Source organism: Perca fluviatilis, chromosome 22 (assembly GCF_010015445.1).
Source record: "Perca fluviatilis chromosome 22, GENO_Pfluv_1.0, whole genome shotgun sequence".
NCBI classification, from domain to species: domain Eukaryota; kingdom Metazoa; phylum Chordata; class Actinopteri; order Perciformes; family Percidae; genus Perca; species Perca fluviatilis.
Genome location: NC_053133.1, coordinates 24,427,764 through 24,499,852, shown reverse-complemented (window position 1 = coordinate 24,499,852; position 72,089 = coordinate 24,427,764).

Below are 72,089 nucleotides of genomic sequence, written 5' to 3'. Positions count from 1 at the left end.
TCTCTTTGTCACGCCCCAACATTTACATAGGCTACACAACTGACCTGAGATCAGGTAGTCTTCTGAATCTAGGTCGTGCAGATCTCAGAAATTGTATACATTGTTCATCTGCTATTTTATCATTAAATTCACTTCTGAGACTTTTTTTATGCGAGAAATCAACAATGTAGAGGTCAAATATGGGCCATTATACAAAAATTGATGTCTAATTGCAAATGTTGTGTTTCGGAGTTCAGTGGCCAGTGCTGCCTGTGTTGCTGCCTCGCCGCCTGCCCTGCCTTCCTTCACAGACCCCGGCCTGCTGTGAGGTAGATGGAGCTTCGTCACGGCTGGCAGCCCACGGCACTCCATACCCACGCAAATTCACAGTTTTTTGGGTTAATGGACTACCAAACGCCGCTGCCCTGACAGAGCTCCAGGGCCTGCAGCTCCCCTCTTCCTGCTAAATGGCTGGTGTGTGTAAGTGAGAGCGTGGTCAGCGAGCTTGTTACGCCAGCAATCTCTTGCCACAGGTTCCAGTTAATCCTATAATGTGTGTAATTAGAATGTGTTGAGTTATTTAAACAAACGATTGGGGAAATAAACGCCTTTTGTCTTCCAGTCTCATTGATAGAGCCAGCGGCTGGGTGGAGCTCTATCAATGAGAGCTAGCTAGCCTCCTCTTAGAATTCCTCTGAAATTCACAAAAATTCATAAAATTGAAATTGGACACCATTGTTAGCTTTATAACACCTTGGGGTAGATGTTATAAAAGTGGCGTGACGAAATTCAAACTGTAAATATGCTCTAATTACGCCAAAAATGAAGCTAACTAGCCGCAATCTGTACACATAGGATTGAAGGGACAGGCACAGAACGAAACCCCTAATGTTAAAAAAAATTCATAAAATTGAAATCGGACACCATTGTTAGCTTTATAAGACCTTGGGGTAGATGTTATATAAGTGGTGTGACGAAATTCAAACTGTAAATATTAGGGGTAGTACGGTTAATGAAAAAACATCCGAACTGCTCAGTTCGCTAGTCTAGGTTCGGAGCGTGTGTGTGCCGCACGGTTCGTCAGTACACCGTTAATGTGCACTAACCACTTACTGCCGTAGTGCCCACTTTCGACACCTATGTTAAAACGCTTACTGGAAATGACGAGCAGGATGAGTTTGATGAATGCAACCCATGGCAGCTGATTGGAAGATCGCGTCACATGGGTCTTGCTGCTCCCGAATTTCAAAACAGACTTTAATTGCGGCTCGTTCAGAATCCGATCTCGTATTTTACGAAAATAGTTCACCGAAACGTGTTTCTGAAAACATTTTAAGCGAGAAATAGGCCATGCAGTTGCTGAATCTGTCATCATTTCAGATCGACAAAGGTCAGTTTAAAAGATTTTTGTCAGATTTTGAGAGACACCGAGCCGACCGCTCCTTAAGTGGAGTGGGGTGCTGCTGCTGCTGCTGCTGCAGGTCATGTCACGTCACATGCAGAAATGTCAAGTGGCTGCCCGGAGTTGGAGGATGCGCCAGTGTCGTTTATAGTCTGGTGTGTGGGAAACATTTTGGATTTCACGTTACCTATGATGAAATAAAACAATATATAGAACTGCCACTGTGTGCATGTATTGTGCAATATGCATTCAATATGCTAATTTTAGCTATATATCGTATGCTGAAGTATATTCTGGAGTGTTAAAGATTAAAAGAAAAAATAACAAGAACCGTACAGAACCGAAAACCGTGACCCTAAAACCGTGATTCGTACTGAACCGTGGGTTTTGTGAACCGTACCACCCCTAGTATGTATATATGTGTATATTCCCAAAATGTTGAAGTTTTCTTTAAGACTGAACTTCTCAACAGGCTTGATGCAGGGGAGGCCTACAGTACCAAAAAATTATTTTTTGTTTTTTAGGAGAATTGTATGCCTTTTATAGTAGAGAGATTACAGGAAATCAGGGGATAGAGAGATCGAGGATGACATGCAACAAAGTTTTCCGGCTGGACTTGAAACCGGGACATTGCAGTTCATGGTTCAGGTAGTCTCGCATTGCCAGACCTTCCTCCACAGCGCTGCGGAGGAAGGTCTGGCTAGTCGACACAGCATTCCGTGATGGGAGAAAAACGGGCTCTGGTTTATTGGCATTTCTTTAAACCAATCACAATTGTCTTGGGCGGTGCTAACCGCCGGACGGAGCCACGGTGCCTCTGCAAAATAGCTTCGGGAAGGAACTTGTTTTGGTGGTACATGTGTACGTTCAAAAGTTGTTTTAGTCGTGCAACAGAAAATTCAGATTGTACAGATAGTCTAGCTAGCTGTCTCGATTTACCCGGCAGAGACCTGAGGAATCGTCAAAGTGGAAAGTTGTGGATATAGACTATGGTCCAGGCCACCAAAAAACCATGACACTTAAGAATGTAATATGATTGGCTAAAGCTTTGCCCTGCAAGATGTTCACCAACATTGTTTTTGACTATTTTGGCATCAGTATGTGGAACGTCCACCTACTCAGAGATGGACATATGCTGTACACCCGTTTATACGCACCACTGCACCTCTGGTGTCCATTTGGCATGAAAATATACAAGCACCTGACTGTGCATAACCTGTTGGTATTTAACATTATGTAAATTTTCTGACTCGTATGCCAATGGACAGTTTTGCCTATTGAAACTTTAAATTGGATGGCAACAAAACAATCCTTAAATTGGACAGATGGTTACTGGCAACACAGTTGAAAACATACAGATTAACAATTCAGTACTTCAGGCTTATTGTCCTCATTTGTCAAAGCAAACCAAGCTGTTTTGTTTGTAACTTTTCCATCAAATACTACAAAGTACTTTACAAGAAAAGTCTGGGTCAAGGTTCCTTTTTCTGAGTGCATTTTAAAAGAGGAATCCATCCTGAAAGAGAAGATGTTCAGAACATTTGTCAGTTCCATCCAACTGCTTTTTTGCAAAGGTAAATGTTGGATATGACAGCCCATTTGTGCCACACGATTCAAAGTCACTTTAATGTCATCTTAACTAAAAGGAAAGCCTCAATTTAAAACATGACGTGGTTTGAGATCTTTCAATGACAGAGCTATTTGCTATCCTCTTTGCAGTCGGTCTGACCGCAGCAGAGGCGAGATTTTCATCAGCCCGTTGCCCTGCCAAAACTGTGAAGGATAATTTCCCCTTAATTACACACAAAGGAAGACTTGAATCTAACCGTTCATTTCTCTCGTCAGTCTGATGACACCCTTTGGTGATTCTCCTCCATGCCCACTGGGGTGTTCAGACGTATGTCATAAATTGAGAAGAGCTGCCTGATAAAACATCGATCTGTTAAATGCACGTGTTACTTTCAGCTTTGGACAGTGCGGACGAAAAAGCTCTGTTATCGATTAAATCATGCTATCAGTACGCAGGGCCTGAAACTCCTCAATGGACAACAAACACGAGACTGGAAGGAAGGAAAACTGGATTACAGTGACATTTAACAGACATAATCAATTTATCACGTGGCAACTTTTATCTCCTTAAATCTCTATTAGTGTTTGTCCGTGCCATGAAAAAAAATACATCCATTTCCTCCGCCTGGATACTGTAAACTAAAAGAAATGAATTCAGAAATAAACATATTCCCATTCAATACAAAAATAGACCATGTGCAGGACAGCAAGGAGTAATGGCTGAGCGTATTTTTGATTGCCTTGAAAACATGGAGAAAAATTGCATATTGAGTGCAATTCTATTATAACATCCAGTATGAGGACCTGTTTCTAATGCTTTGTACTCACAGCACTTCCCTCACATATGCATAATTCAAACGTACTGTATACATTTTACTTTAATTCTCTGTTGTTGCAGAATTAAGCATAAACAGACAGTTCTTTACAGCCAACACTGAGAAAAACAGTTGCCTGTATTTTAGGGGATGCGGGAATTTACCATGTGAGACTTTTAATTTTAAGGGAAATCAAGTGTTTTTTCAGGATAATGATCTGTGGATATACAAACTTTAGTAATGGCTGAGCGTATTTGTGATTGCCTTGAAAACATGGAGAAAAATTGCATATTGGGTGCAATTCTATTATGACATCCAGTATTTGAGGACCTGTTTCTAATGCTTGTACTCACAGCACTTCCCTCACATATGCATAATTCAAACGTATACGTTTTACTTTAATGCTCTGGGGTCTCATTTGTAAACATGGCGTATGCACAAAACGGGGCTGAAAATGGGCGTACGCCACTTACCACGCAAAGGTTGTGATTTATAAAAAACTTGACAGGAGAATGTGCGCTCCTCCACCGCAAACTCTGACCCATGCGTACGCACATTTTGGAGTCAAAATAGGAATTGGCACGCAGATGGTGAGGTGGTGAACTGAAGTCAGACTAGAGAGTAAATGGGAATAAGATTACTCTTAATATTTTCTAGTATTGATGCCTCACGCACATTCTTTCACTCCATCCCAGCTAACAATTTTTGGTTCCCAGAACGTTCTGGGAACGTTCGTTTTTGGTTGCGCGAACGTTCCCTGAAGGTTAGGTTTGGTTGTGTTTTGGTTGCGTTTTCGTTATTATGGAAAGTTGGTTGAACGTTCTGGGAACGTTCGTTTTTGGTTACATCGAACTTTCTCCGAACGTTGTCAGAACGTTCCCAGAACGTTGCAACCCTTAGAGAATGTTCCCCTAACGTTCCCCTTACGTTGCAACCTTTAGAGAACCTTCCCCTAACGTTGTAACCTTTATGGAACGTTCCCCTAACGTTCCCCTAACGTTGCAACCTTCAGGGAACGTTCCCCTAACGTTCCCTGAAGGTTGCAACCTTTAGAGAACCTTCCCCTGTAATCTTCATGGTAAGGTGGATGATATATATCATCCACCTTACCATGAAGATTACATCCAGCAGTGTTATTTGCGCTTGTACTGAGTGATAACTGTTCCATAAACACCTCCAACTCAAATCTTAAATAAAAATTTTTCTTAATATTTAATCAGCGCTGTCTCACCATCACATTGTTCGCTACGGAGCGCAGGCGGAGTGGATGGCCCGACTGTATGGAATACAGGATAGCATCAAATACCTACCATTAGATAACGGCAGAACACAGTGTAAAGAACTAAATATCTGTCTTTAAAACTGTGCATATATCATCAAATGTCAAAGTCTGAAAATACAGCCGTTAAGCTCTCGCGCAATCGTTACCCTTAATGTCCTTGTTATCGGTCCGAACTTTAATAGTGTAAACTTGCATGAAGAAAAGAGTGTTTGCCTATTAGACTTCTCCGGTGGGGGGTACCATTAGTTGATGCTGTGATTTTGGCAAGGTGTTAACAATCACAAATTGTTGTAAACATATTTATACTGCGGTGACCCCCGTGCGTAATGCTGCATGATGGCACTGCTGGCCCTGCAGGAGGACTAACCCCAATAGAAGAAACAGGAGAGAAACTTCAGGGACCACGACGATGACTGGCTAATATGCCGATTTAGATTTTCTAAAGCTGTGCTCTTGGATCTATGTACTGAATTGGGTCCAGTAGAGAGGGCAACGCGCCGGAACCGTGCCATATCCTGGTCCAAATACAGGTCCTCGCCACTCTGGGGAAAACCGTCTGTTTCCAGACAGCTAAGTGTTTTTTTTTTATAAATATTATATATAATCTTCAACTTTATCACTAAGGCTTGTTTGGATATAATATATAGTTCTGTTAAATCTTATTATATACGTCTGGTATATCGAAGCTGTCCCCGAGTGCCGCAATGCCTGCTGTTTTGGACGTATTATTAATATATATACTCTATAGATTAGGGTTCCATACACTGTGCAAGAACAGGCCGAAATTATGATTAAATTTGCAGCAATTTCTGAACATCTGAGAAGTTTTTTGCTTTTTCTCTGCCAGTCGTCATGATTCAGCATGATTCGGTGTAACGAAAGAACAACTGCCAGGCTCATTAACATACTGATCAGCATTCACGAGGTGCTTTACATTGACTATTTATGGTTAAAAATGGGCGTGTACAGGGCGGGATAAGAGGCTGATCCACGTACGCACACTTGTAGTTAATCTCTGATTTATGAAGGGAGCATTGCTTACAGGTGTGCGTACCCATTGCTTACAGGTTTGCGTACGCCATTTCGGGCTTTTGGGCGTACATACACTTTTAGTAAGGATCCTACGCACAGTTTTATAAATGAGACCCCTGTTGTTGCAGAATTAAGCATCAACAGTTCTTTACAGCCAACACTGAGAACAACAGGTTCCGGTCGCCTATATTTTAGGGGATGCGGGAATTTTTAAGGGAAATCAAGTGTTTTTTCAGGATAATGATCTGTGGATACACAAACTTTAGGCCGCCTCCTCCAGAATGGCCTGTGCTTACATTTTAATGGAATTAAGCCTCATATGATTTCATGTGACAAAAATTGCCAATTGTGATTGTTTGATTGATAAAGTGAAGCATTTTTGTATTTCTTTAATCTTGTTGTCATTGTTTTAAAAAGAAAAGGTCACCCATGCCATATATAATCAACAAAATAAACAGTGGATAATATGCATCACCATTAATCACTTTGTTTATTTAAGGTGACTAAATTCTTCTTTCTTTCCACAAATATAGCATTTTTTGCATAATTTTACAAAAAAAGACTAAATCATTTCATCAGGTGTGTTTACATTAAGTGTTTACAACCATGTTAGCAGCTCTGTGAGACAAAATGATAACGTCAGCAAGCTAACATGCTCACAATGAAAGCATGCTAACATTTGCTAATTAGCTAAGGCTGATGCGAATGTCATTAGTTTTGCAGGTAATTGGTCATAAACCATAACGTATTGGAGAAATTGAAATTTTGACCAGATGGTGGTGCTAGATGTGATTTCAGTTCATCCTTTGGAGAACATGAATGTATCAAATTTAATGGCAATCCACCTAATAGCATTTCACTCTTAACCACAAATGTCAACCTCATAGTGGCGCTAGAGGAAATGTCAGAGAATCACGAAAATCAGTAGGAGTCATCCTCTGGGAACCATGAATAAAATATCCCAATCTTGTAGATGTCAAGCATAGACTGTAAAAATAACGGGCCGGTCATCAGTGACATCACCCATTGGTTTGTGGACTGCTGTTTTGAAGCCAGGAGTTTGCATTTTGACCATCACCATCTTGGTGTTTTGTATTAAGTGAGAAGTAGGGTCATTTTCTCACAGATGTCTTTCTGGAGCCAGTGGAGTCGCCCTCTGCTGGAAATTAGGTTTAAAGCCCTTCCACATTAGCTTTACTTTTCAGGCCGAGAAGTTGCCGCTTGATGTCAAGTTATTTCATTGAAGTAGTGAAAACTTTGACCAGATGGTGGTGCTAGTTAGGAGGAAAAGCCAGAGAATCACCAAAGTCATTAGAATTTATTCTCTGGGGACCTGGGAAATCTGTAGCAAATTTAACATGAATCCATCCAATAGTTCAAGATATTTCACTCCAAACCCCAAACGTCAACCTCATGGTGGTGCTATAGAGGAAAGGTCAGGTGATCAGCAAAGTCGGTAGGATTCTGAATCCTCAGGGAACCACGAATGGCAATCAATCCAGCAGTTGGTGAGGTCATTTCCGACTGAACAAAATTGCCCATCCATACAGCCACTCTACTAGCATGGTTAAAAACAAAAGACATGGGCACAGGGCTCATGACCTCAGAATTCCTAAAGTAATGTTTATAGCTCCTGCCAGTGAGATAAATATTTATTATCAGGGCTTTAAATCAACTTTTTCGATCACCAGCCAACGCGGCTAGTAGATTTTTAAAGTTACCAGCCAATCAGATTCTCCACTAGCCACATGTTTGTTTTTGTTTTTTTTCCTAACTACCTTTACTACTTGATTTTCTGCTCCTCTGGTTTGTTTTGTGCCATAACCGTTCATCTTCTCCGTTTCAGCGGAGCTCATAATCGATACTGCACACGCTAGGCACGTAGCCGACAGTTGTACGACAAGTCACAACATAACGTTCATGGGAAATGTAGGATTAGTTCTACAAGCAGTGTTGCCAGATAAAGATTATGTTTCCAAGCCAAACATAACCGCCCAAAAGTTCTTGGCATAAACCAATCTGGAAACGTTTCTGCAGCCGGCCATTCAAACAGACGCTTCACCTCATTCATCACCAGACAAACTGGCTAGTAACTTTAAAATGTTACACGCCAAAGTTAATTTTAACCCGCATTTTGCGGGTTGGCGGGTGTCAATTTAAAGCCCTGTTTATAATATATAAAAACAATGTTATACTAATTTGACCATAAGCCCATATTTGTAAATCAACATCCCTCTCCCTACTTATGATTGGTAAAAGAACAATGTAGTGTCAGGACTAAGGAGTCCTAGAAGTTTTTGGGAAAAATCAGTTTTTAAGGCAGATTTTCTCTCGAGTGTGAGCCTGTGTGAGTCTGATGTTTCTCTTGTGTATTGTTACTAAGTTATGGTGTTTACAAAAAATAAGTGCACGCTCAGACAGATGCCCTCTTTACTGCTTACCATGTGTCCTGGTGACGGGACGTAAAAACCACCAGCCTCTCGTTACGATTCTCTGCAGAAATAAATGAACCTGAGGACTGTAATTAAGTTCAGGCTGCCTTTACCAAGTAACGTACTGTAGCAGAGGAAGAGATCCTTCAGTTAAGGCAATAACCCACATTATGATCTACATAAATCTATATTTTGCTACAGGAATTTAATGAACATCAACATTTTTAAAATTGTGTTTCATAGAACAACTTATTTGGTCTACACACAAGTGGCACAAAAAGCATTTTGTTTTTAATTTGTTGCATTTGTTTTCACGTTGTGTGTCTTCATTTATTTATTGTTTATTTCAAACAATATATTTTATTTATTTTTTTTAAGATTTTGTTGGGCTTTTCTGCCTTTATTTGATAGGACAGCTAGGTGAGAAAGGGCAGAGAGAGAGAGAGAGAGAGAGGGAAGACATGTAGGAAATCGTCACAGGTCGGATTTGAACCCTGGACCTCTACGTCGAAGCATACGCCTCTCAGTATACTGTATATGTGCCTGCTCTACCCACTGAGCCAATCCGGCCACATTTTGAATTATATTTTCGACTTTTCTGCTGGTATAACGTCCTTTGAACAGTTTATCTATTTGTTTATGCCAGTCAGTTGGATATGTTTGGAAGTTTCATTATTCATTATTTAAAGAAAGAAATCAGCACTCTCTTGAAATTAAAAGAGAAACCGTGGTCAATATCTGACAGCAGAGTTTCATAAACATATTTGATTGACTTTATTTCTTAAGCTACCATTTAATACTGATGGATGGAAAATCATCTGTGTCTTTATTATTATTTATTACTTTGTGCTGATGAATGCATTTCGAGTCACTATGGAATTACACTAAATAATAACCGGATAACAAGTTGAATATTAAATAGTAGTTCTGGGAGTAAACTGTTAAAAGTATTTTCGGTGCATCTGACTACAGTAGAAAAATAGACTGCTGCTTATGTAGATGAACATGCATATGCAATGATATCAAGGCACTCAAACTCTTCTCGTATCTTTGTTCATCCCTCTTTGAGTTGTTGAAACTTGTGTGTGTAATTCCGCGAAAAAGCCCCTGATTAATTAACTGATTAATTTACCTTAGCTGCTGCATTCAGCTTCATACTGCACGCGACACAATGCAGAATACATCCGAGAGACTTAATGGGTTTCACAGCCATGAACTACTCTGGTATTGATTACTTATCCGCCCCCTCTGCTTCTTGTATCCTGATGGCTGGTTGTATTTTGTGAGCATGGACGGAACACTTTTAAATAATGAAGTGCAAATCTGCTTGCATGCCACTTATTTGAATATGTGCGGAGCTGCAGGGCTTCTTATTGTTCCTATTGTCTGTTTGCGCGGAGTGTCGTTTTTAATGATGCAAACATGATATTCTCTAGCTCTTTGCTCCGTGGTAGCTGCATCTCCTCTTTTACGTCTGTGGGGCATGCAGTTAAAAAGATTAACAAAAAATATGCCACTGCCGCCGCATCTGGAGCTTCTCTCTCTCTCTGATGTGTTTTTTTTATCTCTGTTTTTGTGCATCTGAGACCATTACGCTCACAATAGAAGGCTCAGAAGTGGAACACCAAGATGAGGAAGATGAAGAGATGATGTGAAGAAGAAAGGGGAGAGGTGTATCTGCATGGGAGAACTTCAGGGTTCAAGCTCTGCTGATGAGATGCTGCTGTGCCTTAAAATCAGCTGGGATGTTGGTTTCTTTTTCTCACTGTGCAAATCCTTTCACGACTCACTTTTGTCTCCCTCTCTCAAAGAGCATCTGAGCATTTAGTCTATTTGTTCATTTTGTTGTTGTGGCTCTCGTGTGTAAGAGATTGCTACCCCTGACATACCCTGGTGCGACTTTGTGTTTGGCCCATACACACCAACAGAGAGGGAATAAACATTATCATGCTTCTCTAAGAGATATGATGCAATGCCATCTTATCTTTTTCTAAGGAAAATCAGATTGAAATGATCTTAACAGACTAATCTGTTTTTTGTTTTTCTTCTTTGGTTTTGGAGCTGGATAAGCAGCTGCACTGTTTTCATTTCCAATAGAGAAACCGAGCATTCTGTGCTTCTGCTTCAAATTAATGACCTTTTTTTTTAACCACATTTTCTTTAATCAGTGCCTTCCCTTGCTTGTTTTCATGTACGCAGCGCACTTCATCATACACAGCGGATGGTTGAGACACAACCACAAAAGAAGTTACACTGTAATCTTGCAATTAATTGCAGCAGTTATCTTATGAAAACATTGATGCTTCTTTTTCCAAATATCCATTCTTTTCTCCAGTTAGCAATAAATCAATTTGTATATCTCTAAGGCTTAATTCAAGGCCAGGGGAAAGTTTGGTAATGAACAAGTGGAAATGGGCGTTTTAAAGTGGCTCCTGGGCACATCCTTTACTTATACTTTAATTTATTTATTCTCTCAGCATGAAACAACAATAGATGATCTGCACTAGCTTTTGCAAATTCCATCTGCAGTTCCTGAGCATATTTAATTTTAAATATTAAAAAAAACATCATAATAATTGTTATTGATCTCAAAACATTATAATTACTTTCATCCATGAACTAAGGAACTGAGTACCTACAACTTGACGTTTGCTAAACCCTGCCTTTTTGTAACTGTTGCCTTAAACCTGCAGATTACAATAATGGTGGCAGGTTTAGCACTTGAAATGTCATTGCCATTTATGAAACAATAAGTTCTTGATTTCCCACAGAAAAAAACAGAAGCAGGCTTTTCATTTCTAACCGGCAACCTTTTGATTTTTCCCGCTGAAATTACAACCAGATTTGATCAGTTGTAGCTAGCTAGCTAATTACTCGCTAATTACTCGTAAGCAAACATTAGTTCCACAACTTGTATAACAGTTCTTTTATTTGTCTGGCTGTTTATTTTAATGATTCTAACTGACACTTTTTAAATTGAGAATCTTGTAAAAGGGGTCTCAAATATGCTCTTGATGGCTGCATATCATGCTAAAAGACTGAAGCTAAAGCTAACAATCTCCAGGCAAAAAGTCATCCTTTTCACCTGTGTTATTTGGTTATTGTATTGCAGTGTACAGCTAGTTACTGTCTCATTAAATATGACAAGAATTTTTTTTTAGATGAGACAGTTATTTGGTTGTGGTTTGGCTGCTTAGTTTGGCTAACTAACAGTAGGCTTTGCTCTTAACATTACAAGAGAAAAGGACTAACCAAATTATGTGTTTGGCAAATGTAACACTAGCTAGGGTAACAAACCTGACTTGTGTTGCTGGAGTGTGCCTAAATTCAATAAAGAGCAGGACAGAGCCAGTAACATTAGCCTTGACTCTAAAAGCATCCAGGCTTTCACACAGTGGGGAAATACCAAACAGTAGATGTTCTAGTTGTACACAGTCCTAACATTACTACCGTAGCTTGTAAGATAGTTAGCCCTGCATGCTAACAATTGTAGCTTACATTACAGCAGATAAACACACTGTTTAATCCATTCTTTACACTTTTGCTCTTGTAATTTGGGGAGCCTATGAAAAAAGACCACCACCCACCAAACACTTAAACAGTATTGCTCTTACTACAGCCCCATGCACACCGATTCGGTTCAGAGTTGCAGGAGTTTGGCAAACAGGAGCATCTCTGGCAGGATGCTTCGCTGAGCTGAGACATGGAGGTCTGGGCCTGTGATAATCCCAGTCCAAATGTCTCCCTTTTGTGTAAACAAATCCCACGATAGGGCCAATTCAGAACTATGAAGAACCACAGGCGGCAGATTTCTCCTAGTAAACCCTTATGTGTGAGGAAGAACTGGAAGGACATGAAAGCACTGGCTTGCATCCTCACTCGCCTCTCTCCCTCCTCGATTTTTCCTATCGTCCCCCTCCTCCCCTCTCTCTCTTCCCACTCGAGTGTTTGCCCAACATCCTTTAATTTCAGGTATTTTGTGACTGTCGTGGTGAGGGACAGCTCTGCAGCGTTCAGAAATCTCTTGAGTATCCTTTGAATACCCATGTGAAAGCTCTTTTAAAAAGATCCACCTTCGGCACATCGTCTGCAGAGAAAGCATCTCTCTCTGCGGCCGTCAAAGTGTCTCCGACAGCAAACTGCACCACATGGGAAAAAAAACATCACATGTTGACTAACAGAAATGCTTTTTGGCATTTGCTTTCTGACATATTTTCATAATTCATCAGTTATGATTGGTAATTGGATTCAAAATGATTTTCAAAATGATTTATAAACAAATTACAAACAAAGAAAATCATTCGTGTCCTTGTTACCCTTTACTTACCTGAGAAGACGAAAAAGCTGCTAATTCCCAGTGTTTCCCCCACTGTGAATTGCAATTTTTTAATAATCAATATTCCTTAACATAGAAACACAAAGGTACTATATCCTGATACTACTGTAAGTTTATGTTATGGCTGTCGGTATTAATTATTTCAACTTTATTTATGTCAGTTTGCTATGGCGAATAGCTCTAGATACTACAATACTTTGGAACAAACGCTGATTTAAACCCCCAAATGTTTTGTCAGGTTTCAGGATGTCATTCCTACCAAATAGTGGAATGAACTACCAATGGCCCCAACATTGGGAGGCCCCTCAAAAAAGCCTAGAAATAATTTCTTTTTTTTTAGTGGCACAATTAAATCAGTAATATTGGCTGAATAAATAGTTTGACAGACATATTCTTGTGTCCAAAACAATACTGGAGCTTCTCGGATTGTGCAGACAAAAGCAAATTTTGATTCAGTTATTTTTACATGAGAATAGACACATTAAGTGGGTAAAGGGGCTCCAGATCGTTGTCCTTCACCCCTGTTAGCTTTCTTGAAAGTGTAATAATTATCCTCAACATAATTCCAAGCAAGTTGATTGAATATTTCTTAACAGGCTTTATCAAATAACCAGATACTTTTTAAGGCAATAGAACCTTGATGCGTACCCTGATTTCTTGTAAACCAACTGCCGGTTCCAAACCTATTTTGCTTGTTACCCCCAAGCAGTATCTCCTTGTGATCCTTGTGAGCCCTGCTGTGCCCTACTATGACATGAACTACAACGACTACCATTTTAGTCACTGTTCCATTATCTTTATTATGACTATTATTGCCAATGTTCATCACACCCCCAACCAGCACCGCCAGACACCGCCTACCAAGAGTCTGGGTCTGCCGAGGTTTCTTCCTAAAAGAGAGTTTTTCCTCGCCACTGTCGCAATAGCCACTGCTAATGCTTGCTCTTGAGGGAATTACTGTAATTGTTGGGGGTTTGTAAATTATAGAGTGTGGTCTAGACCTACTCTATCTGTAAAGTGTCTCGAGATGACTCTTGTTATGATTTGATACTACAAATAAAATTGAATTGAATTGATCCCCTATCCATAGAGTGTTCGTCTATCAGGGGTTTGTAGGGTCCGAACATTTTTCATGTTTTATTTTGACACATTTTAGAAGCCTGAAGTGGGAAAACTATACAATATTTTGCAAGAAAAAAAAAGATTAGATGAAAGCCTGAAATAATCAACAACAAAATTAGCTTTTCCTTTTTTTCTACACTGCTAATGTTGTGACCCTTATTCATCTCACAAGCCCTGGTGTTTGTCCTAATTCTCCACTATAATAATAATCTGCATATTCCCATTGAGCAGCTGCACTGTGTTTTGTGCCTTGCTCAAGAGTCCATCCATAATAGGTCTAAAGGGAATAGGAGAGCATTTTATATGAACTTTCCTTGCCTGCTGTTCCGAAATGGTTCAACATTTCAACCGGCAACCTGGTGTTAACACCCCTCAGCAGACATTTGTAATCTGCAGCCTCCCCTGGCCGGGCATCGTCTTACACAATAGCTGAGTCTGCTGAGACTGCGTCCTCGGTCTCAGAGAGGTTTATTGCCTTTCTCTCAGTACATTGAGTTCTCAGGTGAAGCTGCAAAACAAAGTCCTTTTGATAATTACATTCACTGTCATTTGCTTGTGGGGCCTCTTGTGATTTATCCCCCTCCGAATGCTTTTGATTCATCATTGCTCCAAAACATTAGATTAATTCCCTGCTTTGGCAAGCAGCCTGCCAATTACTTTTAGGGTCAATCTTAATCAGCACAACACTGTGCTATTGTGTTGATTAGATGAGAAGCGTATCATTAAACAGGACAATAGAGAGGCTGACTGAATGACCAAATCAGGGCGACTCTCCTGGAGGATTGGTAAACTAAAGCCGAGGTCACGCAGAAAGTTTTTCTAAGCCCACCCCGACCATCCAGTCTGGCTTGGAGGGTTTCCTGTGGCGCATTCGGCTTCATAACAGGTGATTGGGTTATTATAAGTATAGAGCAGCTGAAATCCGGCAGTCATTTTGTTTGATTTTAACAAGCCCAGTCTGCCCGGGCTCATGAAGAGTGAAGCGGTCCAAGGAACACCAAGTTTTGAGAGGAATGCTGGCAAATGCTTATGGGAGATTAGGAGAAAAGCAAATAAAATGAACTGGAAGAGAAGTATTTTTTACCATTAACTTCCATTGATGAAGACAACGAAGATTCTTAACTTAATTCTTTAGAGGAGCAATACAGAAATCAATCTCACAGTTGAAAACCGCATAGTGTTGCAAATAGTAAATGAAATACAAGTTGATTAATTTATTGGTAGAACATTTTCACTCATCAACCAAAGATCACAAACATTTGCTGGTTCCATCTTCTCTAAAGTGTTTTTTTCCCCCCACAGTTTTTAATATTGTAGTCTGACTATTGGTTATACAAAAGAAGCAATTTGAAGACTTGGTTCTATTTCTATTTTTTGACATTTCATAGACTAAACAACTATTGTGTAATTGAAAAAACAAGCCCTAATTTCAGAGATGACTACATTCAAATAACACAAAGTACGTACCTTTAAAACAATATTTTCGAACTGTATTCACAGTGAAAGTTGCTGTACAAACTATATTTTTGAATGAATGAGAGCAGGTGGTGTGTGATCCTTAGCCATCTTTGCACTATCACGTACTGCAAGCGGCTTAGTACAGTCTGTAGTGCCCTTTGCAGACAAGATTTGAGAACTCCTGTTGTTTGATCCAAGGTTCAGTCTGCAGCTCAGTGTTTCCTGCTGTTGAAGAGCAGGAGGCGGCACATTGTTCATGAGCTAGCCTGAAAGATTTTAGTTTCTATTGGCTTCAATGGAATATTTTACTGTCCCATGATCCAGAAGCTCACGTTACAACCGGATGTTACGACTGATCAAACCAAGCCAGAGTCGGGACTTTGTTTGACTTCAGGAGGGCGTTAACACCTCATCACACGCCACTGACCATTGGTGGCGCTGCTGTGGAGAGAGTCAACAGCATCAAGTTCCTGGGGGTCCACCTGGCGGATGACCTAACCTTCTCCACCAACACCACGGCCATTGTCAAAAAAGCCCACCAGCAGCTCCACTCCCTCCGGTGTCTGAAAAAGGCGGGTCTACCCACCATCCACCTTACCACCTTCTACAGAGGCACTGTTGAATCTGTCATAACATATGGCCTCACCTCCTGGTTTGGCAGCTGTACGGCCCTGGAGAAACACTAACTGAACAGGATTGTAAAGACAGCCAGTAAGATCATCAGTGCCCCTCTCCCCTCTCTACTGGAGATATACAACTAGTGGTGTACTCGCAGGGCCATCAACATCATAAAAGAACCCTCCCACCCTTCCTACGCCTCCTTCCGTCTGGGAAAAGATACAGGAGCCTCTGCTCCAGATCCAGCAGGATGCTGAACAGCTACTTTCCTCAGGCTGTGAGGTTTTTAAATGGACTGTGCCCCCTCCCACTGCCATGCTTCCCTACCATACAGCTATGTAACTAACGTAACTTAAAGCATTAATGGGAATATCACAGTAACCTGTATTAATGATATTCAAGTACTAGAAATCAGAATTAGGTTCGGCTCTTGAAGTGAATTGGCTACGACCGCTGTTTGAATAGCAAAAGTATGAAACATTTATTTTAACATTAATCAAGGATTGTAAAACATACATAGAAAATACAATAACAATCAGAAATCCCCCCAAAAATAGTCAGTCAGTCTAAAACAAAAATCAGTCCAGTCAGTTAGTTCAATGTTCAACTCAGTTGAGTTTCAGTTCAGTTCCTGTGTGATTTGTTGAATAAAAGGCCTTGTTTCAAATCACTACCTGAGCAGTGTGTGATAACGTTGGAGATCTCATAATCTTATCTGTATGAGGTATCCAAGAGCGTGCAGTCCACCAGCTTGGCGGGTTGATGGCCACTGGTTACAGCCACACTCCAGAATCGCCGAATCACTAGCTCGCCGTAGATCGTAGCTCTCTCTCTCTCTCTCTCTCTCTCTCTCTCTCTCTCTCTCTCTCTCTCTCTCTCTCTCTCTATATATATATATATATAGTTGCAGAATGTGCACCCCAAAAAAAAATCACTTTATCACTAACACATTCAAAAATCACTGTAACTCAAATTCTACATCACTGAGTTTCAACATGAGCATAATGCACTGTGTAACAAAATCACCTCAAATATGACTTAAGATACATTCAGTAAAAATAAATTTGAATAGTGCAAAGTGCTACATTTTACAGGTTCAGCATGTCTAATCTAGAAAGTTACTGAACTCATTAAAATCATATAGCCACGAATAGGGCGGCAAAAGACTTTATGATGGCTCTAAGCCTCAAAACATTAGCCCGTTAGAGTAACCTCGTAGCTGAATAAACGTACATGAATTCACGTCGCACCATCTCATCATTAACAACGCACACGTATGCAACAAAATGGCGTTCCAAATTGCAACGGTAGATTAGCAAAGATAAACATATCATCTCCGACTGGTTTTAATTAAATTGTCAAAGGACATAACAGAAATAGTAAAGTTAACATAAAATGCACATAGTACCGAATTATTAGAATAGCGTATCCCTCTGGTTTTAATCAACTAAGGTGGCATGCTAGCAAGTAGTTTCCCTCCTGTTTTACTCACCGGAGATTCTTAACTTATCCAAAGGAGAAAAAAGAATAGAAGAAAAAAAAAGTGTAAATGGCAGTTCACAATAACTAAGGCTTCTAGACACTTCTAACTATACCAACGTTGAATGTTAACCGTATGTTAAGTGGTACGTTTCACTAAACTTATCTCACTCGGTCTTCATCTAACGATTCACTTGACGAGAGAGGAAAAAAAGTAATTTCTCTTCTTTAGCCACGCAACACAGAGTGGCTCAGCCATCAAACATGAAGCAGCGCCATCTAGGGAAATGGAGAACCACGGCAATTACACTACTTAGGCCCTTTGCATTTTAGGTGGGCTACAGCTACATGACTGAACTGCACTTTATTTGGACTAAACACATGACTGCATTGCACCTGCACTTTACATACTGTGCTGCTATTCTGCACAAGCTGCTACTCTCCACTGCACTCTAATACTGTGTGCCCAAGCTCCTCCTATATGTTTATATGCTGTATTTTATGTGTGTTTTTTATCCTATTTATTTACTTGTTTTATATTGACACTAGCTGGGGGAACAATATTTAATTTTTTGTATGTACAGATTGAAGTACACATGATAATGACAAAGTAAATCTTGAATCTTGTTGACAGTCAGGAGATAAAATCATAGCGTATTTAAAGATTCTGATATCCTGCCTCCATCTATTCGCTGCAGTTGTTCTCTTTAAGATTATTTCAAAACATTTGTAGGACTTGAATCATGACAGCTATTACAAGTGTGTGTGGGAGAAATAATAGGAATTAAACTGAAAACAGAGAGCAAATGAAAATATATTGCACTGTGCCATGAGAGAGAGAGAGAGTGTTTTATTTTATAATGCAGCTCATCCAGGTCTCAGTGCAGAGCTGAAGTTCATATCAGGTTTACAAAGTTCACTCACCTCTTACAACTCACTGCAGAGTTTACACATTTTCTTGCCCAAGTCTCTCCATCCACCATTTCATCCAGTTTGGCTTTGTTTCTTAGTCTTTTATTATGTGACAGCACAGCAGAAGAATATAGATTGTTCATATGTCTAGATTGACGACAATTAATTTACAGGATAGTCCCTGTGCCGCGGGAGTTTCTGCCAGAAGTCCCTCACCTTCCGCTTTCTTCGTGTTGGCATTCTAATCTCCAATCGGTTCGGAAAACATCCTCCAAGCTAGAACCAACAATCAAATTATGTTGACGGCCATTTTAATTCCAGAGCTCGCCTCCTTACGTGCACATATTCCACCAAAACAAGTTCCTTCCTGAGGCTATTTTGCAGAGGCACCATGGCTCCGTCCAGCGCTTAGCACCGCCCAAGACGATTGTGATTAGTTTAAGGAAATGCACAAGGAAAAGAACATTTATTGCTTGTCTATGACATGATGCATTACATACCCATCCACCACCCCAACATCCACACCTTTACTGTCTAATTCACTACATAAAGGGAACAATACAGTATACATTATCCAATATGAACGCAATTTGTTGGATACTGGTCAGACAAACGTGACGAACGGCATTTTTGTTGCATATCACCTATTATCTATATATTAACTTCTCATCTTTGCTTGGTTTGTTGGTCCACCGACTAGTCCAGTTGTTTAAATGCCTGCTTTTGTTGAGGTCCAAATCTATCAAAACTTAAATCTCTTGCTGTTGAGTTAATCTTCTTATGTATTTATTTCTACTGACAAAAAACTTATACAGAACATTCAGGTTCTCTATTAGCTAATTACATAATAATAAATCTATTGGGTGAACCTGAATATTAGTTCTCTGATTGCCAGTGTTTTAGTTCTAGAAAATACATTATTAGGCTTATATTATAGAGTTCAACTTACGAATAGATTTGATGAGGGGTTTCAGCAAGCTCTTCCTTGGGATTTCGAGACATTCCCAAACCAGATAGGATATCTAATCCAGTCCAGTTGGACTTTTGTGACCCTGGGTGCAGAGTTGTTGTGGCCAGTAGCTCTAGGTAGGATCTCCTGAGGCAAATTGGTTGCATGATGTGGGACCATAGTTGGAGTGATTTAAATAATTCTTTAAATTTTCATCATTTTAGGAATGGAGCATTCTTTCCTGGATTAAGGAAACCGCGAGGTCCTGGTAGCTGGGCATGCTCCAGATTTAAGCCTGATGAAACTTCATGAGTCTATTGCCATGCGGGTCCAATACCTGCAAGGATAGACATACTGTAAAGGTCTGCTGCAATGTCAGTTACGCTTGGGCCATGGGGAGCTAGCTGTGACCCCTAGCTGTGACACTGGATTCAGATGTAATAATGAAATGCTTTTAGTCCCAACCAAGGCAATTGAGTCTTTGCATTAGTCTTTATTTATGTTCCCAGCTTCAGTAAACCCAGATATTACTACATTAAGACCACAATTGGGACAAAACATAATGTGAAATGTTAATGAAATGATTTCATGTCTCACATATTCGGTTTCCTGGGCAAGAACTTCCTTAGCCCAGCACTGCATCTGTGTATATTTCTTACTCCGCCACCTCATCAGACTCAACCAATTGTATAATATTTTCTATCAGTCTGTCAGCTGGTGGAGCCTTGTTTCATCTAGTCGGTCAAAAAAAGTAAAACAAATCAATGCAGGACTCCGCAGTGAAACTCGGTTAGGATTGGCCGGGCATCACCTCTCATCAGTATTCCATCATCAGTCTAGAACCTAGCATGGGCTTCTTTAATTGTCCCTCTGCAGGCAAGGCAGTTTAAAAAGACGAAAAACACCACATTCACAGAGCTGTCAAGAAAAGCAGAGGGTAAATACAGCCAGCCATTACTCCAGCTACTTACACACCCCATTATTTATTGGCCTTGCAGATGTCCTTGCCTGGGATTGCTTCTTTTGCAGCTCTCTCTCACCTACTCTATCACACATTGAGGAACGTCATGATCCAGCTGGGGATTTCACTTGAGCTTTTGCCCTCAAAACATGCTAACCCAGGGCGTAGGATTTCAAGCTGACATGTCGCCTCCGGTGTCGTAATCAGGGGCTCTGTAGCGCCAGGCAGCTGGTGCCAAAGCTGGTCCTTCATTTCGACACACTCAGCATTTGAATAGGTGCTTTAAGCAAACATCTATCCAGCACAATTTTGAAATTCAAATGCAGGAAAACACCTGGTCTTTGGCAGTTGTCAATTATAATTCAGCCAGAGGCTCATTAGTAAAAGTACTTCTCTTAACAGAGATGAAAGGACATTTTCATAATAAAACCATCAGGTTTCAAACACGGGAGCTCGACGTAGGTTGGATATGCTCTGCTAATGCTCAATGAGCACCTGTGTGTGTCCGGACTGGAGATTTGAGTGCAAGAAAAAAAAAAAAAAGAAATTTGCACATTTACACAGATTCAGATCAGTTCAAAGGGATAGTTCAAGAACATCAGAGCCTTTTGGGTGGAAAAAATATTACATGACTAACTCAAAGAAACCTCAAAATCCCATCATCCTTTCACTATTAAATCAAAATCTCTTTATTCACGCAAGGGGAAAAGGGAGAGTTCAAGGTAACTTTACATTGTGAGCAGTGAACACTTAATTACTAAGGTACACATGGTAGCTGATGGTAGCATTTCTGCATGTTTTTAAAGGTCTGCTGGACTATCTTTCTGCTTTTTAATAGAGAGAGAAACAAGGTACTCTAAGATATTTACATTGTTGTTGCTGCTATGGTAATTTCTCTGCAAGAAAGTCTTTTATTCCTCAGAGTGATAATAGCCTTTTCTGACATTTGCCCTGTATGATGACTGCTGAGCTCTCTGAGTGTTCAAATAAAGACCTGAATATTAGTGTTTAATTGTGTATTCAATGTTTAGGTGTCAGATGCACTAGAAAGGTCAACCAGTTGAGGCTGTACACATGGTACAAATACATTGATAGAGCTACTGTAGAAGAAAATGTGATGTCTGAGTCGATACATAGGAGGTAAAAAAAGTAGAGAACAGCTTTTGTGTTTTTCCTCAACCCACTGCAATACATGTTGTCAACCTTTACTTGTTTTCTGTTCAACTGGCTCAGGGTTGGCGTTCAATAGCATTTTATTAATTCAGTATTTGTTTTTTCAAACATGACTTTTCCAATCCCTTGTCAAATCGTATTATCAGAGAAGTGTCATAAGCTATAACTAACACACTATTTAGCATCTACAACTGGCATTTTCTATATAGCTAAATGATTACCTGAATGCTTTATAGAATACTTGTTTTCTAATAAAACATGAAGTAAGACATAGAGAACTGATAAAGAGACTTGTTGGACTGAGAATTTAACTAATCTGGATATTTGGTTTAGCTTAATGCTAGTAGGAGAAGTTGCGCCACAACCATTACCTTACAAGATCCAATAAATGATGTCCAATGAAATCATTTCAACCATTCTTAATGCACTTTAGAGGAATAGTGTGTCTAGTATGAAGCTACAGCCAGGAGACAGTTAGCTAGGAACAGCTAGCCTCTCTACCATCTCTCCATTAATGCATGTGTATAGGTCCTGTTCGTGCATGTGTGTATTTCAGGTCTGTGTAAGTGTTTTGAGTGAAAAAAACGGCAACAGACAAAAATTTTATTTCCCCTGAGGAAGACATACAATAAAATATGTAGTCTTCTCTTTTAACCAAACGTATCCCAATTTTGACAAAGACATCCAGTAATATTTTGACCTGCAAACCATTAAGTCAATGCCGACTGGTGGTGGATCTGTTTTTAATCGAAGAGGCATTTAGCTTTTGTCCCTTAGTGTTCAAGAGTTTTTACTGCAGTGTAAAACCAATACAGTTAAAACAACTATTGAGTTCACTCTTTTTACTTCCTGAGTTGACTGCAGTTGAAACCTGAATAATGTGAGGAATAATTGCCCACTTCAAGGATCACACTTTTCCCTTCTCATCTTGACTTGAGGAGACGGGAGTCATCTCAAATGTAAAAGGAAGATAAGTGGTAATTACCAAAGATGGTGTTGGCTCTCTGGGGACAAACACTTCTTACGTATATAGCCAATGAACATCAAGTCCAGCATCTTTGGTGATCTTGGTGGGATTCTCAGAAAGGGGCTCTGCATGTAATTGGACTTGAGAGGGTCACACGGTGCTGCTGCAGTGTTGGAAAGTACTTATGAAGATCTGGATACTTTTACTTTCTACTCCCTTCTGTGGAAAGATGTTACAGCTCTCTACTATAAGTTTGCTCAGTGTTCATGTTTGTTTAAGCACTATTGGTTTGACTTTCTGTTTTGTTAAGTTCTGATTGAGCCTATCAAATGCCGATAAATGAAAAAAAACAAGACAGATGGTCTACGTTGACAGTGTTGCCGCAAAGGAGTGCATCTCTGAACATGCATCCCAGGTTTATGAACTGTGCCGATCACAGATTATCATCATATTGGTTTTCACCATCCATGGAACTAGCATAGCTAAATGGGACTGCCTAATTGTTCTGACAAATCATATTTTCCGAAGCCCCAATAGTGTTCCATTGCACATTCGTCCGACAGACTGTTATCCCGAAAACAAACACACATTGGGCCTTATTCACCAAACGTTCTTAAGAACAAATTTGTTCTTAAACCCCACTTATGCAGTTTTCATTCAGATTTTGGCATTCACCAATATTTTCTTATTTGGGATTTGTTTTTAGGTAAGAACAGAATCTACACACACTCAAGAACGCTCTTACGCACAATTGAGAGCTGACATGTTCGTGCAAAATAAGTAGTTATACCATTTTCTAATTTAAAATTTAATTTCTCTCCTTTATAATTTTGTATCTAATTATTTCCATTATTTTACACATAATTATGTTTGTTTGTCTTAATAAATACACACTGCACTTACACTTCTACTCATTTGTAAAGCACTTTGAATTACATTGTGTATGAATTGTGCTAGGCCTATATAAGTTCTGCGCCCTTCTCCGGACACAGCGTTCAATGCATGAGTAACTTACCGGCAATTTCCACTGGATGCAGAACGTCTGCGGAACATCTCCGGAACTTCGACGGAGTCATTAGGTTTGCATTAAAGTCAGTGTGTCTATTTCCACAGACTGTGGAACGTCTGCATCCCGACTCCGTCCCAGTTCCGTCAGTCCGCAGCCCTCCGCAGCAGATACGCAGAGCTTCTGTTTTTGACGGATGCCGGAGAGCTCCGCAGCAATTCAGCACACGGCAGATAGTGCGGGACAGGAAGTTGAGCACAGAAACAAAATAAATATCCGGTTAATTTTCAAAATAAAATACACCGTGCTCACGGCGGATCATATTTCCCTGCACTACACCTTGAAAACACAGCACAGAGTCGTTTCCCCTCTAGTCCTCTGGATGGAAACTAACTGTTGTTGGTTTTGTGGTTCTATTCTACCTGAAGTCGCGAGAACTTGTGGGTCCTCGTGACTACGGCTGTCAGTCACGGCCGCAGCCGTTCCGCAACAAATCCGGACCCGGTGGGTATTGACGGACGGCGGAGCACGCAGCAGACACGCAGCGGAGCCGGTCCGCAGCCGTTACGCATCCAGTGGAAGTCCCCGGTTAAAGTAACATATGATGTCTCAATTTTTGTTAACGTCTTGCAGCGGTTCCTCCACTTCAGAATTTCTAAAGTTTATCTTTCTTTTGCAATCGAGGCCTCCACCACCACTTTGCCACGTCTTTTGGACATTTCTCGAAGTGTGCACACGGCCCTGCCATCTCATGCCCTTTTATGGGAATTAACGAGGCATTTACCTATGCTAAATAGGAGCAACGGGCACAACAGGCACGGCGTTATGGGTGGGCCTGACGGGCCTAGGCCCACCCACTTTTCAACAGGCCCACCCAAAACATTTCCTCAAAAAACATTAATTAATTAATATATTATAATTTGGTGAAGAATTATTAAAAATCGGCAAATAATCTCATAATTTGTGCTAAAATTGTCTAAATGTGTAGTTTTCAAAAACAATTAAAAAAAAACTGGTCATGTCTATTTTTATGTTTCTGCGCAAGTTCAGCAGACAGTGAGGTTCGGATCGGATGTAGCTTGTTGGTATGCTAGGCTAGCTCCCAGTGATCTGAGAGTGTGAAAATCATTTCCAGTAAAGGACAAGGTTGCAACAGTGTTGTTTAGGTACCTTAAACGTGCACGAGCGGTCTCAGAGTCATCGCTGCAACCAGGAGATGAAGGAGAGCTGAGATCCACAACGCCTAGCACATCTTTGTCTCGGCCACCGCAGGATGCGCGCTTGCGATTGCGGCCAAGCGACGGTGCTAGTGCCTTTGCCTCTGCCTCGCGAGTGGATGATATAGCCCCTATGGATATAGCCCTGTGGATCGGTCTTCCGTGGATGAGCCCGCAACTCAACCAGTGCTAAAGTATCAGTAGATAATAAGATAACAGTAAGGTATGTGGCTACTCTTCCTGTATTGTATTATGTCGTTATATGAGATGTATGGATTAAAATAATCAATTCATAACCCGCTACAGAGCTGCAGGCGCAATTCTATTTCTATAACAGCTTGTTACTGTTGTCAAGTTGTTGTTCCCTCATGGTTTTCTCTTGTTGTGACCAATAATGCTTTAGGGCTTGTTAATGTGATTTATTTATTTTTGTTAAACATGTTTATAACATGAATCATCACACTAAAGTAACTTGAGTCTTGTTTTACATGACAGATGACGTTGTCAATGAACAAGTTCTGTGGCCGAGTATTGATTGAAACTGTCGGGCAGTGTTGTTGATTTGTATATTACTTAAAACAATTGAAAAGAATTGTGAAATATTCGGCCTCATGTTATACGAGCAGAACTAAACTATGTTTTGGGGAAATATTAGATTCCTGACCACTTTTACAGTCTATAGGCCTTAGGTTAGGAGAGATGCGCTATAGCACAGGCAGGTATGGTGCGTAATGGAGATTCCAAAGCGCTCTTCTTTTGGTCAGAACCAAGGAGAGCAATCGCGGATAGGTCGGTCCTTTGCACCGAAACTTTTTACAATGCAACAACATATTTAAAGAGCATCAAGCTATTACAATCTTTATTACGTAAGCACATATAATATATATAATATAACAGTATATTAGTCAGTCATTTGTATTAGGTTAAACAGGGATTTGATAACGTTTTTAATTTAAGGCCCACCCACAATTGGTCTGGCCCATCCAAAACTGGAATCCTGGCGCCGTGCCTGGGGCACAAGCTTTCAATTTACAAAGACGTTGGGATTCATCATTCTAATAACACACCTGCGAAGAATACTGCTGTTTAAGAACACATCATGAATCAGACAAATACTTTTCTTAAGAACTTTCTTAAGAACAAATTTAAGAAAAAATTTGGGAAGATATTGGTGAATAACGCCCAATGCTATTTGCTAGTACTCACTGTTTTCGTCGGTTGCATTGGTTGGGTTGTTGGTTGGTTAGGTTAGTTAGGTTTAGGCATGCAGACTAGAGTGCGGATCGGGCCACATTTTTCTGTACGAACCCGGCCCGCATCCGACCCGAGCCCGACACAGTTAAGATCTAATTATTTTCTCATACTAATGACACATGCACGTTTGTTTGCTGTTCCTCTGAGCTGTGTGAGCTGCGAGGGGAGGACAGGGAGAGAAATGGCAGCTCCTCTTGAAGTCGGTTGCTCTCAACCGACTTCAAGACCCAGGGCGTGATGGGAACCGCCTGGCTCTCATCTGATCTAACAGCTGATTGGTTCAGAATTGACTCAACACTATGACGTTTTACACCGGCTTTTTATTGTTGTTGAATTGGAAAGATTCTGATTGGCATTTGTCTGATTTAAAGGTTTATTATTATGTTAACAGAATACATGTTGTGACATTTAGTAGTCAGAGAGACTAAATACGCTCAGATTACAGATCATCTAAAATCGGATCTAACAGGATGTGAGTGTTTCTGTGACTTCCTGTACAGACTAAAGGCTGCTTGAAACAGTTGGAAACTGTCCGACTTGATCGCAGTTTTTTGTCACGGCACCCCGCTGTTGCCGCCTGATCCCGTTCACTTTACAGGCGAGGCGCAGCTCATCTTGAGCGGGCCTATATCAGTGTAGGAGCAACAGGTTGCCCGAAAAATGTCCTTTCGGTCTAGTGGGACATTTTTCAGACTATTGGGGCTTCAGAATATTGAGCCACTGGAACAAAGACATGGCACCGGCTAAAAAATCTACGTTTTATGAGCTGATCATATGTTTTATATGTCAAATATGAATTAAAATAAATACATTAATTCAAAGTAAAGTACTTGTGTAAACATATTTGCACTGGGTTAGGGTTAGTTTCACTGAGCTATGCTGTGTACAAAGAGGATACAGCATGATCCACACAGTAGATTACAAACTTTAAATAAAGCATGATGTCATACTGAGACACAGCCTGAAGCTACGGCAGCCTCTTTACAAACTTCCCAACAGAACTCAATTGAACGCGCCTTTGCCACTAACTCAGTTAAGAACTCATGCCACTGTACAGTGTTTGTTAAATAAATTGTCAATGTAAAAGCCTATTTGATATATTACAGAGTAATGTAAAGGCAAAAGTCCACGCCAGGGGGTTACTATGAGCATCCTGAAAGCATCCTGATGTCATCCCCCTCCAGCTCTGACAGTGAGAATACATTTTCTTGATGCAAAGATTTGTTTTATTTTTCTATAAGATGAACTGGACTTGATACAAAAACGACTGTGATTTTGTACAAAGTAGATTAAGCAATTGGCATGACAGTTTGATTCTTGCGCTTGAAGGCTGCAGGGTTTACTTACCGAAGATAACATTTTAACTGTATTAATTTCTATGCATTTTTTTGACTTCCAGACTGGTCTTCTTCTCACCGTCCTGAATCTGCTGCTGTCTGTGGACAAATTCATTCAATGTGACATTTGCCAGTAAATGGCAACTGTCCTTCATTAATGCTTTTTCATCTACTAATTCCCCAGCGTTCTCTGGCTCTTCTCCAACAGGGTGAAATTGGGTGACAAAGTCATTTCGCTAAGTAAGAGTAATTTCAGCTGACTTAAAAAAAAAAAAGAAGATGTGTAGTTTATATTTTGTCTAGCATCCCTTCTTGTCTTGAGTTATTAAGAGACAGAATGTTTGGAGATGGATTTGACAACAGCCTAAATGAGTATCTTAAGTGCTGCAAAAATACAGTAACATGAGGATGAATTTGAGTATTTGAGAGATTAATTTGTTATGGCTCTATTTTTATCTTCAGAATTTTTTTTTAATGGACAAGTTATAGAGACACTTGGACCTGTGTAATTGGAATATTAATAACACTGCTAAATCAGCTTTTGCAGCCTCCTTGTTAAACTATGGAAATTACTAAATATCCTTCGAGCAGTGTATGTCTGGACTGCGCAGCTTCTTTGTGGCCAGTAAAGATACTACTAAAAATATTAACTTTTTTTTTTACTACTAATATTACTACTACTAAAGAGTATTTTAACTGTATGTGATACTTAAATTATGCTGCTGAAGTAGTGTAGTTTAAAACATTTGGCTTGTTTTTGTTAGAAAGGTCTCAATCAATTCAGAATTTCTTCGCAATCAGAAATCCCTAGCACTTTGGAAACTCATTAAATGGCTTTGGTCTCACAAAGAGGAAACTGGTTTGCAATGTGGGCACAAAAGAGACTAAAAAACATCAAAGATGAAGAGTTTGCGAGAATGAATACCTAACCGGCAGTGTTTATACCAGTGCTGTCAGTTTGAAAGGCAAAAATGAATGTTGGCAGAACTGTGTCTGTGTGCTCCAGCCTCTCAATTTAACCTATTAAAGGTAAACAGGTGAACAGTCAAACTATAAATATCAATATTTTTTAACAGACTTCAAAAGACTTTATTTCACTTCACATTCATGTAAACAGTGAAAAGATGCCTGTCAGGATTCCATTCCAAATATGAGTTTACCTTTTTGATCTTGTTATCTGATGTGGATCTGTGCAACCCGTTCTCACTCCCAACTCGTAAAATACGGACGCTTGGGCAGTGGCTCTCAGCGTCAGATACGATGCAAAAAGCACCATTCACCCTTGCGATGGGCCAATAAACCAGAGCACGTTTTTCTACCATCTCGGAATGCTGTATTGACTAGCCAGACCATCCTCCGTGGTGCTGTGGAGGAAGGTCTGGCAATGCGAGACTATTGGGATGTTGACCTACAAAGGTGACCAGAACAGATGAAATGGGGGACAGATGCGTGTTTCATACTGACTGCTTTTCCAAAAGGCTTTGTAGATGACAGTTAAGACCGCTGAGTAAGAGCTTAAAGTCATTTCCATGTTCTTACTGTGGTGGCCCACCATGGTAGAGAGGAAGAAACAGACGATGCGATGTGATGGTAAGATGCTAAGAACTACCAGCTTATAACCACAGAGAGATAAAGAACCTACCTCAGGCCAACCAAGAGCTTTTCCCTGCTTCTTGCATTTAGCTGACGGCATACCCTGCCTTTTCTTGTGCATGCTTCTTATCCTAAAACATTTTTGGGAGGTGAGATTGACTCACGGAGAGGCCTGAGGGTTCTGTACCAGTGCCTTACTCAATTGTCTGTATTGTCTTTTGTACTAGCGGTACAAAAATCGAAAAACAACATGCTGTCTAACAACTTTGTTTTCAACAAGGGTTAGCATCTCCGCAGTCGAATAACCTCCTGCATACATCACACACACAAGTACAAAAGTAAGCAGACACAGGGGTGAACTTAAACGGCAACGGTGAGCCAGCCCTTTACGCTCAACATCAGTGTCGGACCTCATTAATGCTCCTGTGGCTGAATGGGAGCAAATCCATTTCATTGCACAGCATTACATTTATTTGGCTTTCAGCTTGCATTTTCCCCCTCCACATACATACATATCGGGACCAATTTGGAGTTCAGTTTCTTGCTCAAGGATACTTTGACCCTACATTTAATGGCTGACCCCCTCGACCAGCTCAGCTGCAGCCGTCCCTGCAGCCAGGTTCCAAAATCTGGAATTAAATGTGTTGCAGACATTCATGTCCCCCTCAGGATGAAATGCAATAACTTTGATGATTCCCTAACTTTTTCATTTGCTCAATCATCCGGTCAACATTTTAACTTCACCTATATTTAGTTTTATGACTTAATACCTGGGAAACAAATGACACTGCCGATGGGAATGTCAAATGTTAGCATGCTTAGACGCTAAACTAAGAAGGTGAAGATGGTGAACATTATCCCATCGGCATATTTTTCTTTATTCATTTCACTGACAAAAACTTGACTGAAATGTCAATTTTTTTATTTTTTATTTATTGGTGCAATAAAACATTACAAGAAGACATGGGACATTTGCACGGTAATAAAACATGCTGACATCAGGAAATAAGACGAGTACAGTACAATGGTTTCTATTTATCTCGAGAGGTTGAATTCAGCTGGTGTTGTGACACGGCATGTAAAGTGAGGTTTGTTTGTATGAGGATGGCTACCGAGTCATTAAAAAGAAAAGAGGGAGAGAGACTCACGGTAGGGAGGATAACAAGTAATGAAATGGAATATAGTGATGAAAACGGAGGATGTCGGTGATGTTAAACTTTTGGGGTTGTAGCATGTTGGCATTCTGATGTTTAGCTCAGTGCAAAGGCGTAACGTTGGGTTCAACCTTGGGTTCCACTTTGGAGCAAAATTAAAATTTTGAATGTCAAACACTTTATTTTTTGCATTCTGGTACAATTCTTCTGCAACAATATGTGCTTTTTCTGCATCAATTTATGGTGCAAAGGTTTTTATTTACTGTATGTAAAGGAAATTAGAATAGTTTGTGTGTGTGTGTGTGTGGGGGTGCACTTGCCAGTTTTGATTATTGGGGGGGTTATAACTTATAACCCCCCCATCCTCCTTGTAAATTACACCTATGGCTCAGAGTACTGCTGTGTCTACGGACAGGCTTGAAGAGCTGCTAGCATTGGATGAAATATGATTTGAAGGCATAAAGCTCACTTTTGTAATCTTTTGCAACATAACCCATCATAGTGTTGAGTTCAAACTTGACAAAACCGAGCAAGCTAAAAAAAAAAGAAAAAAAAAAGAAAGAAGTAATCCTCCATACAGAAGTGGTGGATAAGTGGAGCAGAACAGAATTTTCACTGATGCAATCTGTTGCCAGTGTTAACTTTTCATTTCAGACATAAATGGGCGGAAAACTGGTCTCAAGTCACTGTATTGTTTTCCTTCTAGCTGTTCATCACACCACTGATCAGATTTTGAGAAAACAAAAGGGAATAATGCAGTTCACCAGTACATTATATCTTTTTTTTTAAATTTTTTTATTACAGATTAGCCTGAAGGGAGCCGCAACGGTTACAGTAAACATTAAAACAAAGTTTGTGATTCATCCCCATAGCTCATATGGGAGCAAGAGGATAAACTGTTTATTGCTGCTTTCTTATCATTAGTCTACAGTAATATACAGTCTGAAATAAGTCACTTACAGTTTATGTATTCTAAACAGCAACACATATAATAAGAGAAATGAGAGAATGTAAAAACTAATTTTATATCAACTCATGATTCATGAAGTACTGTATGTTTCACATTCATGTTTTTTTAAATTCCCAGAAGGTCTCATTATGCGTGTTGTTACATCTAATCATGTATGTAATCAATATACCAATCCTCTCGTCTGGCCACAAATACATTCATGTGACTTTATGCTTGAGGGGGCAGCTGCAAAGGAATTAAAATAATGAAATTTCTCTCCTGCTTGGCCCATATTCGTATTATCAATTGATCACAGTGTCTGAGCAACCTCTCCACACACGTGGGGTGAAATTAAATTGGGCTTCTCTGTGGAAGGAGAACAGGGGAAAAAAAAGAAGAAAAACAACTAAAACTGGCTGGCTAATTTTGTAGTTGGCTTGAATCAAGATTGCTCATTTGACCCATGGCAAGGTTTCAAAACAGTTTATCTCCCGAGCCGTTGTAATTTACAGAGCTTTGATTACTGGAATTGGGAGGACACAGTCTGCTACGAAAGCCTGGTTTCTGCCTCTAACTCACTTGAGACCGAGTTAGACTTTTACCCGCACTGAATGCTCATTTGATTCTTGGTTCCTCGCTGTGCAGCCTGTTCTGAAGGTGACTGACTAATCAGAGAGTCTGTGTGGCTTTGTGGAGGAACTTTATTAGCATTAATTTACCGTTTATATGCAGTCACACTACTTGTTACACTGTAGCTGTTTGAATGAAAGATTGTTTGTATGTCAGAGGTGACCATAAATATTCAACTAGTGACAGAGGCCTTTACTTACTTACTTTACTTTAGCTGCAGAGGCCTGGATTTGAAACGGACTGATATTAGAGCCCTGCTTTGAAAATGTTTTATCATATTTTTGTGAGAAAACGCCATGGTTTCTGATCTCCTCTTTTTTTGGGGGGGCATTTTTAGGCCTTTATTGACAGGACAGCTGAATAAATTAAATGGGGGGAATGACATGCAGCAAAGGGCCGCAAGCTGCGTCGAGGAGTAAACTTCTACAGTGCCTTGCGAAAGTATTCGGCCCCCTTGAACTTTTCGACCTTTTGCCACATTTCAGGCTTCAAACATAAAGATATAAAACTGTAATTTTTTGTGAAGAATCAACAACAAGTGGGACACAATCATGAAGTGGAACGAAATTTATTGGATATTTCAAACTTTTTTAACAAACAAAAAACTGAAAAATTGGGTGCAGCAAATTATTCAGCCCCCTTGTAAGTTAATACTTTGTAGGGCCACCTTTTGCTGCGATTACAGCTGTAAGTCGCTTGGGGTATGTCTCTATCAGTTTTGCACATCGAGAGACTGACATTTTTGCCCATTCCTCCTTGCAAAACAGCTCAAGCTCAGTGAGGTTGGATGGAGAGCGTTTGTGAACAGCAGTTTTCAGTTCTTTCCACAGATTCTCGATTGGATTCAGATCTGGACTTTGACTTGGCCATTCTAACACCTGGATATGTTTATTTGTGAACCATTCCATTGTAGATTTTGCTTTATGTTTTGGATCATTGTCTTGTTGGAAGACAAATCTCCGTCCCACTCTCAGGTCTTTTGCAGACTCCATCAGGTTTTCTTCCAGAATGGTCCTGTATTTGGCTCCATCCATCTTCCCATCAATTTTAACCATCTTCCCTGTCCCTGCTGAAGAAAAGCAGGCCCAAACCATGATGCTGCCACCACCATGTTTGACAGTGGGGATGGTGTGTTAAGGGTGATGAGCTGTGTTGCTTTTACGCCAAACATAACGCTTTCGTTTGCATTGTTGCCAAAAGTTCGATTTTGGTTTCATCTGACCACAGCACCTTCTTCCACATGTTTGGTGTGTCTCCCAGGTGGCTTGTGGCAAACTTTAAACAACACTTTTTATGGATATCTTTAAGAAATGGCTTTCTTCTTGCCACTCTTCCATAAAGGCCAGATTTGTGCAGTATACGACTGATTGTTGTCCTATGGACAGAGTCTACCACCTCAGCTGTAGATCTCTGCAGTTCATCCAGAGTGATCATGGGCCTCTTGGCTGCATCTCTGATCAGTCTACTCATTGTACGAGCTGAAAGTTTAGAGGGACGGCCGGGTCTTCGTAGATTTGCAGTGGTCTGATACTCCTTCCATTTCAATATTATCGCTTGCACAGTGCTCCTTGGGATGTTTAAAGCTTGGGAAATATTTTTGTATCAAAATCCGGCTTTAAACTTCTCCACAACAGTATCTCGGACCAGCCTGGTGTGTTCCTTGTTCTTCATGATGCTTTCTGCGCTTTAAACGGACCTCTGAGACTATCACAGAGCAGGTGCATTTATACGGAGACTTGATTACACACAGGTGGATTCTATTTATCATCATTAGTCATTTAGGTCAACATTGGATCATTCAGAGATCCTCACTGAACTTCTGGAGAGAGTTTGCTGCACTGAAAGTAAAGGGGCTGAATAATTTTGCACGTCCAATTTTTCAGTTTTTTATTTGTTAAAAAAGTTTGAAATATCCAATAAATTTCGTTCCACTTCATGATTGTGTCCCACTTGTTGTTGATTCTTCACAAAAAATTACAGTTTTATATCTTTATGTTTGAAGCCTGAAATGTGGCAAAAGGTCAAAAAGTTCAAGGGGGCCGAATACTTTCGCAAGGCACTGTATATATGGGTGCCTGCTCTACCAACTGAGCTATCTGGGCGCCCAGCTGTTGAATGTTAATGGAAACCCAACACTCCCTCAATGTTTGCCTGCTGTTTTGATACATTCAGGATAAACACCAGCAACATAACCATATCATACTCAGAATCAGCTGCTCTAAGTAACTTTTTGAAATGTTCTAAATCCCTAATTAAATCCAATCTGCTTTGTTTAGCCATGTTTTGTTCAGTGGTAAGCTGCTAGATGGCAGGCGCCATCTTGGGAAACAGTCATGACCAGTCGAACGACGAACGCCGTGTTTGAGCTATGTTACTGGTTACTGGTTACACGGCGTTCGCCGTTCGATTGGTCATGACTGTTTTCCCAAGATGGCGCCTGCCTGTATACGGAATGGTACTGTCTATATAAACTATCTTTTGAATAAACTGTCTGTACACTTACAAAGTTCTCAATACTTCGGTTTACATGCAGGGATCCTCATTATGCTACCGTGGAACTGTGGTGCTATTTGGTGGTATAGAAATAGCGATTTCTTTTTACTTTCGCATGCCCTGACGACTAGCTTTATAAGCGGTTAGCAACAAAACTGGTCACATTCGATTAGCATGAAAACATATCCCAGAGAACGGTCGAACTCGGTACAGATGTGTTGTTAACCCCTGGGTTCATTTTGTGTCGGAATTGTACTTAAAGGACTGAGCCTTGGTACATGGGGCAGACGCTCTACCAGGTGATCTGCCAGGGCGCCCTGCATTATAGATTTTATTTTGGCATAATAAAATGTTTAAATGGAATCAAATCAGGAGTTTAAAATCCAAAGTCATATCAAATCGCGGATTTGGAGAATGTTGACACCCCTAATACATTATATAAAGAACACTAAATATTGGCCAAAATCACCATTTTGTAATGACATCAAAAGAACATGCCTCTTCTCTATAGTCCTGGACATTAGCATCACCAACAACAAAGTAGAAGCAACTGGAGTGTGAGAGCACCATGTGAGCCATTATAGTGCAGCTAATGCCGACCTTACACCAAACGACTTTTCAAGCAATACCACTGTCGCAGACAGATTTCGGAATCAAATCATGAGAGTCTTGCTAGAGTTGGGCGCGCTCCCGTAAAATCGTTTGGTGTAGGTTGGTATTTTTCCCGTCTTGACGTTTTGACAAAATCCAACGTGTTTGATATTATCGTAAGTTTTAAGTCTTGGTAGTGAAGATAAATCACGTAAACATTGTCAACAACAATGGGTGGGCTCCCTCCAGCGCAGGGCCGGCCCTAGACTTTTGGGGGCCCTAAGCAAGATTGGGTTTGAGGACTCTCCACATTGTTACATGTTGCCACTGCACTTGGCACTAAACCAACTTGTGTATTGCAAATATTAGTTTAAGCACTCATAATGTACAAATACACATGTAAAGACTAATGTGAGACATATTAGCAGCAAAGCTATCTTTAAATAGACCAGCTCTGTTATGAGCTCTATTGTGGGACATTTCAAGCGCTCTTGGGGGCCCTCTGGTAGCCACGGGGCCCTAAGCAGCTGCTTAGGTCGCTTATGGGTCGGGCCAGCCCTGCACCAGCAATAAACGCGAAGCAGCAGCGCCTAGAGCCAGTGTTGTTTATGGTTGCTATAGCGCTTCGCTAAACTAAACACTAAAGAGGGATTTTCAACCCTTCTGAGCGCATCATCCAACGGGTACTGCCACCATTCATCTGCATGTACGGCAGAACACAAAATCTGCAAACTTTTCCGTTAAGTTACCAGCTAACACTAGCGGTAGCTAGCTAGCTTTGTTCAATATTTCAAAACGAATCTAGTTGTAGTCTTGCCATTTGTGACCCTGCAAGATGCCCAGTCTTTACATATTATGACAGTCTTTAACATTAGATGTGAGATGGTGTCAGACTTTAGTCTTTTTAAAGTCTGTTCAAAGTCTTGTAGTGGATGGTAGGCATTATTCACCTCCCACCCTCAATATTCTTTACCCAGCCTTCATTTGTTCATGTCAGCCACACCCACCACCATTTAAATATTGGCTTTTATTTGAGAATTAAACGTATGAAAGTTAGTATTTTTTTCTGCTCTGAGCTGTACCTCTTCTCTCTCAGTCCCTCACTCTCTCTCATGGAGTCATATGTCTTATGAGAGTGTCTTGATTCTCAGCGGTACACAAGGTTCATCTGGTTTGACCTCAGCAGTCCTTATCATCACCCCGCCGCGGTCTCCTGCCTCCTGCTCGCCGATTACCCACCGTTTCTTGTCATGTCCACGCTCCACTGGTCCTTCAGTTTCATTACATCCCACAGCCTACATGAGAGCACACACTCAAACACCCATACTGTTATCTGATACATAACAGCTTTCAATCTACCTTTTTGGCAACCATTATTTCTCTATTTTTGCATCTTGTGTTGCTGCACTAACACTTCTCATGTTCTGAAAATGGTGTTGGGGGTTTTCTGTGATCGCTAACACAGGGGAGATATCACAGACGTAAAAAAAAAACTGAATGTAACGCTCCTAATTGCACACACAGAATAATGTGGCTTAATGGGCACTGGCATAGACGCTAACATGGCTTTAATGCAAACCCGGCCTGCTTGTGACAGGAAGTTGGGGGTGATTTATGCTCTTAGTGCTGTTAGTGAGCAGGAGTTTTTTTTTGTCCAGTGCTTTTTCACTACGGGGTTTCTTGGACACGAAAAGGGAAAAAGACAAGCGAACCACATGTCTTATGATAGCGGCTTCCTGTATGCAGGTCGAAAAAATATTGAGCTTTGAAGGTAAATAGGCTTGGTTGTGCCTATCCATAAAATAGTCTTTAAATTCGGAGATGATTCAGTAGCATAGGCTACAGATTGTTTTTGAAAGGTGCAAAAGCAGGATTTAAATCTCACCTGGCCTTACTAATGCGGGTAGCCAGAAATAACACCCTGGCTTCTTTTTGTAAAAAAACAATCAAAATATGAACCAGTTAATTTGTATTAGAATATGAAATATTGGAAAGAAACATCAATATCAACTAATATATGGTTTACATTTTACACATTGAACACGGATGTCATTTCCTGCCAACATTTTTATTTGGAATAGGAAAGAGGCGCAACATAGGAATGAGCCTTTTTTACATACATACAGTATGTCATGCAGCAGACTGAATATTTCTTCATGCAGATGGCTAGAAAAGTCTGAGGATTCTGGAAATAGATTCTGGAAAGTGATGCTAAATGAGCTCTGTGACTTTGAATTGTTCCTCTTTTAAACGTATTCGAATAAAGCAGCTGTTATGTGAAAAAGCAGGACAGTTCTCTGGTATTAGTCACCATTACATTCCCCTGATTTTTTTGCCCCGCTGCAGCTGTATACCTGCAGCAGCATGATGTGTCTACAGGTGCCTGTTGAAGCCCAGGCCTTGTAACGACCCAGCACAGTGGGAACATGGCAGCTTTATTTCACACAGCAACATGCAGCATGGTTTGGGGCACTCTAGTGGGAGGTTGTTGCTATATTGTCCTTTCTCTGTTTGGGCGAACATTGGGTGCGTTTGTTTGTTTGTACAGTATCGATATCCCCCATTTGAAGCAGATCATTTGAGTAGAAACAGTTATTACTAGGGTTGGGCCTCGTTTTGATACTAACAATTCTGATTCTAATTCCGGTTCTTATTGATTCTTGATTCCGATTCTTTGAGCAGTGGAGCGGGCCACATGCTTATTTCATCTTTGATTCAACAGTGATTTACAGTTTTACCGGGCTTTTTTCAACATAAAATAAAGCCACACAACACAACAAGCGCCTGGAAGTACGGTGGCCGCTACGGAAACCAAAACTTGTGTGCATGTTAAATGTGGAACCGACCATCAGATTACAATTATTCAAATGATTCCAAAAAAAGAAAAGATACCTTTGGAATCATAATTTTTTTTAACGATTCTGTGGTATCTGGCCCAATAAGTTTAAAGTCTTTTTAAAGCTCAAATGTGCGGAGTCATCAGGAGCACTGTGGCAGCGCAGTGGTTTACCTCTCAGTGGAGTGATTTTTGCTGGGATGTTTTGAGTTGAGATCAGTGATTGGTGGCTGAGGGGGTTCAAGGGATTGTATGTTAGTTTTGGTACTAACTAATAACAACTTACATGTTCCTATGTTATCTAACATGTTACCTGAACATATCCAATATAAGCTATGGATTTTAGAGCAAGAGGCAGAGTGTACTATGGGCTTCGTACCTCTCCAAGCTTCTGCAGGGCTTGTAATTGATGCTGAAAACTTGATGTAATAAAGCTTTTATACAATCAAGCACAGTGTCAGCGGATTCCTCTTCAACCCATCATCACCGCATCGCTACTAAAGATACCACAATTCCAAGTTGGAACCGGTTCTCGATGCCCAATCCTAGTTATTACCCAGAGTATTTGTGGATCATTTCCAACCAGATTCCACTAATGAATTTCCGAATTAAGAAATGATACATTTGTTTCATATTTTCCTCAAAAAGACGATCATTGTGGAATGAAAGTTTTCATATTCTTTTGGAAGACAAACCGCATGCAAAACCAATTGAACTGGAAGTCACAAGCAGGAAGAAGCAAAAAGTAGTAATCATAAACTCATATGAAGAGATAAAATCTGAATGCATAAATATGATCTGCAACAACTGGAAAATGCCTCTCAGCAGTGCAACAAGGGAAATGTTCTAAGTTGCGCTGCTAAAAGGTAATTTAGTTGAAATAAACTGGGAACTGTTATTGTTGAAAGAGGCACCATTACCTCCATTCAATCGTATCATCTTGCGGTTCTGTCAACTATGTAGAGAATAATGGTTTTTATAGACTACATAAAATTGCTCCCTCCCCAATTAGCTTTGAAATCTCCTATTCTCTCACACGTAGCTTGAAAGAGGGTGGATTTTTAAAAAGTGCCATGCCAGCTGCCTTTATTCAGGTAATTAATGCTTTCACTTTTTGCTGATGAGCTCCCTCGGTCACATTTGGGGGGGGGGCATTGTGAGGGAAAGCTCTCTGTGCACGAAAACAAAACATGCTGCCAGTTCCATTAGTTTCTCACCCATTTCAGATCCATGCCCTGCCTTTATTTTTCTCTCCCGGCTGTCTTAATGTGCAGCAGGTTTTTAAACCTTTTTACCCTTCAGAGATGCTCTGAGTAGGTATATAAATAAAAATATATTTTTTATCAAATGAGCACCAGCTGAGCTTTTGAAAAAGCCATGACAACGGTGAAAAACACTTTCTTCAGATCGGTTCCAAGACCAAATCACATCCTGAGAGAACATTAAAAGCCTCAAAATGCATATTGTGTCATCACTACAAACTTTTGGGTAAGTAGCCTGCAAAAAAAAAACTCCGGCATTTGTCATTTGACATTCCTGTAGCAGTGACAAATGAAATAAAACACCCAACAAAGTGATCAGTATGTTTCAAAACTTAAACAAACAGACGTACAGTCGACATTAAAGGGTAAATACCGTTTTTTTCAACCTACTTGCCTACGTTTTTGTGTCTAAGTGACTGATGGGAACAACAATCTCTGACATTGGTCCAGTATTAAGTGAGATCGCCGCAGTCGGCAGTGGAGAGACAAGCTACAAAGTAAGTTAATAGGACAATTGTCCAGCTTGTATTTACCTTCACAAAAGTGCTTGTTTTGCCGCTCAGATTAATATTCTAAGTGTCTGACAACATTATGGAAAGGATTTCTAAGGAGGTCGACCTTTCTGTTAAAGAGTAAGATCCTTTTTTGAAAAAAAAAAAACATCCGCGAAATTGCGTTCGCTAAGCCACCCAGACTCCATGTAAATAAATAAACAGTAATTTTAGCATCGTAAAATGCACTTCATTCAAGGTCGACAGAATCGAAATAAAGTTAAGTTAATTTAGTTAAGTTAGTTAGTTAAAAACAAAAAGAAATGAGGCTAGTGGAAAGTTTGATTGGCTGGTTTCTTAAAAAAATATTCTAGCCATGTTTGCTGTTAATCAAAAAAGCACATTTTAAAGTTTTTTTTTTTAGGGCTACAACATTTTTTGTCACATACAGCCAACATCTCCTCACTATCCGCAAGCTGCCGGTCCCCTGAACACACTGTAAAAAAAAAAAAAAAAGTGGTCTCTGTAGACAGCCAACGCTCCACAAAACGCCAACAAAAACAAACTGTGCCAACCTGCACCACGCAACATAATAAACAGTCTTCCAGCGTTCCAGCCAATAACAGACAAGATGGGTTTGGGGGTGGGGGTTGGGGGGGTTAGTGCATGGAAGCAAGGAAGGGAGGGAGAAGGGACGGGATGATGAGGAGGGAGGGGCGAGGCGAGCTAGCCTCGTTTTGTTTGACAATACTTCGAACTTCAACAAGAAGTGCCGTCACCCAACATCGCTTAGAGCACCTTTAAGCCCTGGTAGTAATGAGGAACCTATATCGTCATATGGTTTGGAGGACTTGCTTATGTGTAGTATATTTGTGACATCACAACCGTACATGATGTCCTGACGGCTCATTTAAAGGCACACTTTCTGAATACAGGCTGTCTGTGTTTCTTTGTGTATTGAGCGATTTCACACTTGAACAGTATTTATATAGCACCTCGACCTGCTTTATAATAAAAAAAAGACATGGAAAACTCACTTTTTACAATACAGGATCTTTTATGTATTTTAATACGACTTCTACTCTTGCATACACTTTTTGAAGCAGCAGCCAAAGGGGGGAGAAAGTGTAGGAAAATTAGCTTGGACAGAGGAAAACAAGGAGTTGCAGAGAACACCAATTAAATGTGCATTTAAGAATAGATGAAAGCGTCTTCTTTGGACTTATAACATTACAGGCCTTGGTTTAAAATGAGTTGCTATATGGCGCAATGAAGAGATAACAAGTTATGTCTGACCATGCATGGTCCTCAGTAGAAAACAATGATGGAAGAACAGTATGTAATCATACAAGCAAACAAGTGCCCTGAAAAAAAATGCCCTGCAGGAGCTGCGTGGTGATAAACTCTGCATCGATTGTCACACAATTTTGCTGTTTATTTGCATTTAGATAGGTTTATCTGCTCTGCAAAGTTGATTCCGACTTGTTCTGGATTGCCTTCCCAATAGGAACATTAAAGGACATTTCCAAATCTCGGTGAAAGAGTAAGATAAGGATTTTATGCAGAATTATGCAAAGATATATAGCAGGTGCTGTAGGATTACCATATGGGCGCGTGGGGCTTGATGCAAATTAAAACCCTACTCCGAGGCATCAGCAGTCATTAGAGGTGAGCTTTTAACAAGGTTACAGGCTCTTTCAGATCAGTGCTGCAGAGATACCGAAAGTGTCATTTCTTGCTGCTAACAACTAGCCTCGTCTCCTCCAAAACCGCTAAACAGCAGCTCCTGGTGAGGCAGCCGCAGAGGGCTAAGTGATATGATCACGCGGAAACATCAGCTATATGATCTTCCTGAAAAACAAGGCCATTTATCTGCTCGTTCTACTCCTCCTCGCCTCAGGGTTTGTCCAGCTCTCCGCCTCATTAATGATGTCAAACTATGGATAACAGTGTGATTATTCCTCTCTGGCCAGGCTGCTCTTTAGCGCCTGGATGTGTCATATCTTAAATGACTCTTGATTGCAGGGATTTAGCCGGAAGGGAACTAAAAGCACATTGCCTGTGGGGTTTTTATTATCATGTCAGGGAAGAGGAAGAAAGGCCCTGTGCTATTCATCAGGGGCATTCAGACAAAGCCTACTTTACCACAAAAGAGGGAAGAGAGGAGCCAGGCAAATAAGGACGGGGTAAAAAATTCTCCCGCCTTGACAGACTTAAGTAGCCTATTACATGATGGCGAGGCTTTCATCTATTACTTCAAGGAGGTAGAGAAGATAATCACCACTGTTATTCCCCATCTCATGTGCCCCGAGCCACCTATTACCCCGTGGCCTGCAGCACTCTCTGCTGAATACAGAGAGAGAGAGAGAGCTCTCTGTTTGTGGCGGCGCAAACTCCTCGCTCGACATGGTGGGAGTGGAGAGGTTTTTTTTTTTTAATACAGAAAGATTAGTTTGTTGCCCGTGAGGGTCTTTGTCACAAGAGCTTCCTCTTGTGCAAAATCTAGTATTCAAAATAACTATACTAGCTCCCTAGCTCTGACCCAAAATCTCGACTCCTAATGATCACAAAAACAAATAAATCGGGGGGGAAAAAAACTAAACGACTGTTTTGCGCATCACGTTTTGCAAGCAAACTCTTATTTTGTCTTGTGTTCTGAATTTTTTATTTTAAACGGCACACGTATTGAGGGAAATTTCACTGTTGATTTGTCTAACTGTTTCACAGTTTTTTAAGTTCAATAATTGCAACATACTGTATTTTCAAAAGACAATTTGTAATTGTGTTAAATAATCATGACTATTTATGATTCATCACGGTTATTGACCAAAAATAACCGTGATTATGATTTTTTTTCCATAATCAAGCAGCCCTACTTCGGACTGCCTCATTATGTTCCAACATCACGTTTTCACCTGTATAGATGTTAATTAGGTTAACGAGAGCTGGGCCGTCCTCATCGTCGTCCAGCCACGCTGTTTGTCCCCTATCTCCCGCTCCAGCCTTGTTCCAAAGACATTGAGATATGATAGACGGAACGTTTATTGGGTCATTAGTTCTACTAATCAGCTCTCTAATTACAGGCCATTACAGTTGGGTGTCTGATGTATCCCCTCTCCCTGCAGGACCTTGGACATGATGCACTCTGACACTTTGTCTCACACAAACAAGCAGCTGTCCTGTGGCTGAACATTGGAGGCGTAACCTTTTTGGATAAAGTCTGCTTTTAGACAAATTAATCTCAGCGTGCATTCACACGAGCATGTGTGGAGTACTTTAGCTTTTGTTATTTCCTTCATAGAAATGGTCCATTAGATTATATTTGAAACTTTGCACTAAATTAACTACAGTCGGTATCTGAAAATACAAGTCTCAGTCTTCTGCAGGAATACTTATTGGAAATGATGCACAAGTGGGTGCAAGTGTTAAATTGCCCTTGGAAACTGGTAAAAAAGGATCATACTATGGTGTTTTTCCATTGGCAAACCGTGCCAGACTGATTTGCGTTTCAATTACCAATTTAAAGTACCATTTGGTTTATTGGTTTAAACCCATAGACTGTAGAAATAATGGACGCAACCTTCTATACAAGACCACTTCTTTTAGCAATCAGATGGACCATCTCCGGAGTCACCCGACCCGCCTTCAAGCCAACCGCGCCTATCGCAGCCAACCTGTGGCCATGACGACCCCCCATCTCTCCCTCAAACAAGAGTGTGTTGCTAGACTCAACTCATGCCTGGATGTCCAGAGAGAAAGATGTTTTTAAAAGTGTCTCTGTGTTCAGCTCTCAGTACTTTTGTAGCTTCTAACTGAGTTGTTGTGGTTTTAAGTTTAGTTTCTCTCCTGCATCCGTGTTTGCACTTTCAGATATCTGCTTAATTTTACTGGTTCGTAATCGCTGCATAAGACTGGGGTTAAGTTACTGCTGATGAAAACACAACATTTCCAGATTTTCTGCTTCATAATAAAAGCTTTTAAATAACAAAATAACAGGGGATTTTTTATTGTGAAAAATGTATAGGAATCCACCATTTTGTCCTTAGACCATACCTAATTTTATTTATAGTGTCAGATCACTGAGTTATCGTAGTAGATCACTGAGTTATCGTAGTAGGAGTTATCTCAGGACACTTTACAGATAGAGTAGACCACACTCTATAATTTACAAAGACCCAACAATTGAGCCTGCTTTTAAATGTCATTGACTCAAGACAAACGTGGTACAGTTAAAGACACACTTTCATGCTGGTAACCTGTTGTAATGGAGATGCAAATCCCTGCTGTGCTGGGCTGACGCGCCGAGTCACACCAAGCCAAGCCAGGCTCTACGGGTTTTGCATGTTGTAGCCCATTTGCTATACACAAAGCACTGACTGAGCATGGAGCTTCATACTTGGCCTTGGGATCAGAATGCATGGCAATATCAACTCAAAGCTAACAAACTCTAATGAATCCGATTTAATCAAAATCTAAAGCTCAGAAAAAGTACTTGGTAACACTTTATAATAACCATCACTAATAAATGGTAAATTGATAGTTATTCAAACTTTATTTTATAGCTATTTTATTAACAAATAATGAAATTATGATTTAAATAATGTTTACTAATTATTAGTAATGTTATAGCCTAATTTAGATTAGTGTAATATAAAATAATAAGTTTATACATTTAGATAGTTAATACTTGTCAATGGTTAATAATTGTTTTTTGTAAACCATCCATAAACATTATTTGGGTGCTATTGTAAAGTTGCAACTAATGCTTATAATAATAAGTTAATGATTAATAAATGGTTTATAAAGCATCCAGTAACTAATTCATTTGACCCCATTAAATCTTTTTGGCAATCTATAAAAGAGATGATTATTTGTACACTGATAATGGCTATAATGTTTATAGATGCTTTACAAAATAATAATTAACCATTAACAAGGTATTATATTCATCAGATGCAACTTCATAATAACATAATTTATTGACGGTTTATGAACAATTTCTTAATCATTAACACATTCTTAATATAATACATACAAATGTTATGATGTGAGCAAAAACAAGCTGTTAAAATAACAAATTATAGCATAACTAATAATTAGTAAACAATCCATTCCAGACTTTTAATCAACCAATCCGCTTGCTTGACACTCAGGTCTGTTGAGTTGTACATTAAGTAAGGGTTAATGCGACGAGGTATCCATTGTCAGGTATTAATTCACGATGGCGAGGCGTGAACCGTCCGACGCACATCGGAGGAAGGTTACCTCTGCCAAAGTTCATTAATACCTGACAATGGACACCTCCAAGGGCATGAGCCTGCTTATATCATGGTCATTTGCCAAATAAAATGTTTTAAAAACATTAGTTTGTATTTTAATTTGTTTTATAACTCAGTTTCCCTGGTTACGCCTGAGGGTTTGACTAATACCTGGAACAATCATTCCCATCCCACAAGGTTCGTTTGCAATGCAAACGTTGTTGACTCCTTGGGAAATAGGAAGGACCTTAGATACAACTTGCCAACGTTAGCAATCGGAGATATTCATAGTCCGCTCAGCTCGTAAAAAACCTTCAGCACAGCTACGAGTTAGAAACCTAACGCTTTGCTCGCAAGATTCAAAATCAATAACATTGTGTACAGTTGGCAATCAGTAAAAATAATTTGACAGTATGTTGAAGACCAGCTAGCTATCCAGCCATGTAATATTCCACAAAACAATAAAGATTTTTACGAACAATTTTATCCGCTTTGTGTAACGTTACTGTCGGCTGTAGCCTGGAGTAGTGACACGTTATTATGGAACACACGCAACTTCTAGGCAAGACCCACCCTTCAATAGCATTCCCACGCTAGAAGTGACCTGAACAGTGAACAGGATGTGAGATAACGTTATTCACTGTGAAACAAAGTCAGTTCAGAGGGGCAGTGCAACGTACTTCCAGCAGCTTGTGTGTTAGCGCCATCCTGTGGTGTTCAGACCATAGGACGAGGCACTGAAGCACGTCTCAGTGTTGGAAATAACAGATTAACATTTTTCTTTTGATGTAGCGCATATATTTAGAACAGTAATCAGTCAGTTTAACCGGAACTCCTTTAGTAGGTGTCCTATAACACTTTTTTATAGAAACCCTGCAGACAATCAGTAATGATATGATTATGTAACGCTCACAGGAGTAATTTATTCTTCATAACAAGTACTTTTACATTTGGCATACTTTTACTTAATTTTCAAAGCAGGAATTGCATATGTAATTAGTGTATTGTTACTTCTACTTAAGTGAAGTATCTTAGATTGTCTAGAAATTACAAACTAAGACTTTCAAACAGTGCAGCATGCATTTCAAAATGAACAACAATGGGAAGTAGTTATTCCTTCAAATAGGTCTGTCTATCCATAATGCAAGGAATTATGGGTATAAGGAGGTGAAACTTAGCATCTAAAGGTGAGAAGGCTTTACCTGTCAGGGCTCTAAAGGCTTTGGAACAACTCGTCTCATCTTCATCTTTTAAATCTCTTCTTAAAAGTGACTTTTATCCAGAGAATTTAATTGCTACCTTTCACTTTTGTACAACTTTTATCCACTGCCTATATATTACAACTTGCCCTCGTACTGGAATCACAGCATGCTTTGATTAATGAGGACAGCCGATTTGTAAAATCAACACACTTACTAACTGGTATGAATATCAAAGTTAAAAAGTTGTAGCAAAGAGTGCAGATAAGTCTGTCATACTTAACAAAGTTACAGGGAGTGGAATTAATCGGCTTCCTTTGGCTACCCCCTGCTGACAAAATCTCTAACCTGGCGGGATGACAGCTGATTAAATCTCTGTCCAATAAAAGAGTTTCTTGGGACTCTGTGAGTTTGTTAGGTTTCTACAAAAAAAGCACTTTGGTTAAGGTTAGGTAAAGATCCAGGTTAAATCTTTAACTTTCCCTAAACGTAAGTGCTGCCTAAACCAGCCTGTCCTCACCCAGAAAACGACCATATGGCTATGATAACGCAAACAGCTTATACAATCCACAATTACATTTCTTGTTAGGCGGCGGCGACCTCTTGTGGCTGTAGTAATTATTGCGAGAGCAAACGAGGAAGTGAGATGATAGAGTAAGGCCCAAATTCCGCAGGTTGGGGCAATGGTCGGCACAAATAAACACACGACTTTCACTCAGTAGTAATGGCCTGTGTGAAACTAAAAGTCAAATGTCATTTTTAAATTAACTGAGATTTTTCTGGACCTCAGTCCGTGACGCAATAGTCTATATCCACGACGTTCCACTTCCGGGATTGCGTCGGTGCCGATGGAAATTCCACCGGATGTCATTTTTTTCGCCCGGATGTCCGTTTCCTTCCACTTTCTTTGTATTGTAATTTTAAACTCCGGTGGATTCATGAGGGCTGTGTTTAATTGCTCCTCAGATCTCTGCAGGGTAAATCCAGACAGCTAGCTAGACTATCTGTCCAATCTGAATTTTCTGTTGCACGACTAAAGCAACTTTTGAACGTTCACATGTTCCACCAAAACAAGTTCCTTCCCGAGGCTGTTTTGCAGCGGCTCCGTGTGGAGCTTAGCGCCGCCCATGACGATAGTGATTGGTTTAAAGAAGGTTGCCTAACTTAGCTAGTTCAGTTTCACAATGTTCATACAATCAATATGTTAAATAGAACGGTCACATGACTACAGTCACATGACTAACGTAGAACGGTAGTTCTATTGCGTTGTTTTGGGAGTCTTTATAAATCGACCCATAATGTTGTTTAGGTATGAGGATGTGTTGGCCTTAACATAACCATAAACACCTTTAATCCTATAATCAATGCTTTTAAAAACCACTGAAAACTGGTTAAGTGTGATGCTTTTTTATCACACAAATGGACCATAGAAAGATTGTTTGATAACTTTATATTGATCATTTAACCAAATAATAATAAAACTGGTTATTAGCAGGAGGGATAGACAGAAGATTTAACATATTCACCAAGGTATGAGGATGTGGAGGTGACAACTGCAACAACATTAAAATGCATTGACAAATATATTATTTGTTCCTATTTTTGCTCCAACAGTATCCCATGAAAGTGGGAAAACAGTTGGTACAGTAGGTCGTTTGCAGAGACAGATTGTGTGATCATTTTGTTGTTTCCGGTGGGGTTACACACCAGATGGGTGAGCTGTCTGTAAGAACTGAATATTGAATTAAATAGGATATTGTATGTATATAAACATGGGCCACAGCTATAGTACATATAAAAAAACATATACAAACACGCCATCAGAAGCACATGCATGCCCACGCAAACAGAATAAATCTCTTCACGCAGTTCCATTTCATATGACACTGCTGGACTCGTCTGCAGCCTCTAAGTGGTAATCACAGACCAGATGAGTTCTAGGTGAGCCGCTGTGACTCTGACAGACACTTTTATCGCCCCAGCGATCCTATTACAATTAGAGGAGGATACTCAACAATGTCAATATAATTAATTCAATTATTATAAAGCCTGAGGCGCAGTCGGAAGGATATGAAAATGACAAAGACTTGCAGAATGAAGAGTGTGCTGCACACGGCGCTGCAAGAACTCAAGGGTGTTTTCTTTTTTTAAATCCAGTGATATTTAGAAAGTTTCCCACAGGTTCATTGTTTTCTAAATGCCAAGAGTGAAGTCGTCTCAGGGGATCAGACAGATACTATGAATTCGTAATTAAACGAAGAGTGCACTTGGTTTCGGTCCATGTAGATTTGAAGGCCTGTCCCAATATTTTTCAAACTAAAGATTATGGATTGAGCCGATAATCATTCTTGCAAATTGACAGTTTTTATACCCAAACTGCATGTATTAGTTCTCTTTCTTATAAATTAAATTAAGTTTTAGCTGTGATTAGTTGGATTTAGTGATTAGGACGATATAAATCATGACCAACCCGTTCTCACACCCAACTCGTAATAAACTGACTTTTGGTCAGTTTTAGAAGGAATCTCACCTAAGGAAGAGGAAAAAATAAATGGGTAACACTTTATAATAATGGTACATGAATTATCATGAATTCCTGCAGGACTTCATGAATTCATTCATGTAGTACTTCATCAACTGTCAGTCATGTACACGGATTAAAAGTATCTCATGCATGACTTAATGCAGGAACAATACATTCATTATTGCATCATATTTGCATCCTCATGATTTCTGATTTATTAATGATGTTCATGTCTTCTTCAAAAAACTCACCAGTCACAGCAGTGTACGCATATTCTTAAAAAAAATGAATTGTTGTAATAATCATGGTTTACTAAACATTACTTATGTATTACTTAATCATGTTTGTGACCCTTCAAATAAAATGCTGTCCTGGTCCATCTTTAACATTGGAAAAATAAGATAAGATTAATGGTGGTCACTACCATTGACACAAAATGTACAACAACATATGGCACTTACTGTAAAGCAATGCCTGGGAACAATGCTCACCCAAGTAGGATATTTACGCATTTTACTTCTAGGTGTCTGAACACAAGAAATGTCTTGACAATTCTTTTTTATTTGAGGGGTCACAAAGATGATTGCTGCATATGCCACCATTATTCATATCTTATTTATCATTGTTAAAGATGGACCCGGTCAGCACTTTATTTGAAGGGCCACAAACATGATGAAGTAATGAAGAAGTAATGTTTAGTTAATCATGATTACAACACTACAATTCAGTTTCTTTAGCCTGTCACTTTAACTACTGATTTACCTATGAAGAAGATATGAACATCACTAATGAATCAGAAACCATGATGATTCAAATACCTTGATTGATGCATTCATTAACGTATTGTTCCTGCATTAAGTCATGCTTGAGATCCTATTAAGCCTTGTACATTACTGATAGTAAATTAAGTACTACATGAATGAATTCATGCTTTTTCATGCATTAAGTCATGCATGCATTCATGATAATTAATGTACCATTGTTATACAGTGTTACCAATTAAGGTATTATGGTATACTAAAAGCAATACTTGAATAAAAGTACAAGTATCTTACCGGAAAAGGACTTTGGTAGAAGTTACAGTCACCTGTTAGAATATTACTTGAGTAAAAGTCTTAAAGTATCTGATATATGCAATACTTAAATGTCAAAAGTAACTTTCTCATATTGAATGTACTTCAGAATTAGAAATGAAAGTAAAAACTTTGATTATGAACTTCATTGTGGCTTCCTTTTAAAGGATAATATTCTGGGTTTCCACACCTTCTTAAACATCAAACTCAAAGTCTGACATCAACAAAGAGAGAAACAGAATATACATTTTTTGTGAGGAAGAATCTTTGACTCCAAAGTACGAAAATATTTTTTGCAAGTAACGAGTAACCAAGCCGCTTAGGGAAAATGTATTGGAATTAAATTGCACATTTTCTTATACAGATACGTGGACATTATACTTAAAGCTGCAGTAGGTAAGATTGTGAAGATCCAGGACTTTGCCAACAAATTTGAACATCAACAACTTCTCAGTCCCTCCCCCCTTTCTGCTGCAGCCCAAACCGTCTCCTAAGCCCCTGAACGGCATGTCAGACAACATTTTCAATAACTAAACACTAACACAACGTTAACTTTACTCACCAACAGTAAAACGATGCTAACTAGCAGGCTACCGTTAGCCATTTCAGCATCATATCAGACCGACCACTGTGCAAACGTTACTATTATCCTCACCAACGTAGCTTTGTGGACTTTTGACTACTAATAACCAAGTGAAAGATAAATCATTTATGGTAATTATGTTACCTGTCGAGAAGAAATGTGGCTACATCTGCATCGTTCTTCAGATCTTTAAAATCCCGGAGCTCACGCCACCTCTGAAAAGCCTCTGATTGACAGGCCGATAGACACCCCCTGTGGCCCTGATTGGAGAAAATCAACCGGGAGCGGTGGAATTTTGCCAATCGCACTACAGGCTGTAGGAGGTGCCAGAGGAGTTTTTATTTTTTTATTTTACATAATTCATGTAGTTCTACTGGAACATAGGGTCAGTTTCAGCAAATATGACAGAAAGTTAGTTTTATAAGACTTACCTACTGCATCTTTAACTAAAGTAACAAAGTAATTGTACTTCGTTACATTACAACACTGATCACCACCCACGATCTTTTCCAAAACCTCGCTGTCCCGTTCTTGGGCCGCATGTCAGTTCCTGACCAAGCCTGTCTAAATATGACGCTAATGGGCAAGACGCTAAAGGAGATTTTTTGCGTCAGTAACAAATGCCAAAAGGCACCTGACCAGGCGTCACTTTTTGACACGCCGGGAGTGAGAATGTGTTGACATGAGACAACAGAGCTTTGTCAACTCTCCGAGTTTTTGCGGGAACAATTAACCCCGAGCAATCCCTATTACTAGCTGCACTTGTATTGTTGCATTGTGAGCAATGTCGCATCAATGTGATGACGTACCTTGATTTTTCAGGTTGGCAATGAATTATATCCTAAAAAGGTCAATTCACCCTTCATGATAATGTCTCTTACTTACCTGTAGCCCTGTAGATAGTTTTGGTTTTATTTATCCAGGTTAAATATCTGTAAATGAGAGTCTTTAGTGTTTGAGGGTGGTCAGGAGGGGGGCCCACATCTTATTTTTGCCCTAGGGCCCCTTGCAAGTTAATCTGGCCCCTGGCTCCAGACTTAAAACTAAAGGAGACTGTGCTTTTGAGGTTGTGGCCCTTTACCTTTATACATAATACATACACATCTTTGGACTTGCCTTTGTAAAGTCTTTTATTCTGTCTTTTATTGTCTGTTTTCTTTCACCACTTTGTGACATCTTCTCTAGAAAGGTGCTTTAAAAAATTTACTTTGCTTAGGATTAGCAAAGAGAAGTGGTGATGAGAACTGACTCAATTTTAGATCCAGTTTCATCACTATCTCCAAAGTTTGCTTTTCATTCTACTCGCTTTTCAAGTTGATTTTCAAGATAAATGGCACTCAGACCTTGATGGAATAGTGAGGAATGTGTGCCATGAATGAAAAGAACCCCCCCACACACACACACACACACCCTCCTCACACCCTCACACACCCTCCTCTTACTCCATGATGTCATTTGTCACAATCAATATGAAATACTACAGCTACTGTATAAAATGTGGCACTAATGTGGGTGTTCAAATCTCAGCTTTCCTTACTGTATCGCGCACATATCTCACATCCGCATCAAGTCATTTATGTTGGACCGGTGCCAGGGCACGGCATCAAAAGTGCCATTCAACAAGGAAATGAGGGAAATGGATTCTGCATGGAAGACCGCTCTCATACATATTCAACATGTTTATTGTGAAAATGTGTGTATTGATCAGGCTGCCTGACCTCCTCAATCCCACCCCAGGCTCTGTTTTTGCAGCTTATGCTTTGCAATAAGGGCGATCAAAACAGGGCTTTGTTCCCTAGTGGAATGCTTCCTTTTTCTTCCCCGTAGCAAATCAAAACTCCCACCGGCTTAACAAAGAGACCCTCCAAAGCACGAGCTTCGCCACCTTTGTGTTCAGGGCCCTATTCGACAGGGTTGGTGCCAAATCAGGTCACAGAGGAGAGACGGTACATTCACCGGGAATAATAGAAATGTTTGCAATTTCTACACACACACACATAGCACCCCTTAGACAAAAGCTGCAAAGAAATATTCCACCCCCTCTCAATTCAGATAAGAAAGGATAAAATGCTCCAGAAATGACTGTAAACCATGATGTTTACTCATGTATGATTGTTTGCATTATATGTCGGTAAATATGCGCTGGAGCTAAGGACAGATGACTAAGGTGGCAATCTGTGATTCATGCATAATCTGTGCCTCCGGGCCCGTGCATCGCATGCACCCCTCAACTGAAAGAGAGCATGGAGAATACAATATTTCAGGGTATTAACACAAATGCATTTATGCTGCTTAAGTCTTCTCTCAAAAACGGCGTATTGTAAACAACCGCTGCCAGTTGGAAGGTAAACAGTCGTGTTGGTGTCCTGTAATTTCAACATTTGTAGCCATTCTGGGATGTAGAGCTGTGAGCTGAGATGGGTTTGTGGGTAAAATAGAAGACAGGCCGTTAAAGTCAGTTTGTCTGAGGTCGATTAGGTAGTGAAAGTAGCCAGGGTCGACAGCTGGAAGCCCCTTAAAGTGGTGATTCGGAGTAATTTCACCCTAGGGTCCTTTACACCATGACTTCGAGCCATACAACCCCCCCAGAAGCTTTTTTCACCTGGGTCAAACATTGGGAGAGTTAGCGTTATCAGCTGAATAGCTTAGCGCAGGGGCTAATGGATCCACGTTTGTATCTCGTTAATGACCCCACTAATAATGCCCGAAATGATACCAAACTTCTACACTAGTACAAATAGGTTATGCACTCATAAAATTATGTATTGGAAAGTTTGTAAGTACACCAGAAGTTTATGTAAATAACACTTGCCTGATGGCTTCTGCTCTCTGCTGCTGCTGCTGCTGCTGCTGCTACTGCTACCGGGCAGTAAGAGTGCTTAGGGACGTCTACAAATTACAACACTGAAAAGAGATACAACAAAAATATTTATTAATTTAATGATTAAATAAGGTAATGTCTCCAAACTTACCTCAATTATAACTTGTCTCCTGCTAGTTATACTACAGCACTTACTTTAAAAAAAATAAATTAATAAATATTTTTGTTGCATCTCTTTTCGGTGTTGAAATTTGTAGACGTCCCTAAGCACTCAGTAGCAGCAGCAGCAACAGCAGAGAGCAGAAGCCAGCAGGCAAGTGTTATTTACATAAACTTCTGGTGTACTTACAAACTTTCCAATCCATCGTTTTATGAGTAAATAACCTATTTGTACTAGTGTAGAAGTTTGGTATCATTTTGGGCATTATTAGTGGGGTCATTTACGAGATACAAACGTGGATCCTTTAGCCCGCTAAGCTATTCAGCTGATAACGCTACTCTACGCTAACTCTCCCAATGTTCGACCCAGGTGAAAAAAGCTTCTGGGGGGGTGTTTGGCTCGAGGTCATGGTGCAAAGGAACCTAGGGTGAAATTACTCCGAACCATCACTGTGGATCTGTGTTTTTCTTCTGTGGTGATGAGTTTGTTACTTACCTTTCTGTGTATTTGTCTCATGCAATACCAGCAGATAAATTACAGCAATGTGTTGTGGATATAGCCTGGAATTGTCCTACTAAAGAATTTCTTTTATTATTGTTAACAAATCCCATGAAAAGACCAAAATGTAATAAAAATGTAAAACAGGTTCCTTCATCACCATGAACACACACACTGTAGTTTATTTTGACTCAATCCCACACACACCGCCCTCAACAAATGCACTATTTACTCATGTTTGAGTAACATTTGCTAAAAACTACAGTGCCCAGCTTTTTTTTTTTAGAACATGTCTGGGCCATTTTATTTAACTAAACGATATATTTGTGAAAAAGAAAAATAAAGACTATAGAAATAGAACAAAAAAAAGTGGCTGAGTTTTTCTAGAGAAAGCTGCAAACCAAAGTTGACGCTTTCATTTGTGGTTTATGGTGTATTTCAGCCAGAAATGTACGTAGGGTTATATTTAAGACAAACGTTTAGGTTGTTAAACTTCATAAATAACACATTTTGAAAACCAATCAGTAATTTGCACATCTTTTTAATGCAACAGGCGCGTAGCAGAAGGATGAATAGGTCAAAAAGTGGAAACAGATTCTTGCACACCGTCCAACAAAAAAATGTAAGAATCTTTATCAGGCAAATGGTAAATGACGCAGAGACTCTCAGTCGAAGACTAAAACTTTGCTATCAAATTTATCTTTGCAAGTTAGACACAATGTGGGAGTTTGTTTGCAACTTTTGAAAAACAATCCGTGAAACATAATACGAAGGTTATGAAAAGAAAAGAACAAACACCAATGGCAAGACCATTTGGCAGCAGTTGCTTGGTTTCCATAAATGCTGCAATCTCCCCCTGGGACAATTATTAACAAATAAATCACCTTGTTGTGACATGTAATGCCCAATGTAATGCCCAATTGCCATGCTTCTTCCAATAGTTGCACATTTTTGTACACTGAGATCACAGTATTCAGACCAGGAACAGAGAATGCTAATAGCGAATGAAACTCATCCATTTAAAGCTGCATAATATATTTTCTAAAATGCATCTTCAGCTCCCCAGCCATGGATTTATTCAAAGCTCTCTTTGGGGAGAGACACATACAAATGAAAACATTGAAATGAAAACAGAAGGCGCCTGGAGGTCAGCAGCATCTCTGGAAACACCACAGCGATTTCAATTATATCATTAGTGTGTTCTGCCGAGGTCAAAGTTCACTTGTGTAAATGGTTTCTCAATCCCATCATTGTCCATGTAAGCGGTTCAGTCTTTATTGAAAGCAAAAGAGAAAATAAATCAGTCTCCAGCACTATGTCGGGATTCACCCTGAGAGTCTAGACTTGATTCAAAATGACAGATAAGTAGACAAGATTCTCTAAAAGGTAACCTGTGTCCAGGGCTGGACTGGCCATCTGGCATACCGGGCATTTTCCCGGTGGGCTGAAACACTTTTGGGTCGAATCGCTGATATAATTTATAGGCCTTTTTTTTTGTTGAACTGACAGCGGCTCATTGGTTAATTTTTTTTATTGGCACTGGCCTGATCCAATCAAATCCAGGAACCCCCTTCCCCACTCCCGGCCTTGAGACACGAACTGTAATAGTTCTGCTTATGCTGAAGTTTAGCATACACTTTAAAATGGACAAACGACCACCAAAGCGCAAGGGAGGTGCAGAGAAATTACGGGAGAAAAAGATGAAGAATCTACAGGCGGATGCCTCAAAATTTGCCAGAATTTCGGACATGTTTGGGGCCGTAGTAGCTGCTTCAACATCAGCATTACCTGAAGTAGAAGGCGGAGAGGTAGCTGGCTATACAGAGAAGCAGAAACAACATCATGACAGGAAAGAAGCTGAGGAGGAGAGTGACCATGACAGGGCCATGAGAGCGAGTGAGGAAAAGATGGAAGAGAGAGTAATTGACGATGTGGTAAGGAGTAGGCAAATTAACAGGGACTCTTAGGAAGGGAGGAAGGGTGTGTGTGTGTGTGTGTGTGTGTGTGTGTGTGTGTGTGTGTGTGTGTGTGTGTGTGTGTGTGTGTGTGTGTTTGTGTGTGCGCCTCGTTATGTGCGTCATAACGACAACAAGCAGTTTGGCTGTAACATTAATGTGGCTGTCAGATAACCTAACTGCTTAAAGGTGCAGTAGGTAAGACTTATAAAAGTAACTTTCTGTCATATTTGCTGAAACTGACCCTATGTTTGAGTAGAACTACATGAAGCAGGTAATTTCAAAAAAAATCTGGCTCCTCTGGCACCACCTACAGCCTGTATCCACCACTCCCTGTTCAGATGCACCAATCAGAGCCAGTGTTGGGCAAGTTACTTCCAAAATGTAATACATTATAAATGACTAGTTACTGTCATTTGAGAGTAATTAGTTATATTACAATATTACTGTCTCTGAATTGTAATGCACTACTTTTGCGTTACTTTTGAGTTACTTTCACCAAAATAACAGCGGAAGTTTGACTTGGCAGCTAGCTTGTGAATTTCACCACTGGATCAATAAAGTCTCATCTTTATCCACTGTAATACATCACAGATTATTCATAATATTTTGTATAATTAATATGAATATGCAAAGTAACTAAAGCTATAAAAAATAGATAAGTAAAACGTACAATAGGCAAGTAGGAGAAAATGAAAATACTCAATTAAAAGTACCTTACAGTTGTATTGAAGTACGGCATTATAGTAAAATGTTTGTTTAAAGCACTTGAATCAGAAATTCATGTTGTTTAGTTTAAAACAGTCTAAAGGAAATTGTCAATTATAGTGTGATTAAAACTCACTAGTTACATTATTTACAGTACTTGATTTACAGCTGATATGTGAAAAGGTACACAACCTTATTTGTTTAACAGTAATTTAGTTTTACTGCGAACCGTCACAGGAAGTGCTTTTATTTTGAAGTAGCCTACACGGAAGTTGTTGGTTGTGTACCTTGTGTACTCTTGCTAGCTTACTGAGATGCAACTGTTATGCATGTTGTTGATGCAACAAATACTGTCTATGGATGCAACCTATGGATGCAACATGTCCGTCAAGCTAAGTTGCTCACTTTCTTGTTTGTAAAACTGCAACTGTAATAATTATTACCGTTCATGACAGAAACATACTGAACAGTAAATGGGCAACTCATTAGGGCTGTAGCGATACACTAATCTCACGATACGATATGATACACGATATTCAGCTCACGATACGATATATATCACGATATTCAGCCAACGATATGATTCGATACGATTCGATATAATTCGATACACTTACATCATTTTCTGAAAGATTTAAAGGGGACCGAGTGATTTTGGTGACATCTTGTGAGTGTTCCATTTACTTGGATTTAATTAATTGAACTGAAAACATCAATTACACAATATATGTCTATGACTGGACAGAGAGTCTACAGCAGGGATCATCAGCTACATTTTTTTCAGAATTTTTCTAAGCACTCTGGTGTCCGCACTTTCAAATAAAGAAAATAAAATGAATTTATACCTAATACGCCTATTCTTGTTCGAAATTTTCACTTTCTTACTGAATTAATGCTATTGCTTTTTTTTTTTACATGTATTAGTGTGAGCAAACTCCTAAAAAACATAGACACTCCATAATGATAACTGGCTCTTTAACTAGAAAAATATCTCAGACTAGGAGGCAGTTCACTGAGGAGTGATGGTTAAAGTCTGTGATTATGGAAACATTATTGTAGTATGCAGCATCCTGATTGGTGGAAAATGCTTGCAGAAAGAAAGGCTGTTGTCTGGTAAACATGTCACTATCAAAGAGGCTGAAGGGAAAAGTTGATGTGGAAAAGCCAAAAGCCCAGCTTCTATGATGAATGGACTGATAAGCAGGCTATGCATTCGTCATGTATGCCTCATTTGCAATGAAACGATGTTGTTGCAAAATAATACAACCAGCATCATCATCATCACTCGAACATAACGATCGCGTCATTCACGTGCATATTAAGTAGCTCCAGATTGTCCGCTCTAGCGGAGAGTTTGGTTTGTTCAGCCAGCAGTGAGGTTTACAAGAATTTGTCAAAATCTCCAGATTCCCGGCAACCTAAGATAAACAGCTAAAACCGACCGCTTTTGTTTTAGTTTGTTTGTAAAAATTCGCTATTTTCAGAGTAGAGCTGTGTTTGCGTAAAACAACGCGGTGGACTGAGCAGATTGAAATATCGCTTTCTACATGTTTATGCTGGTCTACACAGGTGAGTGCATTGATAAGTATTGACTTTCTACTCACGAAGGTTTAATTGTAGCCTACTTACAGAAAAGAGACCAGCGTGAGTTCATCTGCCCCAGCGGCCGTTGGTAACTCTCTCTGTATCGTTCCCAGTCAGGTGCTGCGTGTTTTAACCTTTTAACGCACACACATCTCGGCTCAGTTGTGTGTGTGTGGAGCTCGGGCATCGCTGTACAGAATCCCGGCATGTGAATAGAGATGTAAATACAGGGGGCTGGGTTTTTGCTCTAAATGCTTGAAATGATAAATAACAGAACAAATTTTTTCCTCTTTACATTTTGTGAATTCATGATTATTCTGCGGGCCAGACTAAAAGCTTTGGCGGTGGGCCAGTTGACGTCGGCTGCTCTACAGCGACACTAGCGGCTGGCTGACCAAATCGCTCTTCCTGCAATGCGAACGGGGGTAAACACGGGGGATTTGAATGGGACTTATGTATCGATACTCGCGGCATAAAAATCGATACTTTCTTGGGGAAAAAAATATCGATTTATATCGCAGAATCGATAAAATTGCTCAGCCTTACAACTCATATCAAAGAATGCACGTATATTTTAAGAGGATTGTCTGCAGGGAATGTGTCTGTCCAATCACGGTGGGTGTGGGCCGCCTGGGCCAAAAATGCCAGGGCCGATTTTTTGTCCCAGCCCTGCCTGTGTCAGCGTGTATCTTTCTAAAAGACCCCAGGAAATGATCAAGAAGACACAATGGTGCGTCCGTTTTGACTGAGGCCTGAGTATTTTATGTACACTGACTAAAAAATGAATTCAAAAGTGTGACAGAAAAGCCATCCCTAAATAAAGTCTTGTCTGGTATTGATAACTGACTGCAGGAGATGATGACACAAGGCTACTTCTTTTTGATATTCTGTCTTCCAAAAAGCTGCGAGATGAAATATAATTTTAAAAAGTCCAGTCTGTAGTTCTGAGAAACAGAGATGTGGATGGAAATATGGCCTGCTGATTGAATTTGGTTGGATACGGGGTTAAGTTAACCCATGAATGCGCTCACCATCAAATAAAGAACTGCAGCCTGCCTTTTATCCCCACACAACATTTGTATCACAGAAGTTCACAGGCTATATTATTCTTGATTAATTATTCTCAGGCCTTAGCCTAGTACATAATGCAATGGTCCAATTTGGGTCTGGAACCAAGCCCTAGATTGCATTCAGGGTTCAAGGGTTTTAAAAAGTCAAGTATGGTCATGAATTGAATTACAAAGGTGTTTTTAATTTGCCCCAAACTACCATTAAATGGACATGTAGTTCCACAAAATCTGTGAAAATCACTGGTCTCTTGTAGCTGTATTCTATGTATTGAACAGTGAGCTGAGGTGAAAACTATTGGCGCTCTTGAGTCAGTTTTTAGTAGTCAGTGTTCATCCTGACCCTCGCTGATGGTTGCCACCTCTGAGCGCTGACTGGTGGAATGAGGTCGAGGACACAATGGACTGAAATGAGGTTTCTCTGCAGGGCGTCTGGCCTGTCACTCCACGACTCCTGGAGGAGCTTAGTGATCTGGAAGGACCTCAGACTGAAGCTGCTGCACGTCGAGAGGAACACACAGAGGCGATCAAGCTTCTGGTAGGGATTTCGGGATTGGGCATGTCTGACTTGGTAGAGATCTGAAAGCTGAGTGCAGGCTGAAGGCAGCGATATGTCCCAGCTGCCATGAGAACAGATACGGATCCCCAAGAGAAAATAGGTGGATAAATGTATTATTAACAGTTATTCAAAAAGCTATTAGTATAGTGTTAGTGTTGTGGCAGTGCAACCCGTTCTCACTCCCTACTTGTCAAGTCCCGCGTGTCACTGAAATGTACATTTTATAACCCCACCCACGATCTTTTCCTAAACCTAACTGTCTCGTTCTTAAGTCGCATGTCAGTTAAACGCACCCCCCCGATCCAGAGCGTCTATTTTGGGTGATGAGGTAAATTGGTTATTTATTACAGATCGATACATATGGGCAGCACTATATTGTTTGTAAGGGCATTCCAAAACTTGTATGTTTTTTGTTGTTTTTTTTCTATCGCACAAAGTTACGTCTTCAATGTGCAAAAAAATGATAGAAACACAAGAATTTAGACTCAAGACTAAAATTCTGACTTGGTGCGTAATATTTAAAAGTGAGACACTTTGTACACCCAACCACGGACCCCGACCTTCTCCGTTAAAGGGTTTTGTGCTGTTATAACATTAGGCACTGCCTTTGATCGTTGGCATTGTGCCCATCTTCCCAAAAACTGCACATTAGAGAGTTGACATTAAGCCATGTCCTGGACGATGGATGAACACATGGAAATTTCAGACATGACACCATGAGAGCATTGTATAAAACTTTGTACACATGCAGTGTGCAGCAACCCAAGTGCATCATGGACCAAGTGTGTGATCCCAGCATTAAAGCTATAGTGCGTAGTTTCTGTCGCCCCCCATGAGGAATTCAAAGTAATGACAACAAAACTGTTGGCACGGCCACATGATACAAGCCCCAACCTGCCCCCCTCCTCCACGCAGTTGCTAGTAGCCAAGGAGGACACGGAGGATTAAAGAAACATAATGGACTCTTCAGAAGAGGTAATTATCTTCACTCGTGTTTCTGCGCGGGAAAGTCACTGGATGACATAATCTTCTGAACATACTGAGAAATACAGAGAGAGTTGTGTGGAGCTGATAGTCTTAATTAGTTTTGTAGCATATTATTTGGCAATTGCAAGTTACGGACTAAAGCTTTAAATTCATTCCTGCCGCCAAAAGTCACAATTTCCCAAACACCTTGCCCCTGAAGTCAAGCGTCTTGGAACAAAACCAACCCCCGATCCTCAGAGAGTTGTCTCCCGCTAATACAGCAAGGTCACTTGAGCTTGCTAATTCTCCGTGCAGCCCCTTCATTTGTTATTCCGAACAGGCTGTCATTTGGCTATTTAGCACTTATGATGATGAATAATGGCTTTTTGGTTACTATTGTTTCTGTTGGTTCACAGCTGAATAGAATAAAATTGCGCAAAACAGTAAAAGGGAGCATTAATATTGTTTTAATATTGTTTTCATTTCACTTTTATACTTGGCTGACGACTTGTAAAAGCTTCAGAAGTGGTTGGCAGATTGCTGCCACAGATAAAGTGTGGTTTATGTCTCTGTGGGCTGCAGTGGCTTTTCTCTCCATGTTTTGACATGTTCTTCATTGACAAATGCAGGAAAACTCATTGTTCTTTACGCTAACGGTGAAATGAGCAGAGACGCTGCACCTCGAGGGTTTTTCTTGTCATCAACTAGGGCTGAACGATATAAAGAGAAACAAACCTAAGGGAAACGCTGCTGGTGGCCTTTTATCGCTCTGTCATAGAGAGCATATTGATGTACATCACAGTGTGGTATGCAAGCTGCACTGTGGCACAGAAAAAAAATCACTGCAAAGGGTCATCCAGTCTGCAGAAAAGATCATTGGCTGCTCGCTGCCCACACTTGACAGCATCGCCTCATCCCCCTACCTCAGCAGAGCAAAAAAAATAATCAAGGACTCCTCTCACCCAGGCCACGAACACTTTCAGTAACTCCCCTCAGGAAGGCGTTACAGGTCTGTCAGAACCTGCACATCCAGGTTCAGAGACAGCTTTTTCTCCACAGCCATCACAACTCTAAACATTCAATTACAGAAATAGGACTCCATCATGCTGAATGATTATCTTGTTTTGCACTGTATTTGCAGGTGTGAGTAAGTGTATGAACGTATACTACTATGCACTAGAAGCACCTGTCCCATTATGTGTATTTGAGGGTATGGTTTGTGCGTATTAATGTATACTTCTAGGCACCAGAAGAAGTAGCACTTAAATTTAGTTGTGACAATGTTTTACAATGACAAATACATGATTCTGATGAGGAAAATATCTAATTAGGATTGTTTTGGCTGATACTGCGATTGCAATATGATTCACGAGGGAATGATAATTTTTGTATCATTATTCTCATTTTTATTGAAAATTATTACAATTAAAATGATTATAGTGTGATTTATGCAAGGATCTGTACCAAACATTTTTTTTTCTTTAGTCCGTAAGATACGATGTGTAGGCTGGGACGTCTCTGTTGCACTTCAGAATGGTTTTGCACACATTGCGCCTTTGACAAATATTGTGCCCCCCTTCCCCCGAGTTGGATATTCTCCTACCCCATATTGCGATTTCGAAAAAAAAATTGCAATAAATTGTGCAGCCCTATCATCAAGTGGTGTATAATTGGGTAAAACCTCTTTTGGTTTGAACTTGACTTGGGGCTTTGCATGATGTGTTTGGTCAAACATCCGTCTCCGGTCTCTCCTTGATGGGGCCGGCCAGGGCAATGGAGCCGTGGCTTACCTGGGTGGATTTCCTTGGATGGCAGCCTAATCATCTGGCCCTGTGTCAGCCACCGGCTGGGCCAAAGCTACGGCAGCACAACAGATGGGCCCTCAAAGGACCCACCACATCTGCACTCCTACAGGAAGATGAAGAGGAGGATGAAGAGGGGGGTGGTAAAAGAGACAGGAACTAATTCCTCTCATCTTCTGATTTCACGCAAATGAGTGCAAGGGATGTGCATAATGAGCTGGAACCCAGCTTTGGCGAGGTAAGCGGAGATCTGAGTCATGAACGCGTTCACCGAGGACTGAAACAAACATCGCTCCGTCTCATGCGGGAGCACTCAATTAACAACAAGGAACTTGAAATGATTTAAGGGAATAGAGTGGCCTGCAGCATATTATAAACAGTCTTGATGTTGTTTGCTTGTTGCGTCTGGATCGCTCGTGGAGTAAAATGACTCCTCTGTCAACAACCACTGGCTCATAAGAGAAGTTCCACTCCCATTCTGGATAATGAGAGACATCCGCACATTCAAAGTGGAAATTATGAACAGTAGCGCTTTGTATTCCCCAAAACTTCTGCTAGTCTTGTGGATTAGAAGTTTCTCGACTGTTAGGAAATGTTTTTGCGGCAAGGCAAAGTGGATATTTTTAGCAGCATCAATGGCCTTTCAAAATACTTTGAAAATAATTTCTGTACCACAGTGTATAAATAATAATAATAATAATAATAATAATAATAATCACCATCCTCTTTACTGACTCGTCAAATACACTGTTAAAAATGGTTGAACTTGAAAGAGTCCGAGTCGGGATAGTTTTGTCTAACTATATCATGATTACTAAAACATATATAACACACATATAATAACGTAAATATTCAAATGCAATGTATTAAACAACATCAATAATGTCATCACTACTATTACTACCACTAATTATATTAATAATAAATAGTAAATAAGCATTTTTTTAAACTTTGTTAAAAAAAAACACATACTACACTGTACAAAACAACACTGACAGAATAAGTAAAATACGCAACATATTAAAGTACATAATGATATATTCACTTCTGTTAGTTCATAAAACACACCAATATAATGAACACATTCAGACTCTATCACATATCCTATTTGGGTTAGGGGTCAGGTACATTCCCAGGATTCTGAGAGAACTTCTGCTGTCAATTTTACAAGCAAGAAGCAACCCTTAAATAGTTTTTTTAATGCACCAGGTTAAAGCTATAGTGCATAGTTTCTGCCACCCCCATGAGGAATTCAAAGTAATGACAACAAAACTGTCGGCGCATCCACCCCCTCCTCTCCTCCAGGCAGTTGCTAGTAGCCAAGGAGGACCCGGAGGATTAAACATGATGGACTCTTCAGGAGAGGTAATTATCTTCACTTGAGTTTCTGCGCGGGAAAGTCACCGGACGCCACAATCTTCTGAACATAGTCAAATGGAATACGAGCTCTTGCCTTCTGGCAGACGGTATAGAATCCCTAAAGCTAAATTGAACCGTTTTAAATACTCCTTCCTACCAGTCTCCATCAAAATTTTAAATCAAAATTTTAAATAGATTTGTACGATTTGTAATAGATAGGCCTGAGAAGTGTGCAATAACTCGGTGTTCTGCATTTTATTTAATTTTTTATTTTCTGTGTGCATGTAGCTTATGTGTACGTTTTTTAGCTGTTATTTGTATTTTTTTTAAGTGTATTCATTGTCTGTAATGGCAGCTACTACTATGCACTATGCACTCTTGAGTCCATGACAAATTTCCCCTAGGGGACAATAAAGTATATTCTATACTATTCTATTCTATACTGAGAAACACAGAGAGAGTTGTATGGAGCTGATAGTCTTAATTAGCTTTGTAGCAACTCATTTGGCAATAGCTTGAATGTAATGGACGTTCATTAATATCAAAAAGTTACGCACTAAAGCTATAATGTTAGGAATTAGGAATGTACCCTTCATACTTAAAGGTTCTATGACATGCTGCTTTTGGATGTTTTTATATAGGCCTTAGTGGTCCCCTAATACTGTATCTGAAGTCTCTTTTATATAGGCCTTAGTGGTCCCCTAATACTGTATCTGAAGTCTCTTTTATATAGGCCTTAGTGGTCCCCTAATACTGTACCTGAAGTCTCTTATATATAGGCCTTAGTGGTCCCCTAATACTGTATCTGAAGTCTCTTTTATATAGGCCTTAGTGGTCCCCTAATACTGTATCTGAAGTCTCTTTTATATAGACCTTAGTGGTCCCCTAATACTGTATCTGAAGTCTCTTTTATATAGGCCTTAGTGGTCCCCTAATACTGTATCTGAAGTCGGGCGGGCAAAGCAGAGAAAGAGGAGGTAACCTTTCCCCTTATGACATCATAAAGGAAAGATTCCAGATTGGCCCATCTGAGCTTTCATTTTCTGCAAGGCAGAGCAGAATACCCACCTGTCGCCATTTCTAGCCACTGCGGGACCATAGGCAGGCTGGGGGAACTCATATTAATGTTAAAAAACCTCATAAAGTGAAATTGTCATGCCATGGGACCTTTAACAGGACTAACAAGACATTGAGTCATTTAAAACACATACAATAAAAGATTGATTTTGGGGCTTTGATAATCATTATCAGATCACTCAAACAAATCAATAATTGGAGAACCGATTATTTTAGCCCAGCCCTAGTACGCATGCAGTCAAATTTGCAAATGCACCCACACATACTGTTAATAAACGTGCACACAGCGTCCACACAAAGAAATACACAGTAACACACTGAGACGCTCACACACATACGTGCACCTGCGTCTATGATAACAACTCCCAGTGTGTGTTTGTGTGTGTCTGTATTTATCTGCCTGCTGACTGTGCCCGAATCTGGACGGCCAACCTCTCTCTCTCACCGCAGACGGATGCAGCTGCAGGCTGTTCAGCGCCACGGTGGGAGTTTTCCCAGGAAGCTGTGCGGTGGGGCAGCTGGCCGCGCACATACGCCGAGCCTCTCCGTCGTGTTGACCATCATTTGTCTCAACTTGTTGTTGATGCTGTTGCGGGCCTGTTGAGAGGAAGCCTTCTCTGAATGCTCGGCTACGCTGCAAATGGTAGCATTCTGCTGCTTAATTACAGGCTTATTTTACATGTGGGCTGTGGATTTTTTTGTCATGAGTCAATCACATACACAAAATCAGACATTAAGAAAACATTGTGGAGAGAGCGCTTGCCCATTTATCCTCTCACGTTCAAATAATAAAGTCTGGCAGTGATTTGCATATATTAACTATTTTTTTTGTTGTTAAGCATGCATGTACATCTGCTCAGAATTAGTCATTATTTTCTCTCCATAATTTGTCAGAGGTTGCCCTGATGTGCCGCAAAAAAACACTGGCTGTAAACTCCGCATGCCTAATATCAACACAAACCGCTCGATAAAAATCAACCCTCCAAATACTTTCATCAAAAACTGAACATGCACATAAGCTCAGCTCTGGCACTCTCCCGACTCTCTGCTGTCTATGACGGGTTTATGTTTAATTTCATAGCATGCTATATTTTCTTTTGCAGCAGCGACAGTGATGCTCTGAATATAAAAAATATGAAGTGAAGCCAGTGCAAAGGGGAACATCCGGCAGTGTAAATGGTGATGATGATGGTTATAAGAACCTGCTATACAGTGATGGCAGAGAGCAGATGACTCACCCAGATGGTAGAGATACTATAATCGCCCTGTCTCTGAGTCAAAGCTGCCATGCTGGTTCACTCATTGCTTCCATTTCCTCTGCAACGCCTTCCTCGTGCACCAATAGCGCCATAGTGCTTAGCACGGGACCCCCTCTGAGTTGTCCATGATTAGACATGTTAGCCCACCAACAACGTGCTCGATTGCGATTACCTTCTGTGTTTTCTAATTTAGACTCTGCTTGTGGCGTTTGAGTGCAAAGGAAAAACACATTTAAGAGGTAAGTGCTGAAGAGCAGATAAACTGCCGCAGTGCTGACTTTAATTCCTCTCTGATAACAGGCCACAAAATCAGTCATTAGCCGCCACGTGTGCATAGCTCCAACTCCTATTGTCTTTGTCTCATTTAATGCTTGTCACGTGTGAAATGAACTATCAGGCCACAAAGAGCACTTATGATAAAAAATGACGGGCAAAATCCTGAAATATGGGGCTTTATGGGAGCCGGAGCCTACTTTTACAAGGTTAATGAACTCTCACTAACTTTAATAGTCTGTTTTCCGACTCATGCATCTCCATAAAGCGCCCTTCCCCAACGTCTGCAGGCGAGGGGTGCCATTTCAAACAGCTGTGCCAGGCGTACTCCTGCAAAAATGAAAGGAGCCTCATGATGAATCACATCCACCTTCCAGTTCCTTCCAATTTTTCCATTGTTCGCCTCACCTGGCAAAGCGTCAGTGGATTACCTTCATTTCCCTTGATGCCTAGAGGTAAGGTAATGAAGAGAGAGCGCAAAGAGAACATGGAACTTCTGTAAGTTACTAATCACCTGGTCCAAAGGAGAGAAAGTGGGAGGGGTGAGGCTGGGGAGGTGGCATCCCCAGAGTGGCATTATTAACAAGCATGCAGAGTGAGCAGCCAAGGTGAGAGCTCGAAGCCTGCTCGCAGCTCTGCAGACACAGAAAGACTTCCTTACTTCACGTGCAAGCATGTGGGTGTGTGTCGTCTGCGTGTGAGTAGTCTATATCCACGACGTTGCACTTCCGAGATTGCTCCGTTGCCGCTGGAAATTCCGCCGGATGTCCCTCTTTTCGGCCGGATGTCCCTTACCTTCCTCTTTCTTTGTGTTGGCATTCTAAACTCCGATCAATTTCTGAGGACTATGGTTAACTGCTCCTCAGATCTCTGCAGGGTAAATCCAGACAGCTAGCTAGACTATCTGTCCAATCTGAGTTTTTCTCGCACGACTAAAACAACCTTTTGAACGTACACACGTTCCTCCAACAAGTTCCTTCCCGAGGCTGTTTTGCAGCGGCACCGTTGTTCCATCCGGAGCTTAGCCCCGCCCAAGACGATTGCGATTGGTTTAAAGAAATGCCAAAAAACCAGAGCACGTTTTTCTCCCATCCCGGAGTGCTTTGTGGACTAGCCAGACCCTCCTCTGCAGCGCTGTGGAGGAAGGTCTGGCAAAGCCAGTGTGTGAGTAATGAAGCTGACACTTCCTCTGCATACTCTTAATGAATGGATCGTGAGAACCAGACTGAGAGAGACACAGCATGACTGCAAATGATATGGCCTCTTTATGGTCATATATCACTTTGTAGTTTTTTTGCTTCTTTTTGTAGTCAATTTGTGTCTCTTTGTAATCGTTTGTCTTGTGCTTCTCTTTGTGGTCGCTCTGCTTCTCTGTGTAGTAATTGGATGTTGTAATTGGATGTCTCTGTGGTCATTTTGTATCTTTGTAGTCATTTAACATCTTTTATGGTTTTGCGTCTCTTTGTAGTAGTTCTATGTCTTTCTTTGTCCCTCTTTGGTTGTTTTTAATTCTCCTTGTGGTCATACAGCATCTTTTTTGTAGTCGTTTTGCATTCTTTGTGGTTGTTTTGCATCTCTTTGAAGTCTAATGTGTCTCGTTGTAGTTGTTTTACGTCTCTTTGTGGTCGTGTAGCATCTATTTGTAGTCATTTGGGGTCTCTTTGTAGTTGTTATGTCTCTTTGTGGTTGTTTTGCATCTCTTTGTGGTTGTTTTGCGCCTTTTGTAGTCGTCTTGGGTCTCTTTGTAGTTGTTACGTCTCTTTGTAGTTGTTATGTCACTTTGTGGTTGTTATGTCTCTTTGTGGTTTTTTTGCGTCTCTTTGTGGTCATTTTGTGCCTCTTTGTAGTCGTTTTGCATCCGTTTGTGGTTGTTTTGGGTGTCTTTGTCATTGTTTTATTGACTTCCCAGTCCTTCCATGTGTTAAACTCATGCTACAAACCTTTATGAGAAGCAGCATTCACTCATAAAACAAACATGCTGCTGCACACGAGCACTTCACCCACCCACACACACACGCACAAAGACTAAAATAACAGGTATTTCAAAACAATACATCCCCGGAGAGGTGAAGCGAGGATTAATCAGTTTATTTTGGGCTTTGCCATAGAGCGATGTGGAAAAGGACTTGAGTGCTGGCAGGTAGCTCTGCTCTTATTGCTAGTACCCTTTCTCGCCTGACACCCAACTAAGCAGTGACACTGGGTGACATTTAAAACACTTGTGACAGCTACAACTTTTCAAATGTTGCAACTCTGAAAGGAAAGACAGGATATCGGTTCAGGGAGATGCAGGTGAGGGTAAAAAACTTGTGACTATGCAGCTGATACATATTTTTGGAAGGTCTTATAAACAATATCCCAGGGGCTTCATGCATAAATGGAGCTAAAAGGAAATGAGAATATTTAAGGTGTCACTTTGAATTAGGGGAGTTTTACTGTAGCGTGCAGAATTCAGTGTAAGCCCAGCGGACCTTTTCCTGACACAGACCTACACAGAGGTGGGCCACCAACCGCGGTAACAATTAGCTGTGTCAAAAAAATGACAAACTTAATTGTAGCCTTTTACTTACATGTTATGCTGATGAAGGGGAGGGGGTGAAATGTATTTGACATTTAAAAACTTTGTGAAAATATGCAGAATACAAAATAAAATCACAGATTTTTGGAGAAAATGTAGTCCCCTTTAAACGAACATTTCCACAGGGCTCTTTTCATGTAACATGCTGTTAATATCTGCCCTATAATCACATGAAATAAATAACTGAAAAGATCCTGGTATGTGAAATCTGACTACGAACATTGAAAATAGGTGACAGAGAGACTGAACAGTACACAATTGGAGGATTTCATTTCTCCTTGAGAAGTTTAAAAATCCCCCTCACATTCAGACACATTCAATACATGCAGAATGAACTATGTCACATTAATACATATATTTATTTATTTCACCCCCCTAAAAATACTCTCCACTCAGTGTCAACATGTCTCACACCTTTATGTTTATAGCAGATGTGCCACATGGAATCTGGATATATTTCTCATGGCTTGGTTGAGCACAGGCTGATGTCAGATTGCCCCGCTTTAACAGAAGGAGGAAGTGACAGAATAAGTGAAAGATGTGTGAGCGTGCCTACTTTAGTGTGACTTTTGTAACTTACTCTAAATGATTGGATTGTCAGTTAAAGGAACACGCCACCGTTTTTTTAAATAGGGCTATTCACCGTCTCCCCTAGATTTAGATAGGTGGGCAAACGCATTTTTGTCTCAGTGCATGCATTGTCTTAGTCCGGCAGCGCCTCCGCTAGTTTAGCTTAGCGTCTTGAATGGAATCCTTTGTGCTGGATAGCATGTCGGGAGTAAAAGTGAGCCAAAAAAAAAAAAAACGAATTTCTTCTTGTGGCCTGGTATTCAAACAACATAGAGTACAAACAGCAATGCAGATTAAGACTAGGCGATTTCCTAGTTGTTGTTGGCTCACTTTTACTCACGACATGCTATGCGGCAACAAAGGATTCCTTTCACTACGCTAAGCTAAACTAGCGGCGGTGCTGCCGGACAAAGACAATGCATGCACTGAGACAAAAATGCGTTTGCCCACCTATCTAAATTTAGGGGAGACGGTGAATAACCCTATTTCAAAAAACAGTGGCGTCAAAAATCTAAGTGTGTGAAAATATACATTAACATGAATTCAACATATTATTAGCAAAGATGAATCGGCCTATTCATAAAAACAAAAAAAACATTTAAAGTGGTCATATTATGGTTTTTGGCTTTTTCCTTTTCCTTTATTGTCTTATATATCTTTTTTGTGCATGTTATAGGTTTACAAAGTGAAAAAGCCCAAAGTCTCCAACAGAAAACACTGTTCACCAACTGCTCCAAACAGCTCTATTGTAGTCCAGCCATTACTTCAGAGACAAACGTGCGTCACTTTGTAACACACGTTATAATGCTCGCCTAGCTGCTAGCGTGGCACTCACTCATACTCTGCTTCTGACTGTAGTCCTTACCTCAACAAAGATGGAACAGAAATGAGATGCCTCATTCTGTAGCTAAAACAGAGAGCTCAACACCCAGGGTGAAAAGAGGAGCTGCAGCAATGTACAGTACAACAAAAATATGGTGTTTTCTGAAAATTAAACATTGTAAACCTATTTTGATATAACCTCTAAATACTATTATGAACCTGAAAATGAGCACAATATGAGCACTTTAAATTTACACAACATTGATGATGGGCTTACGTTTGGTAAGGTAGCCACTATGGTAGCCATCCACAGATATCATATTCACTGTGACTTCCACATGCATGTTTAACATCAAAACATGATGTATAAATAATACACAAATATCTGTACATCCATTTTCATCCATCTGGTCCAGTTTAACATGCAACTAAGTGTTATACAATATGTAGTAGGGGGGTCCCTGCTGCGTCTCTCTTTCAGCTAACGCTTCCTTGGTCTAAAAACGTAGAAGACCCCTGCACTAGACAACCCTAGTAAAAAAAAATGCTACGTTCAACTTCCTGTCTGACCCAGCGCAGGCTGCTTGGGATCAAAGAAGCCAGACGCTTATGTTAAGTTGGTCTGGTTCACTCTGGAGAGTCAGCAAAATGTGTGGGGTGTGTTAATGTTAGAGGTGGAGGACCTGGGCTGTAATAACATTGGCAGGGTGGTCTTGAGGTTTAGACGGAGCTATGTGTATTTTAAAAGGCATGTATGCATGAGGCAAGACCATAAAGTATCTTCCTGTCCAAACTGTCCGACCTGTGCTGCAGCCTTTTAATCCTTTTCTGTACGTCTTGACGTTGAAGACAAAGACACACAAACAACTACAAAAAAAACGGTTAACCCGACATCACATACACACCTGTGAACACTCACTGAAGCTTTTGTATTGTTTTTTTATTTACCTTGCACGTCAGTCGGGGGTGTGTGAAGGTTGGAGCGTTAACCGTAATGTGGGGAAACCACAAGCAACGGTGACAAACACTTATAAGAGCAACAGAACAAAAGAGGCAGCTGAGGGAATACAAGTATTTAGTTAATGCAACAGCGGTGTAAACAAAGGCAATGAACCGGAAAAGGAAACTGAGACAATTTTAAATACACCTACATGACCAGTCAGGGAACATTTGCCTAGTCACAAATAAGGGTCTGAGGGGCAACAATTCAACCAATTTGAGTCGAAACAACACAATTATGTCTCAAGTCTTATCATAGAAAGCCTCAACTCAAGACTCAAGTCCCTAAGGGCAAGTCCCCAAGTCAGTCAGGACAATTTAAATCAAGCTTTAGGTCAATCAAGGCATGTTTAAGTCAAGTTTCATGGGTACCACTTAATAGTAATGGTACATGAATTATCATGAATTCATGCATGATGTCATGCTTTAAAAACAAGCATGAATTCATTCATGTAGTACTTCATTTACTATCAGTAATGTACAAGGGTTAATAGTATCTCAAGCATGACTTAATGCAGGAACAATACGTTAATGAATGCATCAATCAAGGTATTTGAATCATCATGGTTTCTGATTAGTGATGTTCATGTCTTCTTCATAGGTAAATCAGTAGTTAAAGTGACAGGCTAAAGAAACAGAATTGTAGTGTTGTAATCATGATTAACTAAACATTACTTCTTCATTACTTCATCATGTTTGTGGCCCTTCAAATAAAGTGCTGACCTGGTCCATCTTTAACAATGATAAATAAGATATGAATAATGGTGGCATATGCAGCAATCATCTTGTGACCCCATGAATAAAAAAAAACTGTCAAGACATTTCTGGTCTTCAGACACTTAGAAGTTAGTAAAAAGTAACATTCGTAAATATCCTACTTGGGTGAGCATTGCATCAATCAAGGTATTTGAATCATAATGATTTCTGATTTATTAATGATGTTCATGTCTTCTTAAAAAAAACTGACCAGGCACTGCAGTGTACATATATTCTGAAGAAATGTAGTGATGTAATTATTGTTAACTAAACATTAATGTCTGAGAGCATTAATTAATGTATTGTTCCTGCATTAAGTCATGCATGAGATACTATTAAT